A 72,089-nucleotide genomic window follows, 5' to 3' on the forward strand; every position below is an offset into this window, starting at 1 on the left:
AATCCATCATGTACACATGTACTTTACTAATTACTCGTAATCGTTCACGTTTTTAAAATATCTGTTAAAATGTTCTCAAAATATATTACAGAGTCGCCGTAGTTTAAGACTAACTTTCAAATAATACAACTATTAACGGTTCAGCAAAATTTGTCTTGTTTTGGAATGTATTTGTGGTTCTTTTAAATGAAAAGATTATATCTGCTCAGTCGTTCTTTTCGTCGATGAGATTCATTTAGTCTATTTGCCTTTCACGCGATTTTGCAGACTAAAAAAGGAAAGCCTATAGCGTCTTTGGCTATTATTCTCTTATCTATATTTTTAATTTGTTTCATTAAAAAAAATGAAAAAACATCCTGTTTGTTCCGTAATGACTTTACAATTGTTCATAATATATTACCGGCAAATATTGCAAGGCTGGAGTTATTCTTTTTCATCAGTCTTTATGAAGTTCAAGAGTTTAAAAAAGGAAAATTTCATACCCCCGAACAGATTCGCATTGTTGAAAGTTATACGACTATTTCATTGTATTTACCGGATTTATTATAACATAAGCAACACGACGGGTGCCACATGTGGAGCAGGATATGCTTACCCTTCCGGAGAATCTGAGATCACCCCTATTTTTTTGGTTAGGTTGGTGTTGTGTCATGTGTACTATTGTTTGTCTTTTTCATATTAAGCCAGGCGTTATCAGTTTATTTTCGATTTATGGGTTTGACTGTCCCTCTGGCATATTTCGTCTTACTTTTATTAGATGAAAAAAACTGACGAAAAATTCTGACAGTTTCACAAAGGAAAAATTTACACTCGTATATTTAAAAGATAGTAAAGAGAAAAAAATAAAAACAATAATATAATGTAAATAGAAGATTTGGTGAAGCAGACATAGATTTATTTCGTCTTAAATACAAAGAACTAATGAAAAAAGAGAATACACTTTTTTGTACATATGTGTTATTCGAATCAGGATATTCATAACCCTGTAGACATAACTCTAACATCGAAGAGCGTAACCAATCGTTAGTCTTAAGCATATACATGCTGTACTCTAGATTACAATATGTCGCTTTCGTTATTACTTCCCAATGCATCTTTAGAATTCATGTATACATTTGCACTCCCTGATAGAGTTAACAAACTTGAATCCTTTCTGATTCTTCATGATCAAACAAATTGTCAAAAATGTACGACTGACAAGAATATTAAAGCTTAAAGTCTTATTTTGTTTTAAATTTTGATAAAGTTCAGGAGTTTTGAATTGGGATACTTGAAATTGCCGCGGGAAATTCTGATACTTTTAGTTTTATCAAATAAGATAGGTTAAAAATGATAAAGGAAGTAAAATACAACTTCGATGTCAAATGATAGGGGAATAAATGAGGCAAAAATATATAAATATTGTATCGACTTTAAGAGAAAAAGTGAATGGAACAAAATAGGATAACCATTTATGTTACTGTTTGATGTTCTAAACATTCATACACTTACAGAATATATGCCCGTATGTTCACTTCTTGGCATCAATATTTTTAGTATGGGGAAAGACAGTGAACATCCTTTTAATCTCTGTTATGATTAACGAAATTTTGTTGTTATGAATTCATTGATTTTCGTTATAATAGTTAAATCATTAACAGTGTGATCTATATGTTCGTACTAGTACTTAATAAGAATATGTGGACATGTGAGAGGCAATTTATGTTATCACATTTATTTTATGTAATGTCTATCCTTGCAGTGGTCGGGATACACATTTGTGTGTGTTGAAACCGCCACTACTTTCATACATGTATATCTTACTGTCTTTAGAACTGGCATATTTGTTTAAATAAATTTCACTTCCAATACTAATAGTTTAGCAAAAACTTATATTAGAAATTTTTTTTGAAAAAATGAGGTCACCTGCTTGTTATGGCCTACCTACGATAGTAGAGGGGCATTATGTTTTCTGGTCCGTGCTTCCATTTGTTCGTCTGTCCCGCTTCAGCTTAAAGTTTAGTGTCGAGGTAATTTCTGATTTAGTTAAAGTCCTATCTACCTGAAACAATACATGATCATTCTAATTTTAATGCCAAATTATAATTCTGACCCAATTTCACGGTCCACTGAACATAGAAAATGATACTGCGAGTGAGGCATTAGTGTACTAGGGACACACTCCTTTTTGTCTCTGCCATGACTATAGAATTGCTCAAGATGTATAACTGACAAATATAGCCGGAATTATAGCTAGAATTACTGTTTGTTAAATTTTAATGACGTTCAAGAGTTTTGAATAGTGATAATTGAAATTGCCGAAAGAAATTTGTATAGAGTAGGTGACTTTCAAAATAGTAAAGTAGTCGAGAACAATGTTTATATAATGTAGACAGTAGGTATAGTGAAGCAAAAGTGCTTCTAGTTGCTTCGACTTCTTTAAAAACAACTGATGTAAAAATACGATATATATGTACGTGAATGCTAATTAACAAATCATTCATGAACTTTGCGAACATTTAAAGGAGTAGGTTCAGTAAGACCCCTTTTCGGCCCCAATATATAGCAGTTTTACAAAACTGTTTAAATGTAAACATTTAGTTATTTTTTGGAAGGTATAATGCCTCTGCTACATAAATATGGGCTGTTTTTGGCATTACAATGCACAAAAAACGGGTACTTGCATCATTAAGTCGTGCTAAATTACTGAAATCTTCACAATTTCAGAATTTTAGTAAAACTTGAGACAGTTTCCGTCTTAAATGGAAGTGGCCGCATTCGTGTTCATTCTTGAAATTGATTGATTGATTGATTGTTGATTGCTTTACGCCGCATTAGCACAAAAAGGCTATATCGCGGCGAGAGCTAATTCGAATATTTTTACAATTTAAAGCATATTTTTAAAATAAGACAAAAAGTCCTTCAATATACTAAAATTCTAGACTAAAGCAAATTGATTATTTACAAATAAAAATCAATATGAGAAAAATAACGTGATAAAAATTAAAAACGACTTAAATATAATAACATTTTTATATTCTATAATAAATTTCAATTTCTTTTAAAAATGCAACAATATTTGTAAATGGAACATTATACATATTATTGACATTGAAATGCTTCTTACGAATATCAGCAAAGTCAATACAATTAATTAAAACATGTTTAATAGTATACTTGCAGTTGCAAGGTACACATTGTGGTTCATCTTCATTTTTTAAAAGATACTCGTGTGTTATTCTAGTATGACCAATACGACATCTAGTAATAACACACTGATCTTTTCTGCACATAATATTATTAAAAGGCTTACCTATATTAGGTTTAATTTCATGTAATTTATTATCATCTTTTTTATTTACTCCATTCATTTTTTAAAATATTAAACACATATTCTTGAAATTGAAATGTAAGTTGTGTTTAATGATATTACATAACATATATAAAGGTCGAGGATGAACACGGATTCGGCCACTTTCATTTTTAACAAAAACCATATGAAAAGTGACAGTTTTGGCATATTTGATAGATTTTTTATATTGAAGCTAAAATCGGAGCGTTTTTAATGAGTAAATCAGTTAAAATATTTCACAAAAAATAATTGAATCAATTGAAATAGACATTTAAGTGTTTAAAAAGTGTCCCAAATCTTTCGTCAGATGAACTTGAAATTTGAGGCCAAAATCGGCCCTTACCTTATACTCCTTTAACCACTATTGAAAAAAAAACCTGTTCACAAGTCCAATATTATGAGGTTTTGCATTGAAAAACAGGTTCATACTTTGGACCTGAATGTTTATGCAAACATTATTTATGTACCTTTCGACAGTTTTATTTTCACTTAAGTACTAAGGAACCACTCGTTAACAAAATTTGCCAAATTACACCTTTAAGGGTCATGCGAAACAAACAAACAAGCAAACAAACAATTCAATTTAATACAATACAGTACAAATCCATTAACATGATACATTATAGGACGTCTTCTTGAAAACGTTAATATTTATTGGCCAAACAAATTTTTTTTCTATGTCTAATGTCGTAATAAATGTACATAATTACGATTTTTATCAATAACGTACTTTGAGTTGATTTTAAATTAATGTTCGTCTTTTCCCTTACTGAAAGCAAATCTGACGAAACAATGTTAATTGCTTTAAAATGATCAATCTGTCTTAATCATTGTGCGGTACAAATTAAGCACCTACTGTACTTAGTTAACACATTTGGAATAGGGACAATTATTATCATTTGAATACTACTATTTAAGAAAATATACTGTTATAGCTATATCGCTGTGTCTTTGATGAGCATGTAGGTTTTTGAAACAGAAATGAAATATGTGAGAAGGTTAAGATATCAATCCGTGATCAATGTAAACATTGTCTGAAATACTAAACAAGGAAGATTACAAAGATAAGTGTTGACAGCTTATCAATAACTATATTTACACTCCTTAGACGTGTGATTCAAACCATGTCATCTTTCAATAAAGGTATGTGTATATTTCGAATGTTGACTGTAAAAGGTAAAAATCCCATTACAAAGGAGACAGCAAACCAACTCGATACCATCTTAACAGTTCAATAATGTTTACTGTTTTGAAACGTTTATTATTATTTTATATCGGTTGAGAATAAGATTTCCATGGGTCATTAACAAAACAAAACGGACCAAAAACGGTAGTTAACGAACTTTTACATGATAATGACCGGTTGGGCGTGGTTTCCGGCTGATAATGACCGTTGGGGCGTGGTTTCTCTGTTAAGAGAGATGTACCTTTTATAAAACATGTTCCTGTCTTTAATATTATATTTAAGTTATTGAAATGTTTATTATATTTTTTAGTTAATTATAAAATTAAAGATAACTTGATTAAGTATTTATATACTGAAAAGTTGCACTAAAATGAATGGCAGTATTACTATGACTGGTATTCACTCTTTGCCATATAAATCGTACAACAACTCGAGTTCGCTTTAGGCGTTTTGAATTTATGAGAATTTTCAAAACATGGTTTCTCAATGAAATAAACATAATAAATTTTGAAAAACTGGTCATTATCGTGATACATGAACTGCCCGTAGGACAGTGGTATTGACTGCGACAGCAATAATGACCTCGCCTTCGGCTCAGTCATTATCACTATCTTAGTCAATACCACTGTCCTGTGGGCAGTCCATATATCACGATAATGACCAGTTTTTCAAGAACTATTATATAACTCAAACACTCCATACACTGTATGATTATCGTTTACACAAATTTATCCAATAGTGTTTAATGGCGTCCAGGAACTGAATGCATTTATTATAAATACGTTAATAATAAGTACTACAATGCTTGGACTTTTCCATCACAACAGTTATCGACATTAGTTTTTGTTTTTGTCCTTATCATTATTAATTAATAGTTTATATATTTATTTTGTAGGATATATGTCTTTGATACTAGTTTTGGTGTTAGAGACATTAAAGCTAGTCGGTGAGTATAAGCTATACTGGTTTATTATAAATATAGTAATAATGAAGGATATAGCACTCGTCAAAAGACAGTCTAACTCCATTATATGCCCCAAGAAGAAACCCTAAAATAAGATATTGTATCCTAGCATGTTTTTCGAGAAAAAAGATTTCAACATAAACAAAAACACCGGAGTGTCTGCATCTTTATTTTATTCACTTTCAATCGCAGAAACCTTGCATAACCAGTGTTGAATTATGTACATAATTGTCTATCATTAAATACAATGATAATCTTTTCGGTATAAAGCTTGTTGATCTTCTTAGTTTTTAAACCCATTTTTCAGAATCATTATCATTATCTCTTTAAATTCAGTGTAAAAATGTTCCTTTTTCAGATGGGTTATGTTTTTATTAATAAGTAAGTGTAGAAATTTGATGTGTCATCGGACCTATTTAAAGAGGCATTATCCACAAGTAAAAAATACTTATTTTACAATCATCAAAGAAGGCGAAACAGTGAAATAAAAATTCGCTTTAATAAGTCAGTTTGGATCAAATTTGACCAAAAAAAACCTAATATCATCACTGATGAATTATTCACTTGTAAGTGAAAATTTTGACCTCATTGAATCCGTATTCGTGTGACTTTCACGATAGGAACTAATATATTGACAGGACTTTACACTACCTAATTAGTCGATTTTATAATTGGTTCATAGTAAATAAAGATACGATACGGAAACGGACATGTGTTAGAAACGTACTCACTGCTGTTTGTCAAGTATTTGTTCGCATTTTTTTATTGCCTCTTTTTTTTTAATTCCATCACGCCATGGTAATCCTTAATCTTTGTCACGTTACATGCAATAATGGAAAAATTAATAGAAACTGGTATCTGCAATATTATTCATAGATCCGCTGAGATGTATACTATATTGCAGATCTAAAATAATTAGACAGGCAATTATATATTGTTATCTGTTCTGCATCAAGTTGTCCAGCTGCCATAATTCAGCCAAGGCTGATCTGCCTTCTATGCAAGCATTCTTTGTGAACAAGCAATTGTGTCGCTGCAGATCATCAATAACTGACTTACCAAATTTCAATTTTGAGTTGTCCAATATATCTTTAAATAAGTTGGACCTCAACTGTTCCGTTATGATATATAATAATAAAAAATGTTATATTGATGTCAAATGCTCAAAACGTATTTCAAGTGGTTGCATACTTTTGATCGATTGGTTTCGTATAATAAGCTAGTGATAATGAGTACCTACAGTTACATAATTGCAATTATATAACAACAACAAAATATGAGTAATTTACATTTTATATTTGGCAAGTATTTAATTGTATGGTAACATTATATAAAAACAAAGAAAACCCTTAATTGAAAAAAAAAACTAATACCGATTTGTTTACCTTGTTATCTTTTCGCAGATAGTTACTATATGTGTTTATGTCTATGCTTGGATGCAGACTTTCCGGACAAGTGGAATGATTTGCCTTTCAAAAATGGGGTTTGTGAAAATCGCCACATGGAAGGATTCTGTCCATACACCTGCAATGTTGGATATACGGGCGATTGTTGTCAAACTTCCGTTGGTAAGTTTTTTTTAACTATAAGTTAATGTAAATAAAGACTGTTCAAGGAAAATAACAGAAGTTGATCTTACTCCTTTATATGTTTATTGAGGTGTTAATCGTTGAAACGCTTCATACTAAACTGCTGTGCTCCTTTATCGGTATAACAACTCTATTAAAATATTAAAAAAACATTCACTAGTTAAATTACATTTGTATGCCTCAACCATAACACTATTTTAATTGTTTTTTGAACTAATATTTTAACAGTATCATGGATAGCAACTGTAGTCATACAATACAATAGTAGTACAAAAAAATCATGGATAGCAACTGTAGTCATACAATACAATAGTAGTACAAAATACACGATATAGAAAAATAAAGACTAGGCAACACGAACCCTTACAAAAACTGCGGTAGGCAGATCCTGCTTCACATGTGGCACCGTCGTGTTGCTCATGTTATAACAAAACTGGTAAATAGTTTAAATCGGTAGTTGATATTTGTGAAAATGGAACGGGATTGTAGTACTGACATAAGGAACATATCAAATATAGTTTATGAAACGGATATTCCATAACGGTAAACTAAAGCGTGATGGCGTCTGTAAATTTAACGAAGTGATGATTTCATATTAAGGAATTCACCATATCTGCACAAAGCTTATTAATTGTCTTTTAAAATCTTCATTTTATGTACAACTGTTGTTCAACCACAGTTACATATCCGACTCAAACCAATTCAAACTTAGAGCTATCATGTTGGAAATTGCAAGTGACGTTTCACAACAAATCGTTTTGAAAGAGACGAAAAAGAGAAACAATTCCTATCAACATTTCCCTTTGCCGACAAAGTAAAGGTCTTGCTGCCGTCATCCAATCACTTTGTTTGGATTCATAGACTACATATGCAGGATATGTGTCCTTTCAAAAACCGATACAATGATGGATCTTGTTGTGCTTCACAAAAATTCTTTCTAATCGACATCAAGTTTATCAGCAATCAATGCCGGACTTCAAAATTATTGCGCAATTATAAATTTCAAGGTTGTGTTGATCAGATGCGGATACTAAAAAACTGACAAGTTTTGTTAGAATCCATATAATCTACGACTCTTTAATCTGTAACAGTATTAAAATATTTGACGTTTGCACAAGTATTACCCATTCCAAACTAAAAGACATTTCAAAAGAGTTTGTATTGCTTTGTTTGCAAAAAAAATGTCAATTGTAATTACAAGAATCTTGTCTTTAAAGGGAATAAATCCTACTTAGAAAAAAATAACTCTGGTACATTGTAAGAAGTTGTTTAACAACAAACTATCGGCATACTAGAACCGTCTTCTTGCCGACTTGTGCCTCTGTTCTTATGAGGCTGAATTCATACAAAAACCTGTCAGTAAGAAAGAAAAAGCGAGCAATAGCCTTTAACTTTACTTTCTACTATAAAGATGATGTTCTCTCACTAAATAATACAAATTTGATGACTACGGTGAACGTATTCATCCCATATAAATTGAGGTAAAGGATACAAAAGATACATTTAAATCTGCCTCATATCTAGTCTTCATCTAGAACTTGACAACGAAATTCGTTTCAAAAACAAAACGGTACACGAAAACAGATAATCTCAGCTTCCCAATTTAAAATTTCCATATGTATGTAGCAACATTCAAGCAGTGCCTGTATATGGGTATTATCTCACAATTTGTACGACATCCCGGGCTTGTAATTCATATCATGATTTCCATAAGAAAGAATCCCTGCTCACAAGAAATCAATTAACACAACAGTTCTAAGTGGTTAAGTTAAAATCATCCCTTAATTGTATGGATACCATCACAGGTTGGTTGACAGTTATCGAATACTTGTATCACACTGTTGAGGATGAAATTAATTTCCTTCTTCAATGTCCATCACTTAAAACTGAAAGGTCTAGTTTCATTTTAGATTTATCCTCTAAATTTACTAATTTTAAAACTTTAAATGACCAATCTAAATTTTTATGGTTTATGTCAAATGAAGACCGATTTGTTAATAACATAATGATTAAGTTAATAGATAATTTAATAAAGACTAGAAGAGTAAAATGAAGTAATAAAACTTGAGAAGCCCCCAGCCCTTCTTCTCTTATACAACGGTACTGATTGTGTTCACTCACTCATTATCTTTGAGAATATATACTGTGTTTGTTGTTTCCCTTCTCTTATATAGTTTTATTTTATTGTCATGTATTGTAATTTCCAATAGTTCAATGTGTACACTTTAATTAGGTCTTTCCACTTTTCCGTGGAAAGACCTATTGGTTTTCTTCTGATTATTAGGTCTTTCCACTTTTCCGTGGAAAGACCTATTGGTTTTCTTCCGATTATTATTTTTTTTTTCTTCCGCCAACTTTTTGTTCCTTCGCAATTTTTTTGTTTCGCAAGATGTCGCTTAGATATATGGTATATGATATCGAGCAATTAATACGCTTTTGAAACTGACACCGCGTAACCAAAATCTTTTCAATGTAAGAGTTATCTCCCCGAACACTGTTTTTCTTGTGATCGCTTAATATTCGCAACCGTATAAAAAACCGACAAATTTATTTTACCAAATTGCTCGTTATATCCTCAGGATGATTTGATTTATTTTGACCGAAGCTTCCCGTAGACTCCATATGAGAGTTATTTCCCCTTTTATATTTGATATAAGTGATATGCATTTTTAACTGGAAAACCATAAGTGTTAGAGGCCTAGGGTCTTTTGTTTTGAGGTCCTTGGTCCAAAAAATTGAAAATGAGGTCAAGGTCAAAGATCAAGGTCATGATCAAAATTTTGATTTTGGCTTGTTATCTCTTATTTTCAGAAATCATATAAGATATTGACAAAATATTTTCATAAAATTGTTAGTTACGACATGTAGTAACACATAAATTTTAGTCGAAAGGGTACGTAGACATTTGACGTGAGTTTTCCCCCTTTTTATATCTAATATCATATGTATGGTAATATAACTCATAAACAATATAAAATAGAGGACTAAAGTCTTTTGATTTGAGGTCCTTGGTTGATGACCTTGAAATTGAGCTCAAGGTCATTGGCAAAATTAACGTTCTAGATTTTGACCTTTGCTTTTACCTCATATGTATACATGATAAAGACATGGGACATTTTGCAATAGGTTGCAAGCAATGTGACCTTGTTAAAACCAACCGGAAGTGACCTTTTGTTTACCGGAAGTAGCTATTTTTTGTTCTAAATAAATGTAAAAGTATATAGAACCATATATTTTTGGAATCAGTGTCAATTAAACTATCGAACTATACCGGAAATTACGTCGTTTGAACCGGAAGTTAACAATTATCTCCCTTATCTATACCTTTTTCCATAGAAACCATACATTTTTGGAATCAACGTTCAATAAGCTGTCATTTGACGGTTCAATTGACATTTAAAACCAAATTTTTGTTATTTCATATAAAAAAAGATCCTTACTGGTGGAAAGACCATCAATAGTTCTCTGAACAATTGGTTTTTAATTATTATTATTATTTTTTTTCTTCCGCCAACTTTTTGTTCCTTCGCAATTTTTTTGTTTGGCAAGATGTCGCTTAGACATATGGTATATGATATGGAACAGTTATTACGCTTTTGTAACTGACACCGCGTAACCAAAATCTTTTCAATGTAAGAGTTATCTCCCCGAACACTGTTTTTCTTGTGATCGCTTAATATTCGCAACCGTATAAGAAACCGACAAATTTATTTTACCAAATTGCTCGTTACATCCTCAGGATGATTTGATTTATTTCGATCGAAGCTATCTGGAGACTCCATATGAGAGTTATTTCCCCTTTTATATTTGATATAAGTGATATGCATTTTTAACTGGAAAACCATAAGTGTTAGAGGCCTAGGGTCTTTTGATTTGAGGTCCTTGGTACAAAAAAATGAAAATGAGGTCAAGGTCAAAGGTCAAGGTCATAATTAAATTTTTGATTTTGGCTTGTTATCTCTTATTTTCAGAAATCTTATAAGATATGGACAAAATATTTTCACATAATTGATAGTCGCGACATGTAGTTACACATAAATTTTAGTCGAAAGGGTACGTAAACATTTGCTGCGAGTTTTTCCCCCTTTTATATCTAATATCAGTTGTATGGTAATATAACACATTAACAGTATAAAGTAAAGACCTAGAGTCTTTTGATTTGAGGTCCTTGGTTCATGACCTTGAAATTGAGCTCAAGGTCATATGTTAATTTAACGTTCTAGATTTTGACCTCTGCTTTTACCTCATATGTATTCATGTTAAAGCTATTAGACTTTTTGCATTAGGTGGCAAGCAGTATGACGTTGTAAAAGCTAACCGGAGGTGACCTTTTGTAAACCGGAAGTAGCTTATTTTTGTAATAAATTATTGTAAAAGTATTTAAAAACATATATTTTTGGAATCAGTGTCAAGTAAACTATAAGAAAGTACCTGAAGTAACATATTTTGAACCGGAAGTAGAAAATTATCTCCCTTATTTATATCCTATTGTATAGAAACCTTATAGTTTTCGAATCAGCTTACAATAAGTTGTCATTTGACGCTGAAATTGACATTTAAAACCAAATTTTAATATTTTCACATAAAAAAAAAATCATTACTGGTGGAAAGACCATCAATGGTTCTCTGAACAATTGGTTTTTAATTTAAACTGTTATTGTACTGCTCCTCAGGGCGCCTTGATTGAAAAAAAAATCGTTGTTGTTTTTATATCACTGGTATGAAACTGATAACCGTAGCTGGAATTACGACTATCCCAATATGTCGACGGCTTATAAAGGTAAAATCTTTACAGTCTTTTATCTCAAATGTAGTATGGTTTTGTCAATATTTACTCAGTTGCAAGGGGTTTCTATACATCATATTTGAATCGTAATGGTGCACTTGAATTGTCTAAGCGCTTTGAAAATTGCAGTTGAAAAATTCGGGATGATAATCGTAACTCTGACATTTTTCTTGTTTGATAATCGTAATTTCCTTATTGGAAACTGAAAAATAATAAATGTGTCTTTCATAGATATAGGAAGATGTGGTGTGAGTGCCAATGAGACAACTCTCCATCCAAACAACAATTCAAAAATTAAACCATAATAGGTTAAAGCATTTTAATTGCATTTTGTGTGTTTAATGCAAATGTCCAGTCAAACGATGACATTAACGCAAAATAAAAATAAATGAAGAAACTAACAGGTTAATATCTAGGACAAATTTACTTATATATCTCGATTTATAACTGACAACAATATGCATAACCTTTGAATATATACTTGTTCCTGTTAAAGATATGGAAAATGAAGCAGCATGCAAGTCAGTTATTGTGCTAAGTAGATAATATAATTTCTTTCAAAGTTTTAATGTTGTGAGCGTGTTTAAGATTTTTTGGGGGGAGAAAAGAAGAGGAAATAGCAATATCTCATATCCCAAAAGTGCAATCCTTTCAATGCAATGCTCAAAATGAAAGTCCCTTACACAGCATTTTAATATGTCATATGTTTTGCCTCCAATATCACGTTTATAAAAAAAAATCGGCAAAAGCATTTAATGATGTTTCTAAAATTCCAGTGTTTTCTAGTCCAACAGTACATTTGGTTGATTCTAAAGATAACGTGGGAATTGATGGGACAGCAAAATTTATTCGACTGTCTTTTGGGCTGATGCACTCTTTATCTTTCTCTAGCCCTTGATCTTTAAAACCGCGGAAAAAGTGTATTCCTTTCTCTTTAAACAACTTTTTTTTACTGTAACCCAAAAAGTAATAGTATCTATCTATAACGTTATCCCTGTATACAGTTTGGGGAATACAATTTTCAGAAATCAAGGAGAAGATACAATGCAATGTTATCTATCACAGTTTTATCTGCTATACACCTCAAAACAGAGAGAACATCTTCATAACGACCCCTTTCTTTTAGATCGGAGGCAGCATCTTGCAGTAAATTGTATAGGTCAGTATCAAGTAAAGTTGTCTGACTGGATTCATTATTTATTCTTATTTGAGTTAAACCACTTCCTTTGTTACATTCTTTTGTGGGGGCGTCAACCTGTTTTCGTTTGAAAGAAATCAGTTGTGTTTATTTTTAAAGTCGTCCCTTGTTCTTCATAACTTTTAAGTTGTGAAATAAACCAAGAAAAATGAAGTGGCATGACAACTGTTGTTCCTAATTTCTCGCCAAACTCTCTCTGGCGAATACTAAACATTACTATCTTTTTATGCAGGATAAATCAATGTTTTTAACAGTCTTAATCACAAATCTGATGCAGGGTAACACGCCCGACAAGTATTGCCTTATATCGTAACTTACTTTGAAATTGCCTCTTCGCTCATTCCCATATTTTGTGACATTTCTAGTTTTTAGAGTTTTGTGTATTTTAACATAGTTCGAATTTTCCCTATTTCCAAATTTCTTGAAGCTTGTTCACCCTTCATGATATACTAGTATATAGCTGTTTTTATTAGAACTTTTAATAATATATGCACAAAAAGAAATGTTAGAAGATGTTGGAACGTTTTTGTGATTAATTCATCACCATAATTTCATCATATGCTATAGGATAGACGTTTTTAGTGTCAATATCAATCAAACACTATCCAATAAGACTTGTTACCAGGTTTGTAATAGCATGAGAAACACAACGAGTGCCACATGTGGAGCAGGATCTGTTTACCCTCCCGTAAAACCTGGGATCACCCCATTTTTTTGTGGGGTTTGTGTTTTTAGTTTTCTATGTTGATTCTTGTGGTATCTTCTTGCTACTCTTAAATTTTGTATTTTACTATTCTGGCTATTCCTATATGGGAGATTAGCGGAAGAACAATACATGTTGTTATTGCAAGATATGTTGTTCATGTTGTTTTAGTAATTAGTGTCTAATTGGGTCCAAGGTAAATTTCCCTGTAGAATTTAAACAAAAATCATTATTTATATGTAAAAAATGGGATTTTTTTGTTTGAAACATGCATTAAGTAATAAAATTATATGTTTTCATATAATAGAATCCCATCAAAATAAAACTAATTAATAGAAAAGGAGGTAAAACTATTGAAAAAGAAAAAAAAAGAAAAGAAAAGAAAAAGTAGTAAAAGCTTTTATAAGTCTGAAAAAAAAGTATTTAAAAAGAAAATTAATAGTAACTCACACTTTAATCTTCAGCCTAAAAGAATGTATTAATTTCATTATTCTAACAAATTATGATTCTTAGAAATTAAGATAATATCAAAAGTAATGCTAAAAGTGCTTAATTATTATAGTAAGTGTAAGAATTGGCCTAATAGATTGAGCTAAGCGAAATAACTTTGAACTCGGATTACCTGTAAACACTATTAACGTGTTCTCAGTGTATTAACTGAACACCACAAGCTCTACCAAACAAGTAAACATTATTATAAGTAGCCAGATTTTTCCTGTGATGATAAATCTCAGTTTATCATGGCTAATGCACAGTTAGATATCAACAAATAGATTAGGCAACTAGAACTTAGTACACAATTCCTACAAGTTCCAGATAAAGTTAAGACGTGGACACAGATGTTATTGGAATGCTCCACGCGTCACTGCGCTGCAACTATCAACACACACAACTGACCAACAAAAGTTGATGCTAATCACAATCATCACTCAGAGAGAATACAACTCAGAGTAGAAGATGTATTAAAACGTATGAAATCTCGTTGTAAAGATGAACTCACTGCAATTCCCACTATTTATGAAGAAGAATTGGTAAAAACTACGTATACGAGACAGGGAATGTAATGATGACACACAACAACTAGTTGAACATATACCAACCTTCTACTCATGCAAAGACCAGCTTTACAATTAGAGACACATGCTATTACTACCACTACTAACAACAGTAGAAGGTAAAACAGTAGATGGTGAATGGGCTCAAACTATTACTTGACAACCGTTCTTCTTGCAGATGATACCACCAATGGGCGAATGATTGTATTCAGACAAATGCAGCAGACACCATTTACTGCGATGGAACATCTTATGTTTGTCCAACACTGTTCTACCAGCTGTACACTTTCCACGCCAAAGTTGATGGTACTATGTTTCCACTGGTTCACTGTTTCCTACCCAATAAAGATCAGCAGATGTACACAAGGCTTCTCACTAGTATTCGAGATCTATGTAACCAATTCAACATTATACTTCAATCAGCCAAGATGATCATCAACCACGAAATAGCCATCAGAAATGCAGCCACTTCAATCTTCACAGGAATCTAAATAAAAGGATGCTTTTCCATTACACTTAGTGTATCTGGCGAAATGCACAGAAGCATGGTTTGCAGACTTAATACAGTGAAAAGGGCGACATACACCAACTTGTTCGTAGAGCTTTAGTTCTGTCACTTTTACCACCCAATACAATTGAAAATGTTTGGTTTAACGCACTGGAAGACATCAATGATTCAGGTACTACAACACCAACACTTAATTTTACAGACTCTGTAACCAGCTTCTGAGTAGAGAACAACCAAAGCCTGTGGGTAGAACCTGGTATACAACAGAAGGTCAAAGAACAACAAACCATTTAGAAGTTTGTCATGTTAAACTAAAGAAATTAGTAAAGGCAAGCCACCCAAACATCTACAGTATGATCAAGTTGTTGCGACAAGAAGAAGCCTTCCATGCTCTCACATTGATCCAGATTAAGACTTGTATTCTCTTATATGTTCAATTATGTGCAATGTATTAATGTGTGAATGCTATGAATAAGGTCAATTTAGTGTGTTTTTGGTGTTTTGTTTAGTGTAACTCAAAATTAAGTGCTTTCATTCACAGAATGATTTAACATTTACATTCCAATTGCTATTATTTTATTGCATTATATTAATGTAAATAATCGCAATTGCTTGTGAATACCATTATGCCTATAAACTCATAATGTGCTTTAAAATATTATTGACACAAAATGTGCAATGAAATTATTAAATAAAAAAATGTAATAACAGATTGTGATATAAACAAATCTTTTTATTTATTTTACACAAGAATTACCTGGATTTACCTTGATTCATTAGTTCTGATAAGTTTAGTGTTGTTACAACATAGTCCTACATAATCACATTGTTTACATACAAATTCTGGGAACTCCTACAATTTTTTTTACTAGTTTACCTATAACATTCAAAATGTAGGAATAGCCAGAATAAACCGATTATTGTGTACTATTATTTGTTTGTTTGTCTTTATCTTTTTTAGCAATGGTGAATTAAGTTTATTTTCGATCATCGAGTATGACTGTCCCTGTGGTATCTTTCACCTTTTTTGTAGTGCAGGCTTATGACGTTACAAGGCAGCTATCGTGTCAAGGCAGCACTCACACCAGCATTCTGGAAAGGATTTAATATACGGTGTAATAACTTGTTTTACAATCCACTATACATAAATATGTTTAAACTTACTTTTTTAATTCTTTTTCGTATGCAATCGAATGTGACGTACTATGATGTCGCGGTATTATAATAATAAGAAATGCACTATTCTTTTGTTGGAAAATATAGATACTAATGCATGCAGTGACCCAAGAAATCACTGTCAAAATGGTGGAACTTGTATAAGTGCATCAACATGTTTATGTAGTGATGACTACACTGGAAGATATTGTGAAACCAGTAAGTTAGTTTCATTTATATTTGTTTTATTAAGTTTAACTAAAAGTATAGTCTTTTTAACAATTGATAGCAGATGCGACGAATGGTTGATATCCCAGTACGATCTTTTACTTTGAAATTATATGACAGGCCAAATTAAGTGTAAACACGTTGAAGGGCACACAATTTGTTGAATTGCATACAGCAAATAATAAATTTTGAAAACAGATATATGATTTTTAAAACTTCTTAAATGATACAAAGAAATATATTACATGTATTAGCACATGTTTATATTTGAAAAAATATTGAAAACACACCAAAATAACGTACTTATATTGATATTCTGATGATAGGGTAAAACTAAAATTTTCTTCTATTCTAAATAAATACTATTTCGTAAGGGACAGCAAACATGTTGCAGGACAGTACTTTTCAAAGAAAATTTGAAAATAAGGTCCAGTGGATACTTCATGAATTAAATGTTAAATAATAATATATTCTAAATTATGAATAATTTAGTCACCAACTCTGAGTGGCTGTCTTTGTTTCAAAATGTATATATCATTATAAGAAAATTAATATAATTAAAAAAAAATAATAAAACACAAATGACTTTTTATGTAATGTTTGTTATCAGATCAACAAATTTCAGTCGGAATTTAGTGCGTAAGGTAGCGAAATTGTGTAATTAGTGCTTTCCGTCGAACTTGGAACGTACTTTACATTCTAGTACTGCTTATGGTTTATCAATACATGCAATATGACAAATTATTCCGAAATCAATACATCGGGTAAATGTAAAACATAAGTATTATTGCGTCACTTATCTCTTTTGGAATTTTCAATTGTCGATCGCGTGCGTATATTGATTATAAGAGAAATGTTTATTGGTTATTAACAAAAGCATTTTGTGATACAAACAAACACATATTCGCTCCACAAAAGTGGCCAACTCTGAACGGTTTTTCTTTCAGATATCAACGAATGTGCAAGTAATCCATGTCGGCATGGTGGTGTTTGTCATGATGGTGTTAATAAGTTCACATGTACTTGTACTGTAGGATATAATGGCAACACATGTGAAACAGGTATAGGCTAAGAATATAACCAGATTAAATTCAAGTAAATTATTCAGCTATTCGAATATTTGATGGTTGTCTGTATATCCTTCAGTTCCATTTATATTTAATAGACATGTTAATAAAAAGGTGTCAGTCAATGAAGGTATTATCTATCCAACACAATAATACAATACTAGAGAATACATCAACAGAAGCAGCAAGTGAGAAATTGGTTAGTGTATATATCAGGGAAAACAATCTATAATACTAAAATAACGAGGAATAATTTCTCAGCCGTCATGGGGTAAAAACGACAAATCAAAGAATTCATTTTTATATATGGCCAATATAGGACAATGGTGTTGATTAAAAATAACAACACTCCAGACCCTTTTGTTTTCCACATAATTCATATTGGCAATAAATAAGTTCCGGGTCGAATCCGATACCGATACCTCTTGTTTATTCACCTGGTACCTATTACCTTATCTGGACGTTCTGCATCTGACAGGCGCACCACCAAACGGTGTATTTCGAATTTTGCTATATATACACGGGCCATAATCACAGGGTTGACACTACTAAATTCAATCATTGTCAAATTGTTCTCTATTGTAGTATTTTAATCAGTAACCCTTTCTAAGATGACAATATGAATACTAAAAATCTGGACTTAAAACAAGGCGTATAGGTACAGTTTTCAATTTGTTAGCGGGCATGACGTAAATAATTTCCCCTTTTTTATAACAAATATAGGACAATGCTGTTGATTAAAAAATATCCCATTTCAGGACCTTTTGTTTTCCAATTAATTAATATTACCAATAATTGAAAAGTTCCAGGTCGAGGGGTTCAAACAGAAAGATTTTAAAAGCAGAGAAAACTGTTCAGCTTATACTCGACATGTCTTTATCAGATGACAATCTCAATACTAAGATAAGGCTTATGCATAGTTATATACTTTTCAGTCACGGACCCGCGATATCACGTGTCTGTCTAGTAGTGTTGAAATGGACGAAATCAGATAGAACTGATATCTTAAAAAAACAGCAACATGTTCACAACGAAAATTATGTTGAACCTGAGTGACAATGTATTTAATGATGAAAGGCACAACGTTTATTCTTTTTTGAATTTTATTGCTTATGTTTAGCAATGTATATGGCAGATCGCGAAACCAAGGGAAAAGACGGAATTATAAGAAAGCGGGTAATTAAAATCTACTATTTGAACATCCACGACATAGGTTTCAAAATTCTAGAGTAATTTTTCAGACAAAAACACGAGTTGGTTTATCGATGTGTTACAGATGATTCCAAAGTTTTCCAAACAAGGAAAGAAACCAATCATGCCATGTTGACATTATATATATATATAAAAAGACAACACCAGAAAAAAAAGATTTTCGCCCCTGAAACCAAGGTCTCTCGTAGTGAGAACTATATAAAAGTTGAATTTTTGTGTTAAAAAAACAACAAATTGTCTAAAGACAGGGAAAATGAATGGGAAAGTGACATATGCAGTAGACAATCATTGCAAACCAACCCATATTACGATGAAAAACACTTTAAACAGAGTCAAAATATGTCTGACTCGATGGCAAATGTAAACAATATGGCGCCAACATAAGCAAAAGTAACTGCTGGTAACCTTAAAATTAACACAGATACACACGGAACAACACCAAACAATACAAACGGTTTCAAACCGATATTTATCAAAGAAACAGACGTTTTTGGAGCCTCAAACCCACCCAAAGAAATCTGGCTCACCCACTTAGAAATATTCAGAGGAATGGCAATGTCAATAAAAAGAGAGCATATAAAAGGAATTTAGAGAATAGGCAAAATGTTAAGGTTATACGTAGATGCAGAAGGAGACAGACTTAAACTCCTAAGTTAAGGAGTAGTCCTCAGAGGAAAGACCATCTCAGGATAAAGAATGTGCCATTATCTGCAGATGATGGACATATACAAAGAGAATTAGAGAAGTGAAAACATCAAAGTTATATCCATAAACAGAGAAAAATTGAGAGTAGATAATCAAACTGCCAAAACAGGAGACAGAGTGGTTTTCTGTGCGAAATTTGAGAAACAACTACCAAAAACAATGCAATTTGGAAAATATCTTGCTAGAGTCTCACACTTTGGCTAGATAGATATAAACACTCATTTTATTTGCAGTAAATGCCTCTAGCATGGCCACTTTACAAGTGACTGTCCCAATGAATGGATGTGTAGAGGCTGCAACAAGTCAGGTCACAAATTAATAGAATGTCCAACATTTTTGAAAACATGAAGCAAAAAGAGTCAAAAGAGCAACAAGAGAAAGAAAACCAAACATCTGAATATGTCACCACAATGCAAGAAACAGAACAAAAATAACACATAGAAGATATAACACAGCAACACAATCAAGAAGATTACAAAACAGATGAATGTACAGACCTTTCTATTCAATCAAATGCCATTTTGGAACAGAACATAACGGTTACCACAAATGAAAACAAAAATCTAACCCCAGAAAAGAAAAAAAAAGAGAGAAAAAAGAAAAACATACATGAAAAAAAATGAAAGCCTTTCACATAGTGTAGTCTCAATAATCAACAGTACAGGTAAAAAACAAGTCAGAAACAATTGGACATTAACAGATTTTCTTCTCCAAATAGAAAATAATTTAATAAGAAACTCTAAAAGGAAGAACACCACCAACTCAACCAGACCAAGACAGAGAAAATAATGCTTCAAAGATTTAATCGAAAACTGTAATGATATCTTTCATCTTAACAATATAATTATTTAAAAAAAAATGTCATTGTATATAACATGTATAATGTATATAGTCTTTTCGACACTTAGTTATCATTTATTACAAAAGTGTAATAAGACAAATGAATTCTTTATGTCATACATTCAGTATCAACATAAAAGACAACACCATGGCAGAAATTAAAACGACGAAATGACACACACAATAACCAAACAATCTTTAGAAAACCAAAGAATTAGCAAATAAACTTAATCACTTAAAAGAACAGGAGTTTCCGCAGGTGCTTCAGAAAGATAACCATTTACTGCTCGTCATCTTTGGTGTATTGCAAATTTTGATTTGTAGCACGCATGAGTTATACTTTTATTTCACCTAAGGTGTACACTTAGATAATTTCCATCAAATAATGTTAAATGTATTGTAGCTTGAAAGATTTTCCTTATAATAACATAAAAAAAGTACAAACCAGAATGTATTCCTAGTACACGGATGCCCCATCCGCACTATCATTTTCTAGGTTCAATGGACCTTAACAACATCAGGAATATGTGTACTAAGTGTCAAGTTGTTTGGACTTCAACTTTATCTTAAACTACCTCGACCAAAAACTTTAACCTGAATCGAACGAACGGACGCACAGACCAAAAAACATCATGTCTATAAATGGGGCATACAAACTGTGAGACGATAAAATTGAGAATGGAAATGGGAAATGTGTCAAAGAGACAACAAACCGACTATATAACAGACAACAGCAGAGGGTCACCAACAGGTTTCCAACGCAGTGACAAATTCCGATGGTTATTTATGATATGAGTAACATGTATACATGTTCTACAAAGTGATACATTGCTACGTCGTATAAGTCAACCAATTTAAAATAATGACAATCATAGCTATGCAGTGTCGATTTCAGTCGGTTTCCTATGATCATGCAATATATAGTGTGACTACTGGTGAAATATTGCTTTTTATAACAATCTGTTGTATAGGCTTTACATATATGAACTTGTTTTCAGTGGATGAATGCGTAAGCAATCCTTGTCAAAATAAAGGGGTGTGCATTGATCGAATGAACGGATACACGTGTAATTGCCCAAATGGATATGGAGGAATACATTGTCAATATGGTATGATTATAATTGATTGATAGACATAGGCACGATTTTGTCAAATTGAATTATAATATGCAAACATTGAAATTAGAACTGTATGATTGCTGTTGCGGTACGAAAAGGAAATACAACACATATACATGTTGCAATGACCATAAGATAGTTTAATATGTTAAAAGTGCCGAATTGTTCCTTTTGTCGAGGTAACACATTCAAAGATATTAAACAAAGGCAACAGTAGTATACTGCTGTTCGAAACTCAAAAATCAAAAAAATACAAACTAAAACTGAGGGAAAAGTATTAAATATAAGAGAACAACGACACAATATTAAAATGTAACACACACAGAAACGAACTAAGCATTAGACAAAATCCGATGAGAATAACAAATATAACATCAAAACTAAATACATGAATTTGGGATAGAAAAGTATCGTCCCACGTCTTATAGGAACGTAAATTAACACTCAAATATAAGAGGAAACAAACGACACAACAGGAAGAAAACGTTAAAATGTAACACAAACAGAAAAGAACTATAATATAACAATTATATTTAAATAAGAACTTTGCCCTATTCTACAAATTCTGTCAACTTTTTGTCGTTTGCCAAAGACAAATCTTTGTTACAATGCAAAGCTTTTGCTGAATTATGTATCTGCTCACAGTTTTGGTAAACGTCATGCATGTATTAAAAAATCAAATTTTTGAATTTAAGAAAATTTATTACACACAAATTGCTATTTTGAAGAAAAAAAATATCATCTAAGTACTAGACCGTTGGTTTTCCCGTTTGAATAGTTTTACACTAGTAATTTTGGGGCCCTTTATAGTTTGCTGTTCGGTGTGAGCCAAGACTCTGTGTCGTAGGCCGTACATTGACCTATAATGGTTTACTTTTTTAAAATTGTTATTTGGATGGAGAGTTGTCTCATTGGCCCTCACACCACATCTTTCTATATCTACTAATTGTTTTCATTAGCACAGAAATCAAATATATAACAATAGAGAAGAAATATTGATTGATGGATAGAGAAATTGTTATTTGTAGATATCAGCGAGTGTCACAGTTCTCCATGTGTAAATGGAGGAGTATGTAATGATATGGTTAACGGATATAACTGTAGCTGTCCACGTGGGTATACTGGGAGACACTGTCAAACTGGTTTGTTAACCAAATAATCATGATATGAGAGAGAGAGAGAGAGAGAGAGAGAGAGAGAGAGAGAGAGAGAGAGAGAGAGAGAGAGAGAGAGAGAGAGAGAGAGAGAGAGAGAGAGAGAGAGAGAGAGAGAGAGAGAGAGAGAGAGAGAGAGAGAGAGAGAGAGAGAGAGAGAGAGAGAGAGAGAGAGAGAGAGAGAGAGAGAGAGAGAGAGAGAGAGAGAGAGAGAGAGAGAGAGAGAGAGAGAGAGAGAGAGAGAGAGAGAGATTCTATCAAAATACTTCTGTTTCATTTTACATTTTAAAGGGCACATTTCTTCAATAAATATGATTTTTGTTAATATTGAGTGCAATAATGATGACTGTTCGAGTCATAAAAGTAGATAACATTGAATGAGCATCTGGGTAGGATACTGTTTATTTTATGGCAAAATTATCTTTTGAACATAACCAGACAAATGAATGTGTACTAAATGTGCACTTTTCATAATTGATCTTTTCTTACATACAAATCGGCATAAATGAACAATATAACTGTTTTATTTTGTTATATATTGTTATTTGCCAATCTTTAAAGGCAGTCAGCAGGGTTTAAGAACATCAGTTGTTTCTGTGTCACCCATTCTTGTACAAAAAAAAACTATATTTTCAAAGATTATTGGTCAAAAATTAATTGTCGATTAAGTAAATGCCAGAGCCAAAAAATGCCGTTCTTAATTTACTATAAAAATAAACTTAAATCTACATATACGAGTACTCGGTAGTTTTCGAGAAATAAATACACATTTACGATTGGTCATCATTTGTCTTTCAGTACCAACCATAAAAATTGCCCCAACGATATACTTGAATGAACAGAAAACAATAGATGAAGGTACAGATGTATTCTATATCCCTTGTTTTGCGGAAGGAATTCCTCTGCCTTCTATTACATGGGAGTCGATAGACGTAAGTATTCGTATCTACAATGTAGTTTATCCATTTCGAAAGTTTGATTTCCAAAAACATAACATCAACCTGGAAATGTGGTACATAATGCCAACGTAACTTTACAGCACTTTTCACTTTTGTAGTCTGTTTATGTAGTTCATACGTATTTCTCGTTTTTATATAGATTAGGTTTTCCCGCTTGAATGGTTTTACATAAGTCATTTTTTTGGGCCTTTCATAGCTTACTGTTCGGTGTGAGCCAAGGCTCCATGTTGAAGGCCTTACCTTGATCTATAATGGTTTACTTTTATTAATTGTTACTTGGATGGAGAGTTGTCTCAATGGGACTCTCACCACATCTTCCTATATCTATATGAAGAATCTAACGGAACATATTAGTAGTTTAGAAACACTTTGAATTTCTATCACCAACATGAATGTTACTTGAATGATTTAATTTATGACTTAATTTAACCTGATTATTTTAGGTGTATTTGCTAGATCCCATACGAAAATGTTTTATTAGATATTATGAATCAATCAACTACTAAATTACACAAAAGCCCATATAATAAAAGTATATAGTTTCTTTTGTTTTTCAAAGATGTTCGTAACGTTAGTTAAGTACATATTTTCCAGAAACAAACATTACCGTCCAACTCCAGGCAGCTTGCTGATTTCTTACTTTTTGAAAACGTTACAACGGATGATAATGGGCTTTACATGTGTACGGCTAAGAACGAATTAGGAACTGAAATCAAAGTTGTGCACGTGATTGTTAAAGGTAAAAATTATACTAAAATTCTGCATTTACTTAATATTATAAATTCTTCAAAATATAAGACTTAAGTTTAGTGTATATTCATATTTATAAGTTATAAATTGTGACTTGGATGGACAGGTGTCACATTGGCACTCATACTACATCTTTCTATATCTATGATTGATTGAGTGTACTGCAAATATTTTATTCAAGACAACAAAGAAATTGGAATGTCACTGAATTACAATTGTATGCCGAAAAATGAACATTTAGAATGCTGCATGACAAAGATTTTGAAGAGAGAACAGCCTTTCAAGAAGCATAGATTTTAAAGTAACCATCACGACCGGACATGGTTGCGAATTCATATCATGTATATCCCTAACCTAAAAACCCAACCCACTGTAACAACTGACTGCTTGAACGAAGAAAGGACATGGATAACAATGTTTTAAAGGTTATTCTGTCCTGTTGGTCTAGAACTAAAAAAAAAAATTCTTGCAATGACAAAAATCAAACAAAAAATACTATTCCGTCTGGTGTTTGTAATGTGGTAAGCTTTTGAATCACCTGCGCATTTTGTTCCTCTTACAAGAGATCAGTCCATCACTTTCAACAAAAGGAAGAAAAAAATATTACATTCTATTTTCGTTCCATGTATCAATAAATTAATATTAAACAGCTTTTTGTAATTTCATAGTTTTTAATGTGTGTATTTTGTAAAAGTGATCAAGTATTGATCAGTTTCGTAACATTTTCAGCAAAACCAAAACAATTGCACACTGTACCACTCATTTACGCATTAACTATGGTACAGGTAAATTACTATGGAGATGCTAGACTGGTATGCAACGTAACTGGTTATCCAGCACCGTCAATAACTTGGAAATATAAGAATGTAACTATATTTTTATAATATGCTGCGGTCTTAACATGAATGTTTGTAACCTACTAGTTTCGATATATTTAAGTGCTCTTTCCGCTAGACCATTGCATTCAAGTAGTATTTCACTTAAGGTCGTCCAGGTGTATGAAAATAATTATCAAAGGTACCAGGATTACAATTAAGAACGCCAGACGTGCGTTTCGTCTACATAAGACTCACCAGTGACGCTCATATCAAAATATTTATAAAGCCAAACAAATACAAAGTTGAAGAGCATTCAGAATCCAAAATTCCAAAAAGTTGTTCCAAATAAAGGCAAGGTAATATATGCCTGGGATTATAAAATCCTTAGTTTTTCGAAAAATTCAAAGTTTTGTAAACAGGAAATTTATAAAAATGACCACATTATTGATATTCATGTCAACACCGAAATGTTGACTACTGGGCTGGTGATACCCACGGGGACGAGACGTCCACCAGCAGTGGCATCGACCCAGCGGTCAAAATAATAATAAATAGATAATTGCCAAGGCGGTTTTTCTCGTTCCTTCCGAAAAATATATGAAAATCGTAGTTTAGATTGTATCAAGTTGACTGTTTTTATGTCTAGCACTCATTGGTGGTTAGTAATCATAGTTGAATAGTAGTTTTGTCAGAAATAATGTCGCAAATGACAGAAAAAATCCAAAATTTAATGTCAGATGAAAACAGCAAAAACAAGATGGCCGAAGACAGAAATCAAGGTGAGACATATTCGTCGGTGACACAAAAGACATTTGTTATTGAAAGTGTACTATCCGACGTCAAACCAGTATTTATACAAGAAACTGATCTTTTTTGGATACACCAGACCCAATAAAGATCAGTTCCTCACACAAATTGAACTATATAAGATAATAGACGCCAATGTATGTCTAGGAAGTCATATTAAAGGACTACAACGAGTCAAAGGTCTGTGGAGGACATACCTCGACAACGATTCAGAGAGAGAATCCATGGTAACACCAGGGCTTGTAATTCGAGACAAACTAGTGAATGTTTACACACGAAACCCTAGAATCATTGTACATGAAAACCCAAATCACCTAAAAGTCAGAGTATAAAATGTACCATGTTCGGCTGATGACGGACAAATTGAAAGAACTCTAGAATATTATGGATGTGTCGTTTATAAATCCTACAGAGAACGCCTCCGAGTTGACGGAATGTTGACAAATTGTCAAACCGGAGATAGAATTGTATTGTGCGAACAAGTTAGTAAACCGTTGCCCAGAACAATGCTTGTTGGCAAATATATTGCCACTATACTTCACGCAGGGCAAAATACAGATGGTCAAAAGTTAGTCTGCAACAAATGCCTACAGACCGGCCACAAACTAATGCAGTGTCCTAACGAATGGGTCTGTAGACAATGCAAAAAACCTGGACATAAGCAAGCAGATTGTTCAGATGATTTAAGTAGCAATCACGAGGACGCTATTAATGAACAATCAGATGCCAACGATGCAGATACTGAAGACAATGAAGCACCTCAATCCCAATCGATACTTCAGCCATTAACCTCAATGGCTTCATTCAGCATAAATCTAGATCAAGGCAATAAACCACTTGCAATAAAAAGTGGAGATAATGTGAAAGACCTACCAGATCCTGTAGGAGACCGTAGTAGAAACAGAAGGGGTAGAAACAACAAAAACAAAAAGAATGATAAACCTGAAGGAAATATTGAACAGTATTTTAATGGACAAGCATCTGAAAATACTGATACACCTAAAGTTAAAAACACAGGCAAGAGAAATGCAACAACCCCGACAGAAGATAAACATAAAGAAGCTGGACTTATACAAAAGACTAAATCTTAAGTCCAGAAACGATAAAGTTATGTAATACCAAAAGATCAAAATAAATAATCATGATTAGCAATTGTAAATATTTGTATATAATTATTTTAGAAAGCTTATTTTTATCACAAGTAAAAAATGAAAAAAAAATGAGTGTGATGTATTAAATGATTACATACATTCAGGGATGAATATTCATGAAACTGGAAAATATGAAATAGTTAAATATAACACAAGATACAAAAAGAATGAATTTGTATATAAATCGCCTCAAATTGAGTCATGTATGAATTATAACAGCACTTATAATACAGATTATTTATTTGATATAATTCAAGATATTAGAATTCAGAAATGTAAATATAAATACAAGTCCAAAACAGTATATTCATATCTATTATTTATTGTCATATACATCAGACTTAAAGTTCTGATATCACACATTTTGTACAATTTATTTATAGAACATTACATGTTCAAATGCTTGATTACACATAAGACATTCTCTTTTTATTGTTTAATTAAAGATGTCCATTTGTCAATAACTATGTCTCACTTATCAACTACGCAAAGGGATTTTCCGTTGATAACTAATTTGTTTAAAATACATTCCAATTCTAAAAATAGAATAATCTCGACGATTGCTATAAAAAAAAAGTGCCTAACAAGATTTTGTGAGGTAGACGAAATTGACTTTAAAACGATCGTATTGACTTTTGATGTTCAGAAATAGGCAGATCGAACATATTTTGACTTTATTTACTGACTTCTTAAGTTTGGGATTAATTGTAATTAACACTTTCCAATGAGACTGACAAATGCTTTTTTTTGTTATGATAAATAATAATTTTACCTGCCGTAGTCGTGCGTAAAATATATTTCGGCATTTCTCTTAAGAAATGACTTGTTTAATGGAAAAAAACGTCTTATTTGTAAACTTTCTCTTTTATCTCCACAATAGGCTTTTAAAAAATAATCTTTCAACTGTGTATTCAGAACATTTTGTGAAAATAGAAGAAGTGGCAATTCTTACCTTTCATACCTTAACTTTCATTGATAAAACATAATATTGACTCGTCCAGTGTCCAGTTTGAAGGTAATTTTAGTTACCGTACACATTCATGCACGTTCTAATTAATCAATAGTCATGTATGAAAGGCATAAACAAGTTTGAAGGTAAACTAATAACAAATTAATCCAATCAAATTGCCTACGATTCAATAACAATGACCAGTCCACATCATAAAAATGTATAGGGGTAAACTGGGTAGGGAGAAAATGTCAGATATTTTAAGTTCATTATTTTGCAACAACGAATAACAATTTATTAACCAATAGATTTGCTATAATTTCATAAACATGTCATTCTGTATTGGTATAGTTTTTGGATCTTTTATTTGCGTATTTAAGGCTGTAAAAAGTTTGGCCTTCAAAAGTCAACATAATCATTGACTGTATACAGAAAATTCGCCTTTTTAAAACATTGTATGTATCACGAATAAAACGCGACAACAAAGTAAAATCATTTCTTAAAACACTGCAAAAAAAATTATTCTGATTGATACAGTGGTATTGTCATAAATTGCGCTGGAGTGAACAGTGGTACAGCAAACGTCGAATTCCCTCACACAATGTTATCACACACTATAGGTACATTCCAGGTGATATTATTATCTTTCACTATTCACATAATACATCCAGTTTCTTTCAAATTAAATCCACTTATGGCATAGTATATAAACACAGCTACAAGCAGTTTGGTTCCACGATATTCGATCACTGTTTTTATTCATGCCAAGCCTTTGTCAGTGTCAAGGTCGTTAGGCAGCTGAAAAAAGAAAACAAGACGTGCTATTTATTGAACCAAGAAAATATGTTTCCAAAAAATGTATTATTAAAATGCATCACTAATCAAAAGAATTAAATGAATATATCATACCTAAACAAATATAAGCAGACAATTTTATATTGCTTAATATTACTTGTCAAATTTAGTACATGTTTACACAGAAGATACTGCTCATTTTATATAGAATATATTAATAGATGTTCTAAAATATGTATAGCACAAATATTTTATATAGATTTGAGTTTATTTGATATATATATATGCATCTGTATTGTCATACAGGAATTTATTAGCTTGAATATGTTAACATGCCATATTTTAAACACATACCAATTTTAATAAGAAAATTATGACAAAAAAAATACATATTTGCTCCTTAAATTGTCAGGGTCTTGGTGCAAAAGAGAAAAGACAGAGATTATATATGTGGATGAAGTATCAAAAATGTAACATATTGTTTGTACAGGAAAGTCATTTTATAGACGAATTGAAAATAAATTTAGAATATGAATTTAAAGGTCAACAATATCACAGCTTTGGAACCTCACAATCAAAAGGAGTCTCAATCTTCATAAATAATGAGATAGATTGTAAATTTATAGATACATTTCAAGATGAGGAAGGCAGGTTAATCCTTTAAATATTGAAATTGAAGACAGTATATATACTTTGGTAAATATTTATGCACCAAACATACCCCAAAAAAAGAAATGTCTTCTTTAAAAAAGTTAAAGATGTTATAACTAAAAATAGCTTAGGAATGGTCATTATAGGAGGAGACATGAATGACACCTTAACTAATATAGACAACAAGCATAATATGTCAAAAAAGTCCTTTAAAGAAAAAAAAGCTGTACCCAGTTTAAAATCTTTAATAAAAATGCATAAGTTAAGTGATATATGGCGAGAAATACATGGCAAAAAAATACAATTTACTTGGAGAAGGAAAAATAACATCAATGAAGCATCAAGAATTGATTTCTTTTTAACCTGTCCTGAAATACGAACTCAAATAGAATCAACAGACATAAGACCAGCCATTATAACCCATACAGATCATCAAGCAATACCTCTTATGATAAACTGTAGATCACAACAAAAAGGAAAAGGATATTTTAAAATAAATAATAGTGTTTTAGAAAGTAATGAGTATCAAAACATAATTAAGAAACTTATAAAACAGTATGAATGTAAAGTATTACTTACCAATGACATTGGGCTTCAATGGGATCTCTTTAAAACAGAGGTGCGAGACTATACTATAGCATTCTGTAAAAGGAAAGCACAAAACAATGTAAAAGAAATAAACATTTTAGAAAATAAACTTAAAAAGTTAAATGAATGGATAAATTTGAAGTGCCAAGAAGATGTTATTGCCTATTTCAATGATGAAATCAATAAATTAGAAAATAAACTTAGTAATTTATATGAAGCGAAAACTAAAGGGGCACAAATTAGATCTAGAATTAAGTGGGTGGAAGAAGGGAAAAAAATACAAAATTCTTTTTAGGATTAGAAAAATCTAGGCAAACAAAAAAAACCAATAACAGCCCTTAAAGATAAAAATGGGGAGATACACAGAGATCCTACAAAAATATTGCAACTTGAAAGAGAATTTTATCAAGATATATACAAAAGTTCAAACCCTAACATAACTTATATTAAAGATTGCATTATGAATACAGAAATTGATCATAAATTAACCAATAAAGAAAGTGAAAGTATGGAAGGTCTATTAAGTATCCAGGAATGCACAGAATCTCTATTTAAAATGAAACTCAATAAAGCCCCAGGCATTAATGGTTTAAGTGTAGAGTTTTACAAGATATTTTGGGAAGATCTGAAAGAATTTGATGTTAATACATTCAATTTTTCATATGAAAAAGGGGAGTTAACTAATTTACAAAAAAATAAGAGTTATTTCCCTTCTACATAAAAAAATACCCACTATCTTTAGATAACTATAGGCCAATAACATTATTAAATGTAGATATAAAGATTGTAGCTCAGTCATTAGCACAAAGAATTAGTAAAATATTACCACAAATTATTCATGGGGATCAAAATGGGTATGTAAAAAATAGATATATTGGATATAACATTAGACAAATTGAAGATATTATTGATTTTGCAGAAAAATTCAACATAGAGGGAGCTCTTCTCGTCTTAGATTTCTCAAAAGCTTTTGATTCTTTAGAGTGGAATTTCATGTTTTTAGCTTTAAAAATATTTGGATTCAAAAGTTCAATGTTGAAATGGATTAAAGTTCTATATACTGATATTAAAAGCTCAGTTATAAACAATGGTTGAATTTCAAAACCTATAAGCATTTTTCGTGGATTTAGGCAAGGGTGCCCATGCAGTGCGATAATTTTTGTAATTGCTGTTGAAATTTTAGCATGTAGGATCAGACAAGATCATGACCTCAAAGGCTTTGATATTAATCTTGATGGCAAAACTCACACATTAAAAATTAGTCAACTAGCAGATGATACCACTCTTTTTCTTAGAACAAAACAAGACATTTCAAAAGCACTTAATATGATTGAAACATTTGGAACATTGTCAGGTTTGAAATTAAACAGAGCTAAAACTGAGGGTGTTTGGCTTGGGAAGCAAAAAAAAACTGCAAAGATAAACATGAAAATATTAACTGGACAAATATACCTGTAAAGAGCCTAGGTATATATGTTGGTCATAATAAAAAAGAGTGTCAAAGATTAAATGCTGAAAAACTTTTAGAAAAATCAGCAAAAATTATTCTTAATTGGAAAAAGAGAAACTTAACCATGATAGGGAGGATAACAGTTACTAAATCATTAATTATTCCTAATATTACATTTTTAGCATCTGTCTCAACCATAGATAAAAAGTATTTAAACCAGTTTAAAAAAATGATATATGAATTTTTATGGAATAACAAAGCAGAAAAAGTTAAACGCTCCGTACTAAGTTACGACAAATTAAATGGGGGATTGAAAATGATTAATTTAGAGAAATACATAGAAACAATAAAAATAGGTTGGATTAAAAGATTAAATGCAGAGCAATTCTTAAACTGGACGGTAATACCAAAATTTTATTTAAACAAATTTGGAAACAATCTTCTTATATTGCAAATGAATCTGGATAGTATAAATTCAATACCAGATATAAAAAAACTACCAGAGTTGTATCTTGATATAATCAAAGTTTGGATCAAGAACAAAAATAATAATAATAAATACCAAAAAACTACAGACTAATCCGCCAACAAGTTATTTGGGGAAATCAGTGGATAAAATTTCAAGAAAAAAACATTATTATTCCAAAACTGGATAGATAGCAACATAATATACATAAATGATATCATAGATGAATCTCGAAATATAACAGAAAGATTTATTAGACAAAAGCTTAATAAAAAGACGAACTGGATTACTGAATTTTTAAAATTAAAAAAAGCTTTACCAAACGAATGGGTTAAAATATTAGCTGAAAAATGTTCAAGAACAACTAATGTACTAACAGATAATGTTGTGTATATTTATGACAAAGATAACTTTAAACAAAATATAAATAAATTAGAAACAAGTAAAATTTAAAAAATACTATTAGAACAAGATAAAGAAATACCAATTGGCTTTTACAAATGGAAGAGACTGCTAAATTTTGAAAACAGAAAAAAAAGCTCAAAACATACTAAAATTTGTTCATAATTATTTGAAAGAAAATAAATTAAAAATGTTCAGATGGAAACTATTACATTTTAATCTTCCAAACAAAGTTTTATTAAAACAATGGAAAATATGCCAAAACTCAGACTGTAATCACTGTAATATTACAGAAGATTATGAACACTTTTTTTATTACATGCCACTTTCTTGATAAATTTTGGAAAGACATATTTAATCTGATAGAAAAAGTTAAACTTGGAAAACACATTTTAACACTAAAAAATTTGATTTGGGGTTACGAAATAAATGATATAGAATATTATGATATTAATTTTTTTCTTACAGTTATTATATTTTCAATTCACAAAATACACTATTTGTCAGAGTTTAGAACAAAGAAGATAAATGTATTTTCTGTTTTTAAAACTGAGCTTAGAAATAGGCTCGTTCTACAAAACAAATTTTTTAACCATGAAAGAAAAGGAATATTAGGAAAAATTTTTAAGTGTATTTGAATTGTTTGAACTGGTAACATGGTTGGTAATGTTATCATTGTGTATTAATTAATTTATTATCTAATTTTGTATTTATTTATGATGCTTGATAGACATTAAATACAATATTTATATTATAATCTGGTACGAGGCATTATACATTACAAAAAACCCCCAAAAAACAGCATAGTTGTTCTTTGATTACCGTACGACTATTATTCTTTCAAATTATAGCTGTCTTACCTGAATAATGATGTAGATCAAAGATAATTACAATCTTGTTCGATATTGATTGAAAAAAACCGTTATCCGGAAACACATGGAAACTGATAGAAGTCATCCCAAACTCGGATGAACTATGAAATTCCGAAAATAAGGCCAGATAATATAAATACTTTAAAATAATTAGAATAGCATTATTTATCTATATTGATGTAATATTTATAATATTTTGTAAACGACTATTCAATATGCAGTTTATCTACCTGAAGAATCTCTGAACTTCTGGTACTAATGACACAGGGACCTTCACTGAGATAGCTGTATCAGTGGAGTAATTGTTAACAGCAAGGAATACTGTTGTTGAATAATAAAAAAAATAAAATAATAATAATTTTCAAAGGTACTAGGATTACAATTTAGTACGCCAGACGCGCGTTTCGTCTACATAAGACTCATCAGTAAGAATTGTCTTATACTTTGCCAAATTGAAGATTTTACTATATTTTTTCATAAATATGATAAAAGGTATGGGTCATTTCGCTATTTATCAAGGTATGTGTCGTTCAAAATTGCCAAATTGTGCTTAGATTGTTCATGAATAAAACATATTTGTGTGCATAATGAGAAATCAATGAGTCATAATCAAGATAATTTTAAAATAAATATGCAAAGATAGGTTTTATTATATATTTTAAAAAAAGAAAAAGAAAAAAATGGTGTCATCGAACTTGTTTTCTTGTTACACAAAAAATGAAAATTTTCCTTATATGTCCAGTTTAAAGTTTGCACTAAAAGAGTTTTTTCCCCTGAAATGGCTTATTTGAAAAATGTATTCCAAATGTTTGGTATTTGTTGAAAGTTTCGACAATGTTATGAATAACTAAAAAAAAACCAGTGTTACCAATAAATAGAAAATCTGTCTCCAAATTTGCAAAAGTAAAATAACAAACATACTCTAACTCCGATGATAATTCAAAACGGAAAATCCCTAATCATTTTAACAAAAACACAAAGCTGACACACATCAAACGAATGCCTAACAACTGTCATATTTCTGACTTGGTACATGCATTTAAATGTTATGTTTTTCCTATATATTGAAAACGATGTATGAACAAAACAAACAGACATAATAGGTAAAAATGTCAAATTAATTAAATGATATGATTGCAAAAACTCACATAGGGTGATATTTGTTTTTTCGAGAGTATCAATGTATACAATATCTTATTATTATAACAACTATTCTCTTATCAAAATGAATTAACTTACTTATTAAAGAAGAAATGTTTGAACAGTCGAAAATTGTATCTGCACAATATAACGACAATTGGTTGGGTATCATTTTTTCATTATTAAAATATCCAGAACATTTGTTAATTAAAAAAAAAAAAAAAAATAGAAAGTCAATTATCGTTATAAGACTCAGAATAAATAAGATGAATTTGGTTAAATCAAATAAATAATGACAATTCCGGTATGTAGCATTTATGTTTTCGATGATAGCTTAAGATGAAAATTTCGTTTGAAATATTAGAAATTAGGCTTAATAAACGTAAACGATAAGTATTTTGATCATTGTTAAAACACGGGGTTGTCTCTAACATGTACTGGTCGTATCTGCAATAATTAAGTGATAATTAAATTAAAAAAGATAAAGAAAAGTACAATTAATTAAATACAAATAGTTTCATTATTTGTCTTATAACTTTTGCACAATAGAAAATGTTGCAGTCTTCTCGAAATATCTTGAGTGTGCATAACGTGACTAATACTACTTCCGGATACTATACTTGTATAGCAACAAACGATGCTGGAACCAGTCAAGCAAACATTTTACTGAAAGTAATCTATGGTAGGATATTGATATATTTATTTTATTCTAAAAACATAATAATTACAATAAGGATTAAATATTAAAGTGTTTTTTTTTTATGTTGGAAGTTATCATCCTAAGTCTTAAATCCATACATATGTACCACAGAAAACAGGACAAACACTTTATTCAAAACCTACATAATTGTGTGACGTTTTCATTTACTTTGTTCGGTATCGCATTTCCCTTTTTAAATTTGATTTGTATTCTTTCAAAAGTGCATTATGCAACATATAATAAAAATTAGCCATTCACAATCATTTAATTGTTGAATAGTTGGATGAAACTGTGAAAACATAAACAGTTCTTAGGTCTATATGCTTAAAACAAAGATAATTGAAATTAAAGCTATATAACCAAAATGATCTGCAAAAAATAGCATATTACGTCTTACGCAAAATTTGCCGAAAAGTGTCTGATTCTTAGATTAACATGATTAAGATAAGTTCTTATGTTATCAACGTAGATTATGAAAAAAAAGTATTTCTTAAATCACTGACTCCTCTGACTACTGAGCTGATAACTATAACTTAATTTGAAATATTGCAGTCGGGGTTAATAACAAACATGTTTGATGTCATTTATCAGATCTTCCCAAAATTGTTACACCTCCAAAAACAGCTGTCATAATGACAGGACATTCACACAACTTTACATGTATCGCAACTGGACATCCATCACCATCAATCAAATGGTCTTTCAAGTCTGTAAGTATATTTATTGTTTAAACCCTTTTGATTCAACTTCCATTTGTCAAAAAAGACGTAGTATTCAATTTCATGTTTATGTCACGTTGAATTTGAAGACTTTTTTGTTCTTAAAATTTGTATGTAATACAAATAAGCTAATTCAATAATACATATTAATTCAATAAGAATTTACAGAGCAATCCGGTTTCTCAGTTTTATCTATAAATATGATAAAAAGTAGTTGACCTGGTATATTTTGCCTTTAACATGTTGACATAATAAATGTTTTGGATCTATGATATTCCACATACATTAACTAGGTAAAAAAAATACTTGTCTCATTTCCCTTTTGGTAGTCAAAACTGCAGGTTATTTAAGGTCAACGAAGATCACACAAAAAGTTATACAATGCTCATTTTCGCGGTAACCGTAATTTATATCGGTTCGACAGTGGTCAGGAATAAATATAAAGCCTGTCATTTAAGCTACTATATGTGAACACCATTTATTCTCGCTTGTTACAAAAGTCACAATAATCGAGACATAAAATTTTGCCTTTACAGCGACGGCGACAACGACATCATCATTTATTAAGTTTTCTACTCAGATAAGTTTGAAAGAAACTACTTGTATTATATAATTGAAGTTGTGGATGAAGCCACATGCCTATAAGGACAACATTTGTGATACCCTGTCCCCCGAAAACAAGGTCCAGTGATTTGAAGTAATAAGAAATGTTCAAAGCTAAGTACTCTGCTTACGTGAGACAGATAAGACCTTATTTACATTAGACAAAAAATAAAATTACAATGACATTATCTGCATCTAACTGTATTACGTCTATTCATGAATATAGTTTACACAACAGTCAACAACGCTTCCGTCCCATCAGCTTCATCAACAAGGTAGTCTATTGACATTATTTGCTATCAAGACACACGAATCTGGTACTCTCACTTGTACAGCTGAAAACGAATTTGGAAATGATACTGCTTCTATCTCAGTGATATTCAGAAATCGTAAGTATTTATCGTTTTCATATCTAACCATATTTAAAAGAACTTTTTTATACATCTATAACAGTGTTTCTCTTTCACGGAATTGTAGTTATATGGTCGCGTTTACATTTTAAGTTGTAAATGTTTGTTTGTGTCCAATTTTTTGTGTGTGCGTTTATTCGTATTGGTTTTGGTAGTTTTGTAACCAGGTTCAAAAGTAAAAAGAGATATCGAACACCGCGGCAAAAAACAAATCATAAAGTCCCTAATAAATGGCTTAATTTAAAACCCAATCCCATCGAACGGAAAAACAACAACTGTCATATGTCTGACTTGATACTGATATTTTTGTGTAGTATTTCATTATACATACAACAATAAATAATATTAAAAGAAACACATATGTCAACAAAGAAAACAAAAACGAAAGCACATTAGCAAAAACGAAGGACAATAATACGCTATCATACTATAGCACAATCGCACGTGCCACGACAAATGGATGTTACCAAAATTGATCTGCACAGAAAAGGTAATAATTTTCAAAAACACATACGAATGTAAATAAGATGTCACCTAGAATCAATACTTTAATACCATCGTTTACTGTTTGTAAAGTTGATACGAAATATTATTCAACAAGTATTGGTATTTTGCTGATGAACTTTTTAAGCAAAAGGACGAGGCATTCTATGACATAATCCTAGTTCATCAAATGTCAGCTCAGACACTGGTACATTCTAAAACGACCGAGTACAAATGCCGATTTTGAATTACGAAAAAGTTTTAAAATGTATATCCCATATGCTGGTGCAAGTGGTATTTAGCAATAATCAATACATATCGTCTCCTCTTTTGTCAAAGATGCTGGTACTAAGATTACCGTGAAGTCAAATTCGAGAAATGAGCCTTAACGCAAGGCAGAAGCTGTTTCTCTTTTGTCTTCAATATCAAGTTCTGTAGGATGAAATACATGTGTACGATTTTTACTCAAAATGTGTACGATTTTTACTCAAAATGTGTACGAATTGTTAATAATTCGTTTAATTTTCATTTATTTCAGCTAGCACCTCTGGTTTAGGGTAAGCGGTGAAAAGCATACATTGGAAGACATTAAATATATTGATATATATATATATCAATTCTAATTTTTGGTATTTGATTTAATCGTTTTTGTTTGTATTTTTGGTTTAATTTATAGTATTCCTTTTCCTATGGTTTTATTTAGTTACAATGTAAATAAATGTATTCACCGTAGCAGATATTTTAAAGAGGCTTTAGCTGTCAAATTCTTGTTAACCGATTTAACTCAAATAATCTTATATACTCATATATTCATAACTTGCTAAAACATAATCAAAAATAACAAAATGTCAGATGGTCATATAACACGGTATACACACACATACACATAGATATAAATAGATAGCAAACTCATGAATTAGGATTTGTCTTGGTTTGTTTGATTTCATATTTTAGAATTATAAAATATGTTGAGAATTTTTTTTATCTGAATGAGAATGAGTTTATGTAGATCGAATGGTGCAATCAAATAATTTATCCTTGTCTCACTTCTATTGTTGACATTTTTTAATTAGCTGTTAGTGACTTTGAACAAGCTGCCAGTAACTGCGAGTTCTCTCAGATCAGTACTTAGTATCTTTTTTCGTGTTAGGATATACAAGTACCCGGCTACGTCCACTCTTTGTTTTTGTGAGATGTTGTTCTTTTTTTATCCATCTGATGAGTTATAATAAAATTGAGAATGAAAATGGGGAATGTGTCAAAGAGACAACAACCCGACTTAAGAGCAGATAACAGCCGAAAGCCACCGATGGTTCTTCAATGTAGCGACAAACTCCCATACCCGGTGGCGTGCTTTAGCTATCCCCAAAACAAAAATGTAAAATAGTTCAGTTATAACGGACGGCATACTCAACTTTGAAATATGTAAAAGAAACTAAAATTTAAAATCATACAAAACTAACAAAGGCCAGATGCTCCTGACTTGAAACAGGCGCACAAAGGCGATCTTTTTCAACTGATTTAATAGTACGTTCTTGTGTTGTATTGTTTCATCGCTGTCCAAGGTTAGGGAAAGAGCTGAGATCCCGCTAACATGTTTAACATCGCAACATTCTGTTTATATGTATATGCCTGTCCCAAGTCCGGATCATGCTACATGTGTAATATAGTGGTTGTGGTTTGTTAATGTGTTACATGTTATGTGTTTCGTGAATTTTGTACATAAATTAGGCTATTAGTTTTCTTGTTTTACTTTTGTTACATGTGTCAATGAGTAGCTTTTTGTGGCTGACTATCTGGTATGGACTTTGTTCATTGTTGAAGTCGATACGGTGGCCTATAGTTGTAAATGTCCGTGTTATTTTGGTCGTTTGTGGACATTTGTGTTATTTGCAATCATGTCACGTTTTCTTTTTTTAATATTTTGTTTCTTTTAATAGCCGAGACACATAGTATATGCATGACCCATCTATTTCTAATGGGTTCAGTTAAAATTCACTTTGAAACGCATACTGATTGTTGTTTGTCATACCTTGTATTTCGTTTTTCGAAGAAAAAAAAATATTTGACTAAACGATTTTTGATAGTTTTGACTCCTCCTATTTGTTCTATTTGAGGCATATTATATGTTACTATATGACTTCCCATATATGATCGTCCATAAATGGTAGAACATGTTCAAGGACAAAAAAATAATAAAAAAAAAAATAATGCAAGATATAGTGAAAAATATTAACAAAAAACATGATAAACAAGACATAGGGAATACAGCAATTAAAATTAAAATCTTTTGCATCGATTTTGATAAAACAATTGTGTTATTAATTCACTTCCAACAATTTTATTCTGTTAATAATGACGGGAATGAAAAATATTTATTAAAATTTAATCTTAATAGACAAGTACATTTTAGGGGATCATCGTTTTCCAGATTTGATACTAACCATTTCAACGAAATTCGATTATAAAAAAAAACATTATACCAGAGCACGACCTGACCACTACTCTTTGTATCAAATACGTGGGGTCAAGTCCAATATTTTGAACGATCGAAAATTGAAATCGTGTTAAACATTCTAATCGAAACCAAGGACCAGGTAATAAAAATTCTCGACAAATTTAAACGGTAAAATGATCAAAATCTGTCTTTTAATGGCATTGTTTGATATTGAATTTTGTGTTTTGTTGTTAGCGCCATTAAGAGGCATATGTTTTGATATAGACATAACGGGAATAAGTCTTAATCGTTGATTTTCTATTATACAGTATAGACTGTTTTATTTTGTGGATATTTTGAGAATTCAAAAAATTATAGTCATATTTTGTCATCAGTGTTCATTTGTTGAGAACCTTCCTACACATGATTTTTAAATCAAAATCTTGCTACTGATAATACATGAAGGTCATGTTAAGTATACTCAAATTTAAAATTTGCCATCCATTAGTTATTGCACATTATAAATTCAACAATGTCCCGTATAAATGTTGTAATGCCCGGTTTGCTGTTGAACTATCGAATAGTACTGTGGTGCCGCTTATGTATACATAGAAGAACCAGTCCATATCTTACAGTATGCCAAGCAATACCTCTGGACGACTGACGTCACGAGGATTCACGAGGACGACAAAGAACGAATAAATTTTTAGCAAGTGAGGCGAACTCCACGAGGGCGCCTTTGCAGATTTGAAAACTTTTAATACTTGATTTTTTGTAAATTCATTACGTGCGCATTACCATAAATTTACATCAGATTGATTGTAGATTAAATTTCATCAAATTTGTACAGTTTAGCACGTATGAAATCTTCATATTTTATATTTTTCATCAGATAAGGTTAGGAACTTCCGGTTATCGCCATTAGGTCCTTCTTCACGGAAGTCATTTGTCTGCAAAACTCCATTGCGCAGACGCAAACCGGAAACAGTCTTCATTTCAGTAGATTGGTTTCGTATAATATTTTATACTGAACTTGGACTGATATTTTATATTAAAGAAGGTATATACACTCATAAATATTTATGAGCAACATATTATACACCGTATAATAAAGTACAGTGTGTCAGCTGAGTCTCTGTTCCAGTTCTGCCCTATTTTGTTGCCTGCATTTTTGAAATTGTAAAAGTAGTAGCTTTTATAAAAAAGCTGCATTGTTTATGTCTTGAGTCACACATAAAAGTTGTGATTTTGAGATTTATTTGCCTTGAGTAATTACTCAGTGCATATTGTCATATTGTTTTGAGTTGCATAATATTGTAATTTGAAATATTTAAGAATATTGTAATTTGAAATAAAGACAACATGTCAGGAATTGGGGATGATAATGAACTGAAGGAAAACATTGAAACAGAGGAGTTGATACATGATGACATATTCACAAAAGAACATATAGCTGATAATACTTTAACAGAACAAGCTGAAAATACCAAAATCTCATTGGAACAGCTATACCAAGAGTTTCAGGCGGATAGAAAAGCAAATGCAATAAGAGCTGTTGAGACTGAAAACAGAGTGAAACAAAGTGAGGATCGCATTGAACAGATTTTTCACGGTTTGTTAAATATTCAAGCCGAACAAAAAGAAGCAACAAAAATCAGTTCAGAAAACATAGTGGCAATATCCCAACAAGTGCAACGGTCAGAACAGAGAATTGACGAGAAGATTGATGCTAACGGTAAACGTTTGGAAGAGTTAACATCAGATAAGTTTAATGCCTTGGGAAGACGGCTAGACAAGATGGCTGCTGCTAATGATGAGGCAAGTACTGTGCAATTTAAGAGCGCATTTGAACACCCAGGTTCATTTCAGCAGATGGCATCAAGTGTTAGCACTTTGATTGACAAGAGGAATAAGGAAGTCAAGCTCCCTTCTATGGATACTCCTGTTAAACAGAAATCTGAAGCTATTCCGTATATTGCCAGTACTCCATTACTGCAAAATAAGCCTCCAACATTTGGTCTCTCACCAATTATGTCATTTGATCACACTACACAGCCTGAATCTAAGGCAGGTACAACTCCAGTATCGAGTGCCAAAGGTAATGTGTTAGGGCCCTCGGCTCTGCACAACACAGTGTTGTTTCAACAGTCTCAGGGCAAAGGTATGCCAGAAATTTTTGTTAGTGAGCAGGAGATTTATCATATGCAAGGTTCTTTGCCTTTACTGAGTGACAAGGGAAGCGTGCCAGGGCTCTCGGCTCTGCACGGGACAACCTCAGGTATGGTAACACAGCATCCATTCAAAGGCATTGAAGGAGCATCCACTGCATATAAACCCCAACATGACACAACTCCAGCAACGGCTACTTTTTCACCGTCCTATGTTGGTACGCCATATGTATCTCAGGGTATCAATGTTAGTACACCTTTACACGTTGCACCAGCTACAAGTAGCGAATCATATGCAGCGTCTTTAGTACAGAGTAGAACAGCTCTGTACCCTCATATAGGATCAATAATACAACAACCTCCGCCTGCGTTTATGACCCCTGTGATGACAACAGTCGCATCGACAGGCCTGTCACCAATGCAAATTGACACTAGCAGGTCATCAAGATCACGCACTAAAAAGCAAAAGGAAAGAAGTCACAGCTCTTCGTCAGACTCCTCTCTTGATAGGGAGTACTCTAGATGGCAGGAAAACTCTGGGGCGAGAGACAGGAGTAGAAGTCCCCAGCTTCCTAAAATGCAAGTTTTCACAGGAAGAGGTTTTCTTACGTGGGAAGCCTTTATCTATCAGTTTGAAAGAACAGCAGGATAGAGACAATGGGAAAATAGGAAGAAAGTTTGCCGACTATTGGACTGTCTAGCTGATGTGGCTTTAGAATATGCAAGAAAGGTCAACATCGATGATGACTATAAGGCTTTAAGGAAAGCACTGAAACAGCGTTTCAGCAAAAAGGACGAACCTGTATCAGCAAGACGTCAGTTGCAGTATGTGAGGCAGCAAGACAGTGACACACTGGAGGAGTTTGCTGAACGGGTCCATTTTATTGCAATGGATGGGTATGATAAATGTGACAATTCTGTCATTGATCAAATTGGCACAGAGGCATTCCTCAGAGGTTGCAAGGACAAGGAGGCTGCCCGTCACGTGATAGAAAGGAACCCAGAGTCCATCAATAAGGCGTTGAAAATCATGAAAACGTCCATAGCAAATCAGAAGGCTATTTATGGATCTAGAAGTCCAAATTTTGCTCACAGACAGGTCTCATTTGCTGATAGCGCTGGTAAATCACAGGACAAAGAAAGTGCTAGTACTGTTAATAGTCCATTGGAAAAGGAAGTAAGGAACTTGACTAAACTTGTGACCAAATTGACAGAGGTGATGCTTTCTTCTGATCAACATACACGTGGTAGGTCTCCGGAAAGATATACACCACCTAAGTACAATGCGTATCGATCACCTACACCACCTCCTAATCAAAGTTCATATAGTCCCCAACAAAGGTCATATAGTCCTCAACAGAGGTCATTTAGTCCTCAACGTCAACGTTCACCATCGCCACGTCCAAATTCTAGAAATCCAGGCTACTTTAAACAACGGTCTTCTTCACCTGGCGACAGAGCTTATCCTAGCTCTAATCCAACAACTGAGTCGTTAAATGCCAACGGGTCGAGCCGGTAGGCCAACACTCGACTCTTAAATCACATGGCCAAGGGAAAATACCACCCGACAAATCAGAACCGAGGCCCACGGCTTCGTCTGATATTGTTATAAGACGTACGATTGGGAAACGTTTGGCAGTAAGGGGAACAGTGTTTCAACAAAATGCAAGTATGATTGTTGATACAGCAGCTATGATTACACTCGTCAACGAGAAATTAATACCTGAGAATATAGAATGTTCCGAAACAGTGACGCTACGTTGTTTGGGCGAGCAACTAGTCATTGGCAAGATCATTAGGAACACACTCCTGAATATAGATGGGTTAGACATAAGATGGGACGTGTGCAGGGCACCAATTACAGATGATGTCATTCTAGGTCTAGATATCCTGGATACGCTTGGTGCAGTCATAAACCTCAGCACTCCATCACTTACAGTTAACAACAGAGTTATACCTGCATCATTCGTTACTGGATCTGATGATAGTGCTTCTCAACAAGTCTGTATTAGGCGTACAATCACAGTCCCGCCAAATTCAAAAATGATCCTTAGCATTGATACACATAGAGGATCTGAACAAGAGTTTATTTTGGAGCCATGCTCCCTTGCTAGTGGAGTTTTAGTTTCGCATGTTGTCGGAAAAGGCAAATCTTGCCCTGTAACTATTCTAAATGATGGGAATCGTTACATACGTATTAAAAAGGGTACACCGATAGGTCATTTAGAAGAGATTGACAGTATAATGGAGGAGACTTCGGAAGAAAGTGAAAATCGAACTCCAGATGTCCGTCGTGGCATCGTAGAAACACAAACCCAGGTGCCCACGGCACCAGGTTTAAGCCAAGAAAAATCGTCTACGTTGCCATCCCATTTAACAGACCTGTATGAACGTTCTATAAAGCATGTGATTAGTCAAGAAGATAAGTTAAAACTCAAGAAGTTATTAATCGAATACCAGGATGTATTTGCACAGCACGACCTAGATCTCGGTTGCCTTACAGCTGTCCGGCATAAAATAGATACAAAAGACCACGCTCCAGTTAAACACCGGATGCGAAGAACACCTCTTGGATTCCAAGATCTCGAACAGCAACACCTTGACAAGATGTTACAAGCAGGTGTAATTGAGCCATCATCTTCTGAATGGGCCTCAGCTCCAGTGCTGGTAAGAAAGAAAGATGGAACCGTGCGCTGGTGCATTGACTACAGAGCTTTAAATGACAGAACAATAAAAGATTGCTTCCCTATTCCTATTATTGAGGATTGCTTGGACTCACTCCAAGGCACCACCACGTTCTGTACATTGGACCTTGCCAGTGGCTATTATCAGATTGAGCTTGAGCCAGGAGACCGAAAGAAAACAGCATTCATTACAAGATATGGGTTGTTCGAGCACACCAGAATGGGAATGGGCCTTTGCAACGCTCCAGCAACATTTCAGCGGGCCATGCAACTCGTTTTAAGAGGACTTACTTGGACACAGGTGTTAGTTTATCTTGATGATGTCGTGGTTCTCGGTCGCAACTTCGAGGATGGTCTCATTAATTTGAGGGCTGCATTTGAAAGATTTAGACAGTATACCCTGAAGCTGAAACCGAAGAAATGCCAACTGTTTCAGCCCGAAGTTGAGTTTTTAGGAAAACTGGTGAGTGCTAATGGCATCTCCGTTTCTCCTTCTAAGATAGAAGCAGAGAAAAAGTGGCCAACTCCCAAGTCAAAGAAAGAACTCATGTCATACCTAGGGTTTGTCAATTACCACCGGGATCACCTGCACAACTATGCAGAAATGACTGCATGCCTATACGACCTTGCTCACCAAACAGGAGAAGTTGAATGGCAACAGTGTCACGAAAAGGCGTTCGAACAGTCAAAAACGGCGTTAATAAGTGCACCTTGCTTGACATATCCTAATGCCAATGATAAATTCATATTAGATACCGATGCATCTGACACCACCATAGGTGCAGTTTTATCACAATTACAAAATGGTAAAGAAAGGGTTATATGCTTTGCAAGCCATGTTCTCATGAAGCCTCAGCGTCGTTATTGTACAACAAGGAAAGAGTTACTGGCCGTTGTTAAGTTTTGTCGGCATTTCCGTCACTACTTACTTGGTAGACGTTTTATTTTACGCACTGATCATAACAGTTTGGTATGGCTGATGCGTTTCAAGCATATTGAAGGACAACTAGCGCGATGGTTGGAAGAATTGTCATCATTCGACATGGAGATCATCCATCGTCCAGGAAAGAAACATTGTAACGCTGATGGTCTAAGTCGCATCCCAGACGATGTTCCTGAATGTGACTGCTATCGGGCAGGACTTGATCCCAAAAAACTGCCATGTCATGGTTGCAAATATTGCCTACGAGCTCACGAACAGTGGAGTAGATTCGGAAATGACGTAGACGACGTGATTCCATTGGCTACTAAGTCAGTGATAGCATCAGTACGCACTGTTTCAGTAGTCGCTAAAAATGACAAGGACATGTCCACTGACCACGAGCCCACGGCTCTGGCAGGGGATTTTCACTCAGATCCATCACCAAATTTAGACGATACTCTACCATATGCTGATGGCAACCCATGTAGCAACTGGGCACCTGAATACCGACCTGAACAGTTAAAGATATTTCAGCAAGAAGACCCTGATTTGGCTCCAATATTAAAATGGATGGAGGAAGACGTCGAGCCAACACAGGCTGAACTACGTTTGCAAAGTAGGGCAACTAGGTCGCTTTGGTTGTGTAGACCTTGCTTTGTCATGTTTAACCATGTTCTATACTACAAATTCATAGGTTGTCCAGCACGCCAGGGTCTTTGTTTAGTTGTTCAATCAGAATTAAAAGGAGAGGTGCTTAAAAATTGTCATGACACCAAAACATCAGGACACTTGGGTCAGAAAAAAACGCTCGATAAGTTAAAGCAGGCTTTCCTGTGGTATAGCATGCGCAAAGATTGTGACGATTATGTTAGTACTTGCGCCACCTGTAGTCAAAATAAAAAGGCGCATGTGCAACCTAGAGCACCACTTGGGCAGTTCCACGCTGGGTATCCGATGGAGAGAGTACATCTTGATATTCTTGGACCTTTTAATACAAGTAATAGCGGCAATAATTATGTCTTGATGATGGTGGATCAGTTCACAAAATGGGTAGAGATGGCAGCGTTACCTGAACAGACTGCAAAGTTGATTGCTGCGAAATTTATTGTGCATTTTGTGGTGACATTTGGGTGTCCTTTGGAAATCCACACTGACCAAGGACGAAACTTCGACAGTGACTTATTTAAAACACTATGTGATGCCTTGGAAATTGCCAAAACCAGGACAACCCCGTATCATCCCTCATCAAATGGCCAGGTAGAGAGGTACAATACCATTGTATTGGCCATGATTAGATGTTTTATTGAGAAAAATTGTCGTAACTGGGACAGAGACTTGCCTTGTCTATGGCAATGCACTCCATGGTGAATAGGCAAACTGGATTTACGCCGAATCAAATGATGTTGGGTAGAGAGACTATCCAACCTGTTCATCTTCTCCTCGGCATGCCACAGTACGGTCAGAACAGAATGACCCCCAACGTTTGGGTAAAACATTTAGTCGGTAGGATGCAAAAGATTCACGAATTTGCAAGGCACAGTCTTCACACCTCGCAACTAAGACAAAAGCGGGATTATGACCTCAGAGTTGTTGAACATAAATATCAACCAGGCGATTTGGTGTACAAGGCAGACTCAACTACAAAAGTCGGGCAGAGCAGGAAGCTTAAATCACCATGGTGTGGACCGTTTCTTGTCGTGTCTAGTAGACCCCCATTGTACACTATCCGAGGAAGAAAGGGAGACTCAGTAGTGCACCATGACAAGTTGAAACTTTGCAACGACAGGGATATCCCGACTTGGATCAAAAGACTAAGGCATGCGTTATTCCAAGCTGAAAGTGAAATGGATGAGAGCTGGGATGATCTTGATGATACAATACCCTATGGTGTTGACTTTAATGTTCAGGGCATGTTCGATGCAAATCAGCCCACTTTTGATAGTGTTGTTTTACCCCAGTCATTAGGTGACCCGTCCTATACCCATACTCCGTTGACACAAGAACTGGAACAGGGGCCCCAGTGTGATACAGTTACCGCTTTAGATGCTACTAATAATAGCATTGATGAACCTCAAAATTTAGACCTGGGGGAAATTTCAAGTTCAGATAACGGTTTCAATGGGGACATTGTAGATGCCGAACTCAGCAGCACAGATGACGAGAAGAGGCCCTCGGCCTCTCTGTCTTCTGAGCACACATCAAGGTATGGTAGGCCAATCAGATGCCCACTACGATACCAAACGTAATAGATATTGTGTGGGATAATATCATATGTATATATGTATATATTTATTTTTTGCGTGTTCGTACTTAGTAATAAATGTGCATAATTTTCGCTATTGTATTTCTAATCATGTTATGTTTTGATTTCCTCTCATTCTAGGATGGAAGAGGGGTCTCGTTCAGACCAAGATGTGTTGTCACTGAGTCCACACAGCGAGTGGCATGAAAGTAAGTCCGATTGTACCGATCTTGACGTGGCAGATCTAATGGTTATAGATGAAGTAGGGCCAGATGAAGACGTATGTCCAGATGAAGAAGTAGGTCCAGCTGAAGAAGTAGGTCCAGATTACCAGACTGCTGGTGTAGTTTCTGGGGCCCTAGGTCCTGTTGAGACACACAGCAGTGTTGGTGTAGATACTAGTATTGGTATATACCATAGTGAGATCGATGAGGAGAGAAGCGGTGCGGTAGCAGTCTCGAAAAACAGATTACGACAGTGTCCAATATGTGGGATGGTGTCCAGGGAAAAGACACGCCGTCATGTCCTCAAGAGACACCTTCCATGGTTTTGGTCGGGTGATACTGCCTGTTGGGATTGCTGTGAGCAGGAAATCCAGGCATCTTCTCTAGCCAGGAGACACACAGAGGAACATAGGATTGGTTGTTTCTTTGATGAAGAACACCTTCATTTGTGGTGCCAGTTGGTGAGTGGCTCTCTTCACCTTGTTAAATCGTGGTTTGGCTTAACAGATCTCGAAGGCTTGTTACAGTATGTACTTGACCGGCAATTACACGAAACAGTCACCAGTGGTTTCAGTGACCAAGAGCAACAGCTACTGGTGTTCTATGCACAGAACTATAGTCCTGACCGCCTGTCGCACATCAGTGCTAACCCTCCCAACCATGTCATCAGTCTGACCAACTGGGAGATTATGACTAGCCTATTACGCAGAGTAGGACCTGCTCAACAACAGTCTCTGTTATCCTGTGATAAATTTGTTACTTACGAGGGTGCATGGATTGTGGACACTGTACCAGTACTTCTAGAGCCATTTGTCTTTGTAGACAGTCATTTTCATTTAGATTTAATCCTCAAGAGACTACATTTTAACACATTTTTACATATGAGCTCACGAATATCTCCGGCTGAGCATAACAACACCTTTTACTACGGAGTTGCCAACTATGTATTCCCAGAACATTGGGACAGCTGGTCAGTACAAGTTGGAGCTGCAAAGTCAGTGTATGTATCATTCGGAATACATCCCCATATTGCTGCCAGAGGAGTCAGTCACAAGCAACTTGAGGACTTGGACCACCTGTTGGGAAACTACAAGTGCGTAGCAGTCGGCGAAATAGGCCTTGACTTCACAACCAGGTGCGGATGCAAGCGATGTCACACTCCACAGCAATGTCAACAGCGAATGCGGGACTGTCAGGAAAAGGCCTTGTTGGAGATGCTGCAGATCGCACAACGTAGACAGTTGCCTGTCATCTTGCACTGTCGTGATAGAGGTAGTGGTGATGCTGCAGCCCGTGTATTGGCCATCATTCGCAGGGGTTTAGCTGAATTGCACTATCATCGCCATTGCTTTGATGGTAGTATTGAGGAATTGAGAGAATGGCAAAGCCTTCCTAATGTTGTGTTTGGAATCACGGGCAAGTTTCTAAAGGACACGAACACAAACAGTGATGCGATCTCAGGGATCTTACCACATCAGTTAATCCTTGAGTCCGATGCCCCGTTTCTTTCGCCAAGGTCATGTTGTGAGGTGAACCATCCCTGGAATTTGATAGATGTTGCTTTGGCAGTGAGTCAGCGCAGAAACATTCCGTTGAACATTTTAAACTGGATGGCTAATGATAATGCCCTCCGATTCTACGGTATCCCAAAGTTAAGACAAGAGCCAGCTAGCTGGGGCCCTAGGCCTCGTTAGCAATTTTTCAATAATAGAGATTTTGATGGATTCTGTAAATAGTTATATCAGTACCAGGAAGGTTCCGATATATGTATATGCGTTTCTTTTGATATGGATGACTTTGAGTTTCTTAATCAACTCAATATTTTATACAGGAACTGATTTTCATACAGAGTGTTTTTATTTGCATCTCTAACTATTACCCGCAACATCAGAGAGTTATGAACTAGCGTTAAATTCTTGGCTGTATTTTATCTTGTTTTTAGGTTTATTTTTAGTTTAAATATGTGACTGATTCTACATGAAGGGGACGGATGTGGTGCCGCTTATGTATACATAGAAGAACCAGTCCATATCTTACAGTATGCCAAGCAACACCTCTGGACGACTGACGTCACGAGGATTCTCTTCTACTTCCGTTTACTGTATTAACCACATGTATTATTATATTGCTGTCTACTATTTCATCAGATATACAGAGATTTACAGATATTAAAGGTATTCTGTTTATTACACATACACTTTACTTATTTGTACCATATCGGCACAACAGTACTTTTACTAAGGTTTGTATTGCAATCAAGATTACCCTCAATTAAAGATAGACTCTTGGATTTAAGAGCTAATATAGGATGAATGGATCATATTAACCGAAGGGAACATATGATATAAGCCCAACGAAAAAATATAAACAAGTCTAAATTGAAAACTACGTTCAAACCTATGATTGCGTTGGATAAAAACAGCAATTTGTATACGTGTGCATGTAAAACAAATTTCGTTGTAGAAGGGTCTAAATACAGCACAAACAACATTTTCCAAAAGACCAAAAAGATGAAAAAGTATATTTAAACAAAACGCATTTGACTAACAGGTCGAACAACTGATGTTTTTAAACCCTGTTGACTGCCAGTTGCGATTGCCAAAAAAAATTGATCACGAGATGTAACAAAATGAATCTTCATATAAATTTAATACTTAACAGAAAACGATAAACTTGTGGCCAAAATTTTATGCCACAAACACAAGGTGTTAATATTTTTTTTGTTCACCAGATCTAGATTTCGACAATATATGTATCTTCAGTGATGTTAGGGATCGAAACGGTATTTCGAAGGCCATATAATTTACCCTCAATTTCAGATAGACTCTTGAATTTTAAGAGTATATATAGGATTAACGGATCATATAAACCGGAGGGAAAATATGATACAAGCCCAAACAAAAAATATATATGAGTCTAAATTGGAAACTACGTTCAAACCTATGATTGCGTTGGATAAAAACCGCAATTTTTATACGTGTGCATGTAAAACAAATTTCGTTGTAGAAGGGTCTAAATACAGCACAAACAACATTTTCCAAAAGACCAAAAAGATGAAAAAGTATATTTAAACAAAACGCATTTGACTAACAGGTCGAACAACTGATGTTTTTAAACCCTGTTGACTGCCAGTTGCGATTGCCAAAAAAAAATTGATCACGAGATGTAACAAAATGAATCTTCATATAAATTTAATACTTAACAGAAAACGATAAACTTGTGGCCAAAATTTTATGCCACAAACACAAGGTGTTAATATTTTTTTTGTTCACCAGATCTAGATTTCGACAATATATATGTCTTCAGTGATGTTAGGGATCGAAACGGTATTTCGAAGGCCATATAATTTACCCTCAATTTCAGATAGACTCTTGAATTTTAAGAGTATATATAGGATTAACGGATCATATAAACCGGAGGGAAAATATGATACAAGCCCAAACAAAAAATATATATGAGTCTAAATTGGAAACTACGTTCAAACCTATGATTGCGTTGGATAAAAACCGCAATTTTTATACGTGTGCATGTAAAACAAATTTCGTTGTAGAAGGGTCTAAATACAGCACAAACAACATTTTCCAAAAGACCAAAAAGATGAAAAAGTATATTTAAACAAAACGCATTTGACTAACAGGTCGAACAACTGATGTTTTTAAACCCTGTTGACTGCCAGTTGCGATTGCCAAAAAAAAATTGATCACGAGATGTAACAAAATGAATCTTCATATAAATTTAATACTTAACAGAAAACGATAAACTTGTGGCCAAAATTTTATGCCACAAACACAAGGTGTTAATATTTTTTTTGTTCACCAGATCTAGATTTCGACAATATATATGTCTTCAGTGATGTTAGGGATCGAAACGGTATTTCGAAGGCCATATAATTTACCCTCAATTTCAGATAGACTCTTGAATTTTAAGAGTATATATAGGATTAACGGATCATATAAACCGGAGGGAAAATATGATACAAGCCCAAACAAAAAATATTTATGAGTCTAAATTGGAAACTACGTTCAAACCTATGATTGCGTTGGATAAAAACCGCAATTTTTATACGTGTGCATGTAAAACAAATTTCGTTGTAGAAGGGTCTAAATACAGCACAAACAACATTTTCAAAAAGACCAAAAAGATGAAAAAGTATATTTAAACAAAACGCATTTGACTAACAGGTCGAACAACTGATGTTCTTAAACCCTGATGACTGCTAGTGGCGATTACCAAATAAAATTGATCACGAGATATAACAAAATGTATCTTAATATAAATTTAATACTAAACAGAAAACGATAAACGTATGGCCAAGATGTTATGCCACAAACACAAGGTGTCAATATTTTTTGTGTACACCAGATCTAGATTTCGAAAAAGACCAAAAAAGTGAAAAAGTATATTCAAACAAAACGCATTTGACTAACAGGTCGAACAACTGATATATACAAGCAAATGTAAAAAGTTGACGTCACAAGGAAACATTTACTTTTGTGATGTCTCATTTTTACTTGAGAAATAGATCTTTATGTTTTCGTTACAATGATTTTCGCAACAGACATGAATACACAGGTGGTAAGGTAAACCTTATAGATAAAGATTAAATAGTGAGAAATGATACTACGTAGGCTATATCTTTAACTGTCTTATCGGGTTTGGAAAGTTTAACAATGTCACATGTCCGCAAAGGTAGGATATTGCTTTAAATATTAAGTAAAAAGTAAAATCACAATATACTATACTCCGAGGAAAATTCAAAAATTGAAAGTTCTAATTAAATGGCAAAATCAAAAGTTCAAACACATTAAACGAATGGATGTCAACTGTCATATTCCTGATTTGGTACAGACATTTTCTTGTGTAGAAAATAGTGGATTGAACCTGGTTTTATAGCCAGCCAAACCTCTCAGTTGTGTGACAGTCATATAAAATTCCAATATATTGACAACGATACGCGAACGAAACAAACAGACACAGTAGGTAAATATGTCAAAAATAGGGGTACAGCAGTCAACATTGTGTTACCATCTTAAAGAAGTAGCACTGATATTTTGATAATGAATGATAGCATAAATACTGGGTAAAACAATTTATCCTATTAATGTTTTAAAGAATACTTTTGCCGACGTAGTAAGTTTCAGCCCTTTTTTTATTCATACGGTTACGATAACTTTAATCCCTGTCTGCTTGTCTATTAAAAAAACCCACCTTATTATGAGTTTTTAACTGACTAACAGTATTTAACGTACAATGAATAGTTCTTTCATAATTATAATAACTTGCTTTCAAAGTATATCGACGAATTTAATAAATTGGTGTATGTTTACATCTTTTAGGTTTATTCGAAATTAGATGCATTTGGTCTATTTTCAAGGATGCTTATTTTATACTGACACAGTTAAGCTACTTTTTCTTTCCATTGCTGAAAAATATAAAAAAGATGGAACCCCAACATAAATTCATTTGAACTGATGAAAATAAATGTTAGACTTCAGTAACCAACCAATTAACTAGAATACAATAATCATATTTCTGTCTTTGTTCAAGAACGTTAATGGTTAAGAGAATCTTATTGCACAGCTTGCAAAACCGGAAACTTGTATGACACATGCGCAAATTGTGTATAGTTCTTGTATTGATACAAATATAAAAAAAGTTAGATTAATGCGGAGTCAACAGCAAATAGATATAGAAAGATGTGGTATGAGTGCCAATGAGACAACTCTCCATCCAAATAACAATTTATAAAAGTAAACCATTATAGGTCAATGTACTGCCTTCAACACGGGGCCTTTGCTCACACCTAACAACAAGCTATAAAGGGCATCAAAATTCCAAAAGTCTGTTTAAAACACACGATAGACAATAACGAAAACCAACAAAGCAACTTAAAGCAAATCTTTTTTTCCTTTATAAAATGTTTTTAGTTGATAGGTTTTTCAGAGACGCCCACAAAACACTTTTGATAGTTGTTTATATAAACAGTACAACCATGGTTTGTTTAGCTGATCGGAGATTTTACTATACTTTACTAATTTTCGTACATAAATGACAGTGCATCATACGCCTCTAAAGACTGGTTGGTATAAATAAACATGTTAATTAACTACTTATGATTAAAATTGTAACATATTGTATTCCATGTATATGTACCTAGTTTAAAATAAAAATATTTATCTATCTATCTATACAAAGTAAAAAATGTTTTTCACGATGATAAAGTTTTAAAAATATAATGCAATTATTTGAGGAAACTTATGTTCAGTGGTTGTTGTTTGTTGATGTGGTTCATAAGTTTTTCTCGGTTTTTTTTGTTTTTTTTTAAGATGGATAAAACCGCTGGTTTTCCTGTTTGAATGATTTTATCTACCATTTTGGAGCCCTTTGTGGCTTGCTGTTCGGTGTGCGCCAATGCTTCGTGTTGAATGCCGTACTTTAAATGATAATGGTTTACTTCTACAATTATGACTTGAATGCAGAATCGTCTGATTGGGACTCAAACTACATTATCTAATATCTTATTTAAAAAAAAAAAATTATTAAAGGTGATTAACAATTAAATTAACACATTTGCATATTTAATAAAAAAAAATGTTAAACTAAATATTTGTAAAAAAAAAAAATCCATTTTTCCAGACATACTTTTCTTAATTTTGTGGTTATTGGAAACATTGATACACGTTTGTGGAGAAGGTGAGTAATTGTAATATATAAATACTTACATGTACTCTTTGTAGTTAAAGTAATAATCCACTAGATAACTCATCTTGGTCACATAGAAGGCTACGACATCTGCAGATTAACAAATAAAAAAAAAAACGACCTCTGAAATACTATTACAATTACCACAAGGAAGTAAAAGGAAGTAAACGGTTGTTCGTCCTATCGATAGTTCTTTGAGTCCTACTTTGAAAAAACTGTAAGGACAACAACTTTATGTTCGATTGGTTGCATTCATTTTAGTTCAAATATTTTGTGTATACTTAAAATAAAATAGGACTTCGACGGTGTTCTTGCGAATGTCCATATATCAAAGTCATTGATATTCATTGTTTTTATTCCACAAATTCGCAATAGACATATTAAAACTAGAAACGACAACGTTATGATTGGCTGTTCAAACCCCTCCCTTTGAAAAAAAATTGCCAGTCGTTTTATTGTAAACAAACATAATAAAGGAGGTCTATGGGAGAGCCTACATAAACGGTCTACACTTAAACACATTAGACATAGAGATTACCTTAATTATTCTAATCAGAATCGAAATAACTGTTTTTGTTGCAGTTTTAACATGGATAGGCATTATATTCGTGGTATTTCAGCCCTTGTTATCGATCGGGCAATACTAATCACCAATAATATGACTACCCATGTTCTTTTAATGTAAATGAATTTCAATCATATCAACATTTTAGTTTTCTTGGTGTGTAAAAATAACTATTACAATGTAAGTGAAAAATATACCTAAATACAATAATATGGTGCGATTGTTATATAATGAACTGCTTCGGTGAACAGCAAAAACTGTCAAACATTTGTTAAGCTCCTTGTGCCTAATTTTTCGTCACGATTATATAGTCCCTATTTTCGCTCAACATTTTAACAGATAACGAGAACGTTTGAGAACAAATTAAAGATTCTTGTATTAAAGGCATATCTTTGCATCGGAACTCAACACATTTATTCAAAAACCAGTTGTTGGCATGACACGGGTTATGTTCTTCTCATATATGTTATGATGGTATGATGCTAAACCCCTAACGGGAAGAATTGTGCCTGATGTTCATATGATGAAATCATAATCTTTCAGTCAGTTCAATTGAAGTCTGGAGCTGGCATGTCAGTTAACTGCTAGTAGTCTGTTGTTATTTATGTATTATTGTCATTTTGTTTATTTTGTTTGGTTACATCTTCTGACATCAGACTCGGACTTCTCTTGAACTGAATTTTAATGTACGTATTGTTATGCGTTTACTTTTCTACGTTGGCTAGAGGTATAGGGGCAGGGTTGGGATCTCACAAACATGTTTAACCCCGCCGCATTTTTGCGCCTGTCCCAAGTCAGGAGCCTCTGGCCTTTGTTAGTCTTGTATTATTTTAATTTTAGTTTCTTGTGTACAATTTGGAAATTAGTATGGCGTTCATTATCACTGAACTAGTATATATTTGTTTAGGGGCCAGTTGAAGGACGCCTCCGGGTGCGGGAATTTCTCGCTACATTGAAGACCTGTTGGTGACCTTCTGCTGTTGTTTTTTTTTCTATGGTCGGGTTGTTGTCTTTTTGGCACATTCCCCATTTCCATTCTCAATTTTATATATAATAAAAATCAGGACAGGTAATTATTGGCATGTTTAATACTTAATAACGGTTAAAAAATTCATTGCTAAGTGAATGTTTACGCATAACATCCGGGCCAACATAGTGTCAAAGGGGCATGAATGTCATATTCTCCGAAAATATATTGCAGGAATTAAACAATAGAATCGAACGGAATAATTTATCATTATTAAAATAGTTTTAAACTTAGTTCACCAACAATGATTTTATTAATAAAAAAACCCATTACTGTTCATATCATGATTATCTACAAAAAAGAGTCACTAATAGCGAGGCAAGACACCAATAGATAGCCAAATTCAAGTGTCTAAAATGAAATGTCTACTGTGGAAAATTGTTACTGATATGAATTTGTTTTGTTTTATGAGCTGTTAATAGTTAATAGTCAAACCTTTAAAAAAAAAGGAGTATATAATCATATATCCGAATTATACTATATACCATTTGGTAATGAACCTATCCGGTCCCGTATTTTGTAGAAAAATATTCAGATGATCTGAAACATCATTATATTTCCAGCACATCCCCAATTATGTATTTGCCCAATTTTTCCGAGACTTGATGCTGACATTGTCGAGTATCATGGAAAATGTTTGACGTATGGACATGAAGATGGAGTTTGTTATGTAAATTGTTATAATGGATATGTTGGTGATTCGTGTGAATTAAAAACAGGTAATGATTTATAACTTATCAATTTATTACTACAGTCACTGTTTTTTATTTTGTCTCAAAATTTTCGTAATAGATTTCAAACATCAAATGCTGTTTTATTAAATCGGTTTAAAACCCTTGGTAGTATATATTCTTTTTCAAATATCTTCTGAAAATCACGCAAATTGTAAAATGACGTGCTGTGTTGCAGCTTTTAAAAACTTTTAAAAAGTGTATGTTAATATTATCATAACTTAATCTTGTTATTAGAAGATGTCTCTACGCATAGAAAATGAAAGTTAACAACAGTGGTTTACTCTATGGATTAAGTGGAGGTTTTTAAACGTTGTAAAAGAATTTAGTCCGAATTTTGTTAAGCAGTTTGAAAAAAAAAATATAGAAAATACAAAGATTGAAATTAAAATGGAATATAACGTCATTGTAAAAAAAAAGAAAGACCGCAAAAACAAATCAATATAGAAACCAAATATTAAGCAACATGACACCACCAAAAACTGCGGATGAACCCGGGTTTGTTTTAAAGGATAATCAGTTTCTGATCCACATAATGGTACCGATCATCGCAATTCAAGCTTTTAATGAATATTTTTGCTGTATAATATTTATTTACAAAACACATTGTATAACCAATACAATACGTCAGCATTATTTGTGATATTTTTATTTTCTTACACTCTACATGTACAAAATGTCTTCACTCGAGAGGCATTACATTTTGATATATAAAGCGCGCCTTTTGACGAGTTTTTAAATTTGAATTTTTGAAATTGTTGGGAATGGAAAAAAATATCGTTATACACGAGTCATTGTGTTGGAATGTGTTTTATAAATTTTATCTCTCCTTTTCAAACATTTGCAGAAAGTTGTGTTCTTTAAAAGAAAAGTAACCAGGCTTTGTCGCTTTTTTTTTAGGACGTCACAATAGTAAATTCATAAGAAATCATGGAAACTGAACATCATAATTAAAAGTCGACCAATCATCGATGAGAACAGATGTTTTACTTGTGTTAAGAAATTTTTTTTCTGACACTGCTCAAGAAATGTGAAAATAGACTAATAATTAGAGAAATATATATATCCAGCGAAAAGACACATTTTGATGATTTTACAACATCTGAATATTTTAAAGCACGAAATTTAAAAGTCATATTTTTTATATAAAGTATTCTGCAGTTGATTTTTGCATACGATAATAATATAAAGTCATACCCCTCACCGACCTTTTAGAAAAAGAGAGGAAAAATCAAAACGACTTAATGAAGTAAAAAAACAAATGCTGAAGAAATCATAACATATAGAAAGGGTATAATCACAAAAAAACTAGACTCCGAGGAAGATTCAAAATAGAAAGTTCATAATCGAATGGCAACATCAAAAGTTTAAACACATCAAACGAATAGACCACAATTGGCATATTCCAGAGTTGATAAAACACTTCTATTTATTAATTGATGTAACATTTCCATATAGGTACACGGGAATGTTATAACTGGAATCCTTGTCAAAACGGCGGCACATGTGTAGATGCATCGAAATGCTTCTGTCGAAATGGTTATACTGGCCGGTCTTGTGAAACAAGTGAGTTACCTTCTTTGTCTTAAGTTTAATGGATGCTGTAGACCTTTTCACAATTGATAATTGATTAACCAACAGATATATACTCTATCCTTGTAGTATATCTGGTAGAATCCTCGAATAACATACTAGTAACCAAATGTGGAAAATAAGAACTACAAATGATATGTAAAAAACTTGATAACTCATTCGATTGATTTTAAAATTCACAAAACAAATATGTATAATTATATACGCGTAATGAATGACATAAACATCGACAAAAGACCATACTGTCGGATATTTGCAAATTTACTAAGACGGAGAACAACGTTTCAAAAATATAGAATTGAAAGCGAAAATAACTACCTTTGGTAAGAAAAACAATTCACTTCGCATAAATAATATGCACAATAAAATATACAACTAAATGCTTTAAATGACGTATACAGGCTCATTCTTTTTGTCGATTTTCAATTCTCACTGTACAATACCTTATTTTAAAAGCTAAAAGACATATGTATTTCTAACAGATATAGATGAGTGTGCCAGTAGCCCGTGTCAACATGGTGGTGTTTGTCATGATGGTGTTAATTCCTTAACATGCACTTGTTCTACTGGGTACACTGGTATACATTGTGAATCAGGTAAAAGCTAACCAAATCTATTCGGCTATTTTTCAAGATAACTTTTCACCTATTCTGAAATTCTTTGTCATGGACAGATGATACAGTGTCGTACACGCTAAAACACATTTCAGTCCGTTTTCTAAGATGCATGTATTTATAATGTAGACGAGTGTATCTTTACTGTCTAAAGGCATAAAATAAAACACATTCTTCATACAAGGACACAAATTTGTCAAGTGTGCAAGACGCTCGAAATTGAAGAGCATTGAGGACCTAAAATTCCTAAAAGTTTTGTAAAATACAGTTTATATAATCTTTTCGTGAGGTAAAGACGCTATAGGAATTCAAACATTCGTAGTTGACAATTAATATATAGTTATGTCCATATCATTGATAATTCACAAAACTTTGCAAAACACAAGCTTATTTGACAAAATATTCTGGGATTTTTTTTATCTTCAACAGATTTCAAATCCGTACTTTATTAGGCATTATTAAACCTTTCTGATTCGAGCGTTTCTGATGAGACTTTTTTTAGACGAAACTCGCGTCTATAGACTACAAAATTATAATTTATGAGGAGTTTATTTATAGCTTTTATTGTTATCATAAAATGAAACATTCTTTAATCTGGAGCCTGTAAGATCGTATATTGTTGCGCTTGCACTAGCAGGAATTTAATATATCTGTGTAGAATCTGATCTGGCCAAAATTTGACTACCTATACGAATTAAACGTTTACCGGAAAGTACGTAGACATAAATTAAATAATAATTTATCAGGGCTTCAACTAATGAGAGAAGTTGATTGAGAACTTCGTTCAAATTGAATGTGTGTAGATAATTGTATTCATAGTTTCCTTGTCAGAGAAAGTTTGAAACTCACGTTCTTAATTGTGTCTTCATGGATAATTTATAGAATTTATCAATTTTACTATCCGTTTCAAACACACGTAGAAAGGTAAATGTAAATCAAAATGTGTGTTGTTATCATACATGTGTTTGTTACGAAGTAGCATAATCTAATCCTCACTCCTTTTATTCATTACAGATACCAATGAGTGTATTAGTAATCCATGTCAACACGGTGGTGTCTGTCATGATGCATTAAATAATTTCACTTGTACTTGTACATTAGGATATACTGGTTCATATTGTGAAACAGGTATGCGATATTTCAATAGTACATGTAGGTCAATAAATATTTACAATCATAATTAGAAACAGGCTAAAACAATGTTTTAGATTTTAACGAGAGAAATTTATGTATTACTGAAAAATTATTACACCAGGGTTTTCGATATCACAAACTAGTCAAAACATTTACTAAATTTTATCATCGGTATAAAGACATAATTCGTAAATATAGCTCAACATGCAGACTTCTAATACGTTCAGGTATTTCACATCCAATTTTTTATGGTAATATTCTTTATAAAGCACAAAGGTGTCAGTATTCACCTCAGAAACTTACAAAACCTTTGAATAGACTTATTAAGAAGGGATATAATTACGATACTGTTGTCAAGTCATTAAAGATTGCATATTTTGGTGTTAATATTGAGTCACTGATAAGGTCTTTGCATCGGAACTAAACACATTTATTCTAAAAACAGTTGTTGGCATGACACGGGTTATGTTCTTCTCATATATATATGTTATGATGGTATGATACTAAACCCCTAACGGGGCGGATTGTACCTGATGTTCATATGATGAAATCATAATCTTTCAGTCAGTTTAATTGAAGTCTGGAGCTGGCATGTCAGTTAACTGCTAGTAGTCTGTTGTTATTTATGTATTATTGTCATTTTGTTTATTTTCTTTAGTTACATTTTCTGAAATCAGACTCGGATTTCTCTTGAACTGAATTTTAATGTGCGTATTGTTATGCGTTTACTTTACTACATTGGTTAGAGGTATAGGGGGAGGGTTGAGATCTCACAAACATGTTTAACCCCACCGCATTTTTGCGCCTGTCCCAAGTCAGGAGCCTCTGGCCTTTGTTAGTCTTGTATTATTTTAATTTTAGTTTCTTGTGTACAATTTGGAAATAAGTATGGCGTTCATTATCACTGGACTAGTATATATTTGTTTAGGGGCCAGCTGAAGGACGCCTCCGGGTGCGGGAATTTCTCGCTACTGTTGGTGACCCTCTGCTGTTCCCTCTGCTGTTGTTTTTTATTTGGTCGGGTTGTTGTCTCTTTGACACATTCCCCATTTCCATTCTCAATTTTATTACATGTATAGGTTAAACTGACAGACGCCACATTTTTAAATATTATCCGAGTTTAGAAGGTACACACTTTGGCGTTTTCAGTTGTATGACGTCAATTTATGAAATGACATTAATGCGCAAAAATCGTTTATGAAAACACAGCGAAATCGAATTAGCATTTACACATAGGTTATGATACATGTGGATTATGTAAACAGCTAATATTATTATGTATATCGCGGAGTTTGCGCTAGATAAAGATATATCGATAATTTTATCACGATCTTGTTTACAAAGCGAAAGCATATTTGAATTAAAAGTATATCAGATTACTCCACTATTAATAATACAATATTGCAATATAAAATGAAAAAAAATAAATGAAAAAAAATGTATTGCATGCTCCAATAATGTCATGTTATTATGATTAAGGTGGTAAACATTCCCCGTATATGATGAAAGTCAAAACTATGGGAAAAGTTACTTGTGGTAAATATCTTCAAAAAACAAATAAAAATTCCAAACAGTACCTTGCTTTCTTGGCAGTTTTTTCTTCTTTTGCATTTACTGATAGTATTTGTTTATGTTACGGACAGGGCGTGTACTCGAAATTATAAGGCAATATCACGTTACAGTCAGCAAAGTCACACCTGAAAACTGAAAAACCACCAAAACATTTTCTACGCGAAAAACTCCTTACCACTTTATTATTTGTATACTCTCAAACAACAGCAAACACATATTGTGAAATCTTGCTGTTCAAGCTGGTATCATAAACATAAATGCCATTATTCTATATATTTTGTAGTGTTCTAACTATAAGGGGTGATAAAAAGTGTAGTGCACTTGCATAATTACTAACTTTAGTGTAGTTTATAAATCTTTATTTTATGTAACTACTTTATACGGAATATTTTTAGTGGATGCATGTGCAAGTAATCCCTGTCAAACTACAGGAGTGTGCATTGACCAGAACAATGGATACACGTGTAATTGTGCAAAAGGATTTGTAGGGATACATTGTCAATACGGTATGATAAGATAAACACGGAGAGGGTATTTGTAAAATCGTTCTTAAAATGTTAACTAAAAGCAATTTAAATTGGGGAGAAAAGGAGCATAAACATATCGAAATACTTACCAAGTTTCTAATTAATTACTAAAATGCACAAAAAATACGACGACACAACGACATAAAATCAAAACGTTACTTAGCACGTTTCCGTCTTGATGAGAGCCCTAGACACAACGTGTATCTAAACTCACAAAATGTAGTTTTGAATATATGTATGTATACTTTATAATTTACAGTAGGACACATTTCAATACAAAGTTGTAAAAATCAATTTTGTGGTCGTTTTTTCTCCTTATTTAATCTATGAAATTTTGTGGTCGTTAATTCTCGTAATTTGCTCTATGAAACTGGACAAAATAAAGTACAGCAGTAATGCAATGCGATTAAATTAAATTCATCAAAACGAATTGTATCTAATTAAGTTTTGTGTTTAATTATCTTAAAAAATATACCTTATTCTTGTTTCAGTAGATTGTTTCTGTTTTCATCATTTAAAAAAAAATCCTTAACTTTTAGCCTGTCTGGAAATTTTTTTATGTAAACACCATGATTTGTTTTCAACTGTTCCAACCAACTAATTTGTGATTGTTAATATCCATGAGTTGACATTTTTGCGGAAACTTAAATGGTGATTGCTTTGTTTTTGCTAATTTAAACGAGAGTGAACAAAATCACAAAGTTAGAAAAAGATTCCTTTGATCGAACGTTAGGATAATATTTTTTAGATATCAACGAATGCCACAGCTCTCCATGTGTCAACAAAGGGGTATGTAATGATCTGATCAATGGATATAACTGTAGCTGTCAACCAGGATATAACGGAAAGCACTGTCAAAATGGTGTGTAAAAAAATAAAGTTGATACCATCAACGTTATCAAAAATTGTAAAGAAGACGCAAAATAAATGTGTTTAACTAAAATATATGAATTTTACTATTTTAAGAAACGTGGCATTAACAATTCAATAAAAGTTATAATACAAACATTTAAATGAAAAAAAAACCCAGTTATTCAGAATAAATTATTCGCAGAAGTGAAATTAACTGTCTACTTTTGCAATGTCAGTTAAAATTTGTTATACTCCATGATAAAACTGTCATAATTGGACCAGTAAATGATATAATTCGTGGACAAATATATGACAAAACATCATGAAAAAACCGCATGATTGTCTACCAAATAAATATATATGAACAATGATGTTGTAAGGTTCAATAAAATCTACGTGCATCATGTCCAATGTATTTGTCTGTTTGTCCTGTTCATTTTTAGCCTTGGCGTTGTCAGTTTATTTTCGATAAATGAGTTTGACTGTCCCTCTGGTATCTTTCGTCCCTCTTCTTTTACATTGATTCTAGTTTCCCTTTTTTTCAGAAGGTGGATATGTACACATAGAAAAGAATGTGTATACACTGCATACTGCTCAGAGTCTGAAAAGACAGGACAAGACTAGTCGAAACTGGTCGAGATTGGTCCGTAATCTGTCAATTTTAGACAATTGCAGACTATACATGTATACCAATATTACCAAGTAATTAATCAGATTTATTAAGTAAACTTGAGACCAAAGTCGATTACAGTTAAGTACAGTTAAGTATTGTCGAAGTTATGTTGTTTCTTGTCAGGTAAAACATATGCACATTATATGATCAGTTTGTAATGATATAAAGAGAACACAGTTATAATAATTCAACTGTGTTTTTAGAACCAACAATAAAGATTGCCCCTAAAATATTGATGAATGAAGTAAAACCAATTGATGAAGGAACACGACTTTACAACATTCCATGTTTTGCGGAAGGTATTCCTCAACCTGAAGTCAAATGGGAATCAATTGACGTAAGTATGCATCTGGTATTGTTTAGACAATGATTTAGATTTGTTCATATTTCTTATTGTTTTGTTTTTTTTTACCTTTATTGTATATAGAAATGTAAAATGATGCACTAACTAATGTATTATATCTCTTGACATGCTATTTAATTGTGTTTTGATGAAATGTGACTATCCCTGTTCATTTTTATGGTACATATACAGCCACCAAATATATCTGGCTTATAATTTTGATCACCAAACACACGTTTCATATTGTTGAATGACAAATCAGCGGTGATCAAATAAATCAATACGTTCTTTTGTAAACATTGTGTATATTCTAAATGTGTGTTTATGTATTTGCTCTTTCTGTAAAAACCTTGACTAATTTTTGCCTGATATTTTGTAAAGTGTTGATGTGTATCTACATTTCAAAAAATATTGCTTGATATTTAATGACGCAATTACCTACATCGAATATAAGAATATAAAGGAATTAAAACAAATGAAAGATCTGGCCTTTAAACCAAACATGAACTGTTCATATGAGTTTTAGGCAGAATTTAGCAGTGAATGAAAGACTTTAAATCAGCAAGCATTCTTAGTTGTCGCAAAATTCTACAAGAACAGTGAAAAAATAAATGCTTAATCTAAACGACTGTGCTTTATTCTTAAACAGTTGACGGGCTTACATGTTTATCACCGTCAATAAACAATTCTTATAACAAGGAAGATGTCGTATGATTGCCAATCAGACAAATCTCCAAAAGAGACCAAATGACAGCAAAATTAACAATTATAAGTCAACGTACAGCCTGACTTTGGTTACCGTTTATCAATAATGCAACCCCGCCACGTTTTTGGGCCTGTCCCAAGTCAGGAGCATCTGGTCTTTGTAAGTCTTGTTTGATTTTAAATTCCAGTTTCTTGTGTATAATTTAGAATGACGTCTATTATTACTGAACTAGTAACATATTTGTGTAGAATCTAGCTCAAGGACTCCTTCAGGTGCGGGAGTTTCTCGCTGCATTGAAGATCCTTTTGTGGCCTTAGGTTGTTGTCTTTTTGACACATTTCCCATTTCCATTCTCAATTTTACATACCCTCCCATTGCTTTGATTCTTCATAATGTAACGTTAATTCTAATATGACGTGCTTCTTTCGCTTTGTAAACAACACCGTGATAAAATTCTCGATATATCTATACTTAGCGCAGACTCCAAGATGTACACAAATGGCTGTTTAAATATGCCTCCCACGTAAATCCACATGTATCGTAACCTATGTGTAAACGGTTGTGGATTTCGCTGTGTTAACAATTACAATTGAATAAAACCCTACAGAACATTTATTCTGATTCTGACGCATAACAAAAAGAATTTACACATTAGAGAATGGAAAAATGGACAAAAACAAAATAAATTAAAATTCCGCGAAATTCCAGTAATGATTTTGGCGCATTAACGTCATTTCAAAACATGACGTCATACGTATGAAAACGTCAAAGCTGAAGGTTTTTCTATTGCGTTTACCTTCTAAACTCGGATACAATTGCATTAAAATAAACTATTGAGGTAGGTGTTGCTTGTTGTTTGTTCTATTGCATTATTCGCACATTTACTGATTTCAGCAAGTCAACATGGCGGCTCCTTGGTTACAACATGTCAACAGTGAATTTGACGGTAACTTACGATAAAAAATGTAAATTTAAAATTGCAAATGTTGGGTTTACTGAGAAGTAACAAAAAGGAATCATATTTTTTTTCTAGCGGTTAGTTAAGAAATCATTTATGCAGGTTTATTAAATTTGTTTTACATTTATCGAACAGTGGGTAAAATAGAACAGCCACACACACGGTATACCCATCATCGCTTCAGTTTTTTAATGATCGTATTTGTCCTATTAGAATCGAAATAATTCATGGAAGCCATAGATTTGTTGTAAATTTACACATGGCCTGGGCCGTGATATTCGTTAATTTTATCCCTCGCTAACGCTCAGGATAAAATTCGAATATCACGGCCCAGGCCATGTGTAAATTTCCAACAAATCTATGGCTTCCATGAATTATTTCTTAAATCACGTTAAATGAATAAAATATTCCCTAAAAATTATAATATCGAGTTTAATAATATATATAATAAATACCATTTATGACCTAAATAAACCCTCCGATTTGAGTAGGGTTGTTGATATAACATAATTTTAAGGAATAACGTAAAAGTATACAATTACTTTAAGTCGTATAGCATGACTTATCCTGTTTTTATTCTTATATATAAGAAGATGTGTTATTAGTGCCAATGAAACAACTCTCCATCAATTTTACAATTTACTAAAGTTAACAATTATAGGTCACAGTACGGTCTTAGATACAGAGCATTAGGTCAAACCGCACAGCAAGCTATGACATGTATGAAAGGCAACAACAATGACTAGTCTAATACCATTTAATCTGGAAACCAACGGTCTAATCGATATCAAAAACGAAACCGAGATATACTTATTAACCACATCAACAAACGACAACCACTGAAATATTGTATGTTTTACGCTATTTCTCGTATTTGTAGAAACCATACATACCAACTAACTCAAAACAAGTTGCCGATTTCTTAATTTTCCAAAATGTTACCACGAATGATACAGGACTGTATATGTGTACGGCAAAGAATGAAATAGGAACTGATATAAAAGTTGTGCATATCATTGTGAAAGGTATAAGCTAACCTGTATTTCTGCACATGCAAAAACGTTGGGTGGTATATACAAGCTGTGAGACTACAACCCTTTACAAAACTAAATTACAAACAGTAATTAAAAGGACATTTGACAAGCTTTCACAAAAACAAACATTTCAAAAACATGGTCATTATACTAGTATCAACAGTCTATATATGATAACTTATATCAAAATATTAATCGTTTAAATGATTGTGTGTCCATGTGTCGACTGTTGTTAACATGTCGAGTTTCCAAATTTCTTATTGTGTTTAAGTCTCTTATATACGGGTGCGGCAATATCATGCGTAACTCCTCGTGTCTCTTGAAAGTTTTAGTTTAACTTATTTTTAAGGTCTTGTAAAAGACATACAATTTGCGTCTCGAGATCATCAATATATACACGAAATCTGAGATTCAATTAAACAATGAAAAAACACAGAAAAGAGTGACATTATATTTCACAACGTGCACAACAACATAAAACAACATTGAATGTAGTTTATCAAGTTTGTTCTGAAATTAGCAGTAATTGTTATGATTCAATATTTACATGATGTATCCAAATAACATGTAACTACGAGGATTATTTGAAAAACAACAGTATATGTCCTATCGAAAATTATATATAAAAAACAAATAAGACAGTAGCATGAGTAGCTTACTGATGCTTGAATGTGCTCACACCTATTAAACGAAAAATGAAATAAAAGTAACATACACAAAATACGTGATTTGCATGAATAAACGGATACGAGTAGAATGTATGCTAGAGCTGCATTAATATCCTTGATGTGAACTTTTTTAGAGATGAAATCCAAGACCAGATTTCAATAATGTGAAACTGAGATATAAGGATCAACAGAAACATATAAACTTTTGATTATTAAATAACCAATATGAACGTTATTTTTTTAAATTGTTGTATTAGTGAAATTCCTTATTATTCATTGTTTTAGTGATGATTGTCAATTGATATTTTTATTTCTGCATTTTTAAGTGAAACTTCAAAAACTTCATACTGCACCTATAATTCATGCATTATCTATGGTACAAGTGAATTACTATGGAGATGCGAGACTGGTATGCAACGTTACAGGTTATCCATCACCAGCAATTACTTGGAAATATAACAATGTAAATACCTTATTATATATAGTTGTTAAAGGGGCACTAGCTGTCAAATACATTTTACCGATTTTAATCAAATTCTCACATTTGATTGATAGCAATGTCAATCATTGAGCCAAACTATTATAAAAATCTAAAATAAAAACTTAACAGGGCAGGGATATGAAAATACGAAGCTTGGTTTTGTGTGTATTTAAGTCTAGACGCCATCACATTACTTATCGAGTTGACCTCTAAAGTCATCCGATGACCATATAAGCAATGTACACATTAATATAGACATAAATAGAATAAGCAAACTTGAGCTGTAGGATTATTATAGGTCTATTTGATATCATATTATAGATGACAAATAAATGATAATCATCGATTTTACCTGTATAAGATTTTTTTTGTGTGGATCGAATCATTCTATCAAATGATTTACCTTGGTTTCACTTTCAATGTTGACAGTCTTTTCCATTAAATAGCTTTACACAAACAATTCACGTGTTATCCATCTCAAGCTAAGGGGTTAAATTGAAGATCACAAGAATATGGATTCATCGAGGACAAATTATTTACTTGCAAGTGAATAATTCACAATCAATATTGGTTTACCTTATTTTGACAAAATTGAACAATATCGGCTGCTAAAAGCGAATGATGTTTTCGCTTTTTGCATTTCATGAATGATTAAGCAAAAAAAAAATAATACATTAGAATTTTTATATATGTCATAGCCAGTGCTCCTTTAAACTTTACGATACTTTTTGATTAAAGAGTGGTAAATATAATTTAAAGATAAACCTTCTTATTATCTTAGAAACTACGTTTTATTTTGCTTGTTTCCACACTATGCTATATTACTTTTGAAGTGGATTAACATTTAATGAATAAAAACAATTATTTAAAGATGAATAAGTATCTTTCCTTGTTAACCATCTTAGCTTTTTTATGGTAGATATTGTTGCAGTCATTTGAAAACATCATAGTTGTGCATAATGTGACCAATTCAACTACGGGATATTATACTTGTATTGCAACGAATGACGCTGGCACCAGCCAAGCAAATGTTTTACTTAAAGCTACGTATGGTATGTAAGTGATTAAAAGTCGACGTATGAATATGCACACGGATAAGTGTTGTAAAATTCAGGCATGACTATGTTTAGATTAGGGACATTCCGTTTTGAATTTTCCGCGTAGTTCAGTATTTTTTGTGATTTTACTTTTTATCTGATGGAAAGTATTATTCGTACAGAAAAAAAAAAAACAAACTTAGACTATGGAAGACAAACACACTGAAGAGGTTTTAGATTTCGGACAGGCACTAGAATTTGAGAAAGGTTAATCTAGATCTTCTAAATAAAGATTTGATAAAGAGAGGAAAATAATTGCTTGTAGTAACAAAGGGCAACTTGAAGTTGTGTATATCAACCTCCTAATACGAAACTATGGCACCACTCTTTTGTCATATTGAATTACACAACGTAACATTATGAAGACTGGTCTATATTTTTATGAAGCCAAACAAAATTTACACGTTTTTAGTTATATTCAAATGAAAAACCGGCGTAACATGTAATGGTGATACGAACTGTAATCTGGCAAATTGAAACATTTTCTAACAGATTACAGTGAAAAAGAACAGAAATAAAAACATATCTTTGTGTTTATTCCATATCATACTATAATTCAATTGTGCATGTAACGTGTCTTTTGATTGACTGACGTCGTTTTTCTATCAGCCCATAGACATAAGTTTGTCATGTGACCGTGACGTCATCAATGTTTTTCATGATTAACTCCGGTTTACATTGGAATTAAGAATTAAATTATAAGAAATGACTGTAATATTTTTTCTGCCTATTCGAAATAACATAAAAAATGTTACGCGCGTTATTTAGTGTGCACCACATTTTTTATGTTATTTCTTCATAGACAGAAAAAATATTACAGTTATTCCTTAAATATTAAAATACAATGCTTTATTACGGCCTTCTTCAGATGTTCCCCGTATCATCACACCTCCTAAAACAACTGTTATAATGACGGGACATTCACACAATTTTACATGTATTGCAACTGGGCATCCACCCCCATCAATCAAATGGTCCTTCAAATCTGTAAGTAGGATATTTTATTTTGTTAAACTGTTTGATTCCTGCTTCTTTTTGAAAACTAAAATGAAGAAGAGATTCTAATCATACAAATTTCTCTTTTGTTATTGTGTTTTGTAGATCGAGAACCAACATATTTGTTTACACTGAACCCACATGTTATGTTTAAGATTAATTTCATTTTCATGTTTGGCATGTGGGATCTTTAATAGCTTGCAATTAGATTGTGGACCTGTTGGTTGTCAAAGGCATTGTTGTGACCTTTAGATGCTACCTGTATTTGCTTCAAGTAAAAATAAATCTTTTTTGATTGACGTTAAGAAACGTATACTGTTGACAAAAAGAACATGTATTTTGTATTTTATAGGTCTCATTAATTTGTATGCTTGCGCGGTTGTGAGATTGTGTCATGTTAGCGTTTACATTATTTCACGGTAAAGACAAGAGGGCATTGAGTGTATTGCTAACTTTTATTTTAATATTATCATTGTTATTCATAGTTTACAAAGCAGTCAACAGCACTTCCGTCCCATCAGCTTCACCAACAAGGTAGTCTTTTGACACTGTTTTCTATCAAGACGCATGAATCTGGTTCTCTCACTTGTACAGCTGAAAATGAATTTGGAAATGACAAAGCTTCGGTAGCAGTGGTATTTAGACATCGTAAGTATATAATTGTAGACGTTTTTTTTTCAAATATTAGAAGTGAGATATATTTGAAAAACTATCGCAAGGTACTACTTTTGAAATATTTTCTGAAATGTTTTCTTCACTTGATTATTCAAAAGGTAATAAATTTGTAATGAAATTAATATATGATTAAATACAATTCTGTGTCGCGAATATTCCTCGAAACATGTTTTCTGGAGGCTACTTTATCAATCATTTATTAACCCGACTACTTTCGTCATATTAACTCACATGTTTTTGTTGTTCAATTGAGACTAAAATGTCTGTTGATTCAAGTAAAGAAACAGTAGACTTAAGGGAGTTCGCTTCTCAGTTTCAAAGTAATTAACTTTTCAAAACACTAGTTTATATTGATAAGGAATTAATAAAGGAATCCAAAGAGCAAAAAAAATATATAGGTCACCGTGCTTGTTTTCGAGATATGAGCCATTGAAATTTTGGCGGGAAAATATTCTCTCTTGACTTTTCATAGCTTTATCATTGACAAGTTAAAGTTCTCAAAAACTGTTAAAAAGTAATTAAAATTTTATAATACTTATACAGTTGGCTTATCATTATACATGGGAAAGATTAACAAAAAGAAAAATGGGGGTCACCGGGCAAATTTTTTCAAGGCATTCAAATGGATAAGACCAGAGGATTCTGAAAATCGGACAAAAAATCCAAAACATGACAAGCCAGCTTCCTTAATACATGTAGGTGTAAATAATTTTGCAATTTTGTCAATGCAAAATTATAGTATGTAATAAACTAGGATGGGATCTTGTGCATGTGTAAATACTGAATGACGTGTTTAGTTTTACAAATCATTATATGATATTCCAAACATTTAATTACTATCAATGATGTTTATGTCCTTTTAATTCTTCATGTTCTGACTTACAGGTCACTATTTGTAAACAGTCTTTATATCACTGTCCCAGGTTAGGGGAGGGTTGGGATCCCGCTAACA

The 72,089-nt window shown here is 32.8% G+C and overlaps 2 protein-coding genes and 1 long non-coding RNA gene across 3 annotated transcripts in view; 2 read left to right on the forward strand and 1 right to left on the reverse strand.

Moving 5' to 3' along the window:
• The first annotated feature begins 5,416 nt into the window (after window positions 1-5,416).
• Window positions 5,417-38,135, forward strand: LOC143052863 (peroxidasin homolog). Its single transcript, XM_076226003.1, has 13 exons — window positions 5,417-5,463; window positions 6,885-7,049; window positions 16,584-16,694; window positions 17,651-17,764; window positions 21,526-21,636; window positions 22,674-22,787; window positions 23,598-23,731; window positions 24,353-24,497; window positions 25,238-25,374; window positions 35,147-35,279; window positions 35,889-36,007; window positions 36,846-37,008; window positions 38,051-38,135. The coding sequence occupies exons 1-13, from the start codon at window positions 5,418-5,420 to the stop codon at window positions 38,071-38,073; spliced, it is 1,515 nt and encodes a 504-aa protein (XP_076082118.1). The 5' UTR covers window position 5,417; the 3' UTR covers window positions 38,074-38,135.
• LOC143052866 (uncharacterized) lies at window positions 28,857-33,522 on the reverse strand. Its single transcript, XR_012971274.1, has 3 exons — window positions 33,446-33,522; window positions 30,259-30,321; window positions 28,857-29,031 (listed from the first exon to the last, which is right to left on the reverse strand). It is a non-coding gene; the product is annotated as an uncharacterized LOC143052866 (long non-coding RNA).
• A 14,685-nt stretch (window positions 38,136-52,820) lies between the features above and the next one.
• The window catches only part of LOC143052861 (uncharacterized), a 19,798-nt gene continuing 529 nt past the window's right edge, over window positions 52,821-72,089 (forward strand). The window contains exons 1-14 of the mRNA XM_076226001.1: window positions 52,821-52,878; window positions 54,826-54,882; window positions 57,047-57,202; window positions 58,673-58,780; window positions 59,290-59,403; window positions 60,436-60,549; window positions 62,523-62,633; window positions 63,403-63,516; window positions 64,383-64,516; window positions 67,067-67,211; window positions 68,215-68,351; window positions 69,289-69,421; window positions 70,335-70,453; window positions 70,948-71,110. Coding sequence (XP_076082116.1) covers window positions 52,860-52,878; window positions 54,826-54,882; window positions 57,047-57,202; window positions 58,673-58,780; window positions 59,290-59,403; window positions 60,436-60,549; window positions 62,523-62,633; window positions 63,403-63,516; window positions 64,383-64,516; window positions 67,067-67,211; window positions 68,215-68,351; window positions 69,289-69,421; window positions 70,335-70,453; window positions 70,948-71,110 — 1,624 coding nt within the window. The 5' untranslated portion in view covers window positions 52,821-52,859. The remainder of the gene's footprint in view (window positions 52,879-54,825; window positions 54,883-57,046; window positions 57,203-58,672; window positions 58,781-59,289; window positions 59,404-60,435; window positions 60,550-62,522; window positions 62,634-63,402; window positions 63,517-64,382; window positions 64,517-67,066; window positions 67,212-68,214; window positions 68,352-69,288; window positions 69,422-70,334; window positions 70,454-70,947; window positions 71,111-72,089) is intronic.

Source organism: Mytilus galloprovincialis, chromosome 11, assembly GCF_965363235.1.
Source record: "Mytilus galloprovincialis chromosome 11, xbMytGall1.hap1.1, whole genome shotgun sequence".
Taxonomy (NCBI): Eukaryota; Metazoa; Mollusca; class Bivalvia; order Mytilida; family Mytilidae; genus Mytilus; species Mytilus galloprovincialis.

Coding starts and splice junctions, on each gene's coding strand:
- LOC143052863 (XM_076226003.1), top strand. CDS start 5,418: ATGTCTTTGATACTAGTTTTGGTGTTAGAGACATTAAAGCTAGTCG. Junction 5,464..6,884: donor AGAGACATTAAAGCTAGTCG/GTGAGTATAAGC, acceptor ATCTTTTCGCAG/ATAGTTACTATATGTGTTTA. Junction 35,280..35,888: donor TTTACTGAAAGTAATCTATG/GTAGGATATTGA, acceptor GTCATTTATCAG/ATCTTCCCAAAATTGTTACA.